The 72,089-nt window shown below is 38.6% G+C and overlaps 2 protein-coding genes across 5 annotated transcripts in view; both read left to right on the forward strand.

Moving 5' to 3' along the window:
- Positions 1–11,604: 11,604 nt before the first annotated feature.
- On the forward strand, positions 11,605–41,498 carry LOC111148017 (solute carrier family 33 member 1). 3 transcript variants are annotated; one of them, XM_022504369.1, is made up of 7 exons: positions 11,605–12,782; positions 26,171–26,361; positions 33,479–33,663; positions 33,936–34,053; positions 36,799–37,014; positions 39,074–39,271; positions 40,625–41,498. In XM_022504369.1, the coding sequence occupies exons 1-6, from the start codon at positions 12,008–12,010 to the stop codon at positions 39,239–39,241; spliced, it is 1,653 nt and encodes a 550-aa protein (XP_022360077.1). In that variant the 5' UTR covers positions 11,605–12,007; the 3' UTR covers positions 39,242–39,271; positions 40,625–41,498. The 3 variants fall into 3 exon arrangements, with proteins under 3 accessions (XP_022360077.1, XP_022360068.1, XP_022360087.1); XM_022504360.1 differs by lacking the exon at positions 40,625–41,498 and having other exon boundaries at positions 39,074–40,114; XM_022504379.1 differs by lacking the exons at positions 36,799–37,014; positions 40,625–41,498 and having other exon boundaries at positions 39,074–40,114.
- Positions 41,499–54,740: 13,242 nt separating this feature from the next.
- LOC111151514 (chromosome unknown C3orf33 homolog) overlaps positions 54,741–72,089 on the forward strand; it is a 22,434-nt gene continuing 5,085 nt past the window's right edge. Inside the window, exons 1-5 of one of the 2 annotated variants that reach the window (XM_022509555.1) lie at positions 54,741–54,854; positions 57,473–57,532; positions 62,067–62,214; positions 63,127–63,287; positions 68,706–69,104. In XM_022509555.1, coding sequence (XP_022365263.1) covers positions 54,741–54,854; positions 57,473–57,532; positions 62,067–62,214; positions 63,127–63,287; positions 68,706–69,104 — 882 coding nt within the window. Of the gene's footprint in view, positions 54,855–57,013; positions 57,533–62,066; positions 62,215–63,126; positions 63,288–68,705; positions 69,478–72,089 lie in introns of those variants that run through there. The other variant, XR_002640860.1, reaches the window with a different exon arrangement.

The raw sequence follows: 72,089 nt of genomic DNA on the forward strand, positions 1-72,089 counted from the left end.
AATGGCCCTCTTATCACTGTTTCTTCCATCTATTTGCAGTGCTATAATTTTGATGGATTTTTTTAACTGGTTATCCTTTATAAAATTCATGGGTATAAATTCATGGGTATAAATTCACTGGGGGAGATATATATATATATATAGTGGTAAAAATATGTAATGGAAAATTTACCATCTGAGCCATTTTTAAGTGAATAGTTCAGTAGTGCTAAGTATATTCACATTGTGTACAGCAGATTTCCATATTTTATCTTGAAAACTGAAACGCTACCCAATGAACAATTCCCCATTTCCCTCTTCTCTCAGCCCTGGCGGCCACCATTCCATTTTCGTTTCTATGACTGTGACAGCTTTAGATACCTCATATAAGTGAAATCATACAGTATTCGTCTTTTTTTGTTTTTTTAGTATTTGTCTTTTAATAACTGATTTATTTCACTTAACATAATGTCCTCAGGGTTCATCCATGCTATAACATGAGACAGGACTTCCTTCCTTTTTAAGGCTGAATAATATTCTACTGAGTGTATATGTGTGTGTATACCACATTTTATTTATCCATCTATCTGTCCGTGGACATTTGGATGGCTGCCACCTTTTGGCTGTTGTGAATAATATTGCTGTTGGAGGATTTGTATATTAAAAATAAAAAATATAGGAATGAAACACAGTGATTCATAAAACAGCTTGCAGTGAGGGTGAAGAAAATGAAGTCCTCCAGGTTTTGAAATGCAGTATGCTTTCTGTTTTTGCACAAATGATGATAATGCTTTCTGTGGAATTTTTATTTATTTTTTAAATTTTTTAAAAAATTTTATTTATTTATTTTTCAGAGAGAGAGCACATGAACGGGGAGAGGGGCAAAGGGAGAGGAAGAAGCAAGACTCCCTGCTGAGCAGAGAGTCTGACGTGGGACTCCATCCCAGGACTCTGAGATCATGACCTGAGCCCAAGGCAGACTCTTAACCGACTTAGCAACCCAGACACCACTATTTTTAAATTTTTAAAAAAATATTTAGTTAAGAGAGACTGTGAGTGAGAGAGAGAGAGCATGAGTGGAAGGCAGGAGCAGAGGGAGAGGGAGAAGCAGACTCCCTGCTGAGCAGGGAACCAAATGCAGGATGTGATGCTGGAACCCAGGACCCTGGGATCATGACCTGAACTGGAAGCAGATGCTTAACTGACTGAGCCATTCAGGTGCCCCTGCATGGAATTTTTAAACTTAGGACTTTAAGCTGTTTTCATATGTTAAAATCACTTATCTTCACATAACATCCATGAATTTAGTCCACTGGCAGTCGGCATCATAATATTCATACAAATACCAGGCTCGATTTGCAAACAATGGTTTGATGTTTTGGTTTTGTTTTTGTTTTTTAAGATTTTATTTATTTGACAGAAATCACAAGTAGGCAGAGAGGCAGGCAGGCAGAGAGAGGGGGGGAAGCAGGCTCCCTGCTGAGCAGAGAACCCGATGTGGGGCTCAATCCCAGGACCCTGAGATCATGACCTGAGCCAAAGGCAGAGGCTTTAACCCACTGAGCCACCCAGGTGCCCCTGGTTTGAAGTTTTTATTTTTACCTTTTCCTAGGAATCAGCTGCACATTCAGAGCCTCATTTCAACCAAGATACCACAAATCTTAGGTGACTAGAAAAAAGCAGCATGACCCCACTTTAGGACATGTTACAAGAATAGCTGCTTTTCCTAAAAGGAGAAACTTCACAAAGTTTGCATTTCCATACCTACTCCCGTTTTATCTAAGATGTTTTTCCTTATTGGTAGTGTTAGTTGCCCAAAGTAAAATTCTTTCTCTGGGACTCGCTTGTTGGAAAAGGTAGGTAACCAGTTAATTAGTATTTCAAAAGTCTATAAAAAGTGTGAAGGTACTTCCTAAGGATACCCAAGGGAATTTCAGGGTGGGACAAACATGGTAACACAATCTGGTAGTCATTGAATGTCCTCCTTTTTTCCACTTCCCAACCTCCCCCTCACACATTTGTTACCTCTTTCCCCAACTTTCTTCATCTCTTAGCCAATTAAACTCATCTTTTGTCTGTCCTATCATTCATTCTCATATTTCTCTCTGCCCTTTAACTGCCTGCTATTTTACACACACACACACACACAAAGAATGTTTGGCTTGGGGTGGTTGTATTTTAACTTTCAGAGAATTAAATAGTATATATGAAAACACTTTTTCTAAATGATAAAGCACCATAAAAATATTAGTTATTTTCAGAATATGGTGTCATGACTAGCACATTGTAAATATACAACATATGATGGTGAAATGATTCACTAAAGGATTATGTACTCTGTCCTTATTTTGAAAACCATGTACATTAAAACATGGCAAGATATGGGGAAATCTTATTTAAAGATTTTATTTATTTACTTGACAGAGAGAGATCACAAGTAGACAGAGAGGCAGGCAGAGAGAGAGTGGGGGGAAGCAGGCTCCCTGCTGAGCAGAGAGTCTGATGCAGGGCTCAATCCCAGGACCCTGAGATCATGACCTGAGCTGAAGGCACCCAGGCGTGATATGGGGAAATTTTTACAGAAAAATAAAAGATATGTGAATCTCTAAAACAATATTAAAATGAAAACAAACAACATCAAGGCCCCAGTCATGAAAGGGGGAGATAAAATTCAAAAATTAGTCCTTACAAATAGTTAATAAACATAATGTGCTACTTAAAATATTTTGGTATCATCTTCCCAATCTAAAAATCGCAAAATATAACAGAAAAAAAAATTTAGGAGTCAAACATGGCAATATTGGAAAATCATGTAGGAGGTCTCAAGCAGAAAAAAAAATGTTGGTAGTTGGAGTGTGAAATGGCATAACCACTTTAGAAAGCATTCTGGCAGTTTCTTAGAAAGTTAAATATACATATATCACACAACTCAGCAATCCCCTATTCAAGGTAATTGCCCAAGAGAACTGAAAACACTGGGGTACCTGGGTCGCTCAGTTGCTAAGCGTCTCCCTTCTGCTCAGATCATGATCCCGGGGTCCTGGGATCGAGCCCCACATCAGGCTCCCTTCTCAGCAGGAAGCCTGCTTCTCCCTCTTCCACTCCCCCTGCTTGTGTTCCCTCTCTCACTGTGTCTCTCTCTGTCAAATAAATAAATAAATAAATATTAAAAATCTTTTTAAAAAGAAAAGAAATGAAAACATGTTTACATAAACACCTGTACACAGTATTTATAGTGACTTTATTCATAACTGCCAAAACTGGAAAAAATTCAAATGTCCTTGGACTAGTGAATGAATAATAAACACATGCTGGCACGTCCATACAGCAAAGTACTACTCAGCCAAAACAAAGAAAGGGGGTGAGGAGTGGGGGAGGACTATCAGTACAAGTGACAACATAGATGAATCTCAATGTGCTTTGCTGACTGAAAGAGGCCAGACTCAAAAGGCTACGTATTGTATGATTCCATTTATATGACATTTTAGAAAAGCAAAACTATAGGGAGAGAAAACAGATCAGTGGGGCTTTGGGGGCTGGAAGATAGATGGAGAGATGGTCTTCAAAATAGGGCAAGAGACTTTTTGGAGTGATAAATCTCCCATATTTTGATTGTGGTGGTGGTTACATAACTATTTGTCAAAATAGGTTGTATTTATCTAAGCGTATAGAACTGTAAAGTAAAATTTTACTTTTCTAAATTATACCACAATAAACCTGATTTCTCCACAAACAACATTGCCAAAAAAGCAATGAAAAAATTCTGAAGGATGTATAGAAGATAACATTCAGATGACAGTGAGCTGGAAAACCAGTCAAGAAATCTGCAACCACACATAGATGCAAAAAGGGGCCACTAGATGGTGGTGTTCATTTTTGTAACAGAGCCCAGGAAAAACTTGGAAGCTCAAGAGATCACAGGCCTGCCAGAGGAGCAGTTTTTTGGCAGATTGCCTATAATCCACAGCTCCTTCTGTCTAGCCTTGAGCTATAGTTTCTGTGTTTTCGCTAAACCAGTTCTCCCAGCCTTCTACTGATTCTGGGACACCGTCAATATTCTTCCAGTAAAACTCTGTCTCTCTGCTTCTGTTTTTGTTTTCTAAAACTGACTGAATAGAAGAACTAATAACAGTCATTAACCAATTTATTTTTTGTTTGTTTTTCTTCATTATGGAGAGTTTTGAGTATGTACAGAATAAACAGACTGGTAAAATAATCCCCCAATAAACCCATCAATTCTGAGTCATTGATAATCTGCTGTTCTTAATTCAGCAAGCTTCCACCATCTCCAATTTTCATACAAATAATTTTCTACAGTCCTTCTTTTTAATGGGATAAAATTTACACATGTTAAAATAGCCTTATTTTTAAAGCAGTTTTAGGTTCATAGCAAAATTGAGCAGAAAGTACAGAGATTTCCCATATACTCCTGTCCCCACTCATGCACATCCCCCACAACCTGCACTGACACATCATTATCACCCAAAGCCCATAGGTTATATCGGGGCTGACTCTTGCTGGTGTACCTTCTATGGGTTGGACAAATACATTATGACATGTAATTACCATTTTAGTATACAGACCAGTTTCAGTCCCCTAAACCTCCTCTGTTCTCCATCTATTCACCCCTACCTTCCCCTAAGTCCTGCCAAAGTGCAGAAATTTTAACTGTACAATTACAATTTATCAGGGCGCCTGGCTAGCTCAGTTGGTAGAACACGTGATGCTGGATTTTGGGGTTGTGAGTCTGAGTCCCAGGTTGGGTGTAGAGATGACTTAAAAATTTAAAAAAAAAGACGGGGCACCTAGGTTAAAGCCTCTGTCTTCGGCTCAGGTCATGGTCTCAGGGTTCTGGGATCGAGCCCTGCATCGGGCTTTCTGCTCCACAAGCAGGGAGCCTGCTTCTCCATCTCTCTCTGCCTACTGATCTCTCTCTATCAAATGAATAAATAAAAAATCTTAAAAAAAATGTTAAAAAAAGAATTCTGATTTGTCTTTGAAGGACTTAGTCTGGAAGTTCCCTATAATGTAGACCAAAAAGAAAAAAGAAAGTTATGAGAGAAAACTTAAGAGAGAAATCCAGTTGTGATAAAAATTTTGAACTCTAAGAAAAGGAAAATTTCATAAGCCTCGAGGTGGAAAAACAAGATACCAGCAAAGGGTCAAAAACTGGGTTGATATTAACTAACCATAATATAATAGTATGTGATAAGAACTTTTCTTTTATTAAAATTCAATTAGCCAACATACAGTACATCATAAGTTTTTAATGAAATGTTCATTGATCCATTAGTTATGTATAACATTGTGTTCATCACATCACATGCCCTCCTTAATGCCCATCACCCAGTTACCCCATCCCTCATCCACCTCCCCTTCTGCAACCCTCAGTTTGTTTCCCAGAGTCAAGAGTCTTTTATGGTTTGTCTCCCTCTCTGATTTCTTCTCATTCAGTTTTCCCTCCCTTCCCCTATGGTCCTCTGCGCTATCTCTTATAATCCATATATGAGTGAAACCATATGATAATTGTGTTTCTTTGATTGACTTAGTTCACTTAGCCTAATATCTTCTAGTTCCATCCACATCGATGTAAATGGTAGGTATTCATCCTTTCTGATGGTTGAGTAATATTCTACTGTATATATAAACCACATCTTCTTTCTCCATTCAGAACTTTTCTGATGTAGTTCATTTCTTACTTTTGAGAGCTTCAGGCTCAGATTGCAAGAAAAATATATGAAGTTTTTTTTTTAAATATGTATACATATAAATGTAAACATATGTTTTTATCATTAAAAGAATACAAACTAAAATAACATCACATTCGTACTTATCAACTGGTATAGACTGACAGATTTGATATATAAAGGGTTAACGCGGCCAAGCAGATGTGATTAATCACAGTTAAAGTGTAAATTGGCACAAAAATTTTTGCAGGTCTATTGACACTATTATCACATTTTAAATATACATTTTCACCCAGAAATTTTACTTCTAAAATACTTCTAAAATATATGTATGTGTGAGGGATAGTGAAAACAAACCATCAAACATGAAAGAATCTAAATGGACCGTATCATCAATATGATACGTCATATCATCAATATGAGACTTGTCGGTGAATTTTAGCAAATTCATACAATGGACTCTGATAGGCCTAGGATGGACCCTGTGTTCATCATTCTGGTCACTGGAGCATGTGCAAGGGAGAATGGGAAAGTACAGAGTGGAGCAATTGAAAGCAAGAAGGGATTGTGGCTACCACCAGGAGGGGTGCTTTGGCAGTTGCACCAGCTTCACCAGAACACCTCAATCAGGGAAGACCAGGAAAAAGAACGGTATTACCAGAAGTGAGTGAGGGGCATTAAGTATGCAAAAGGAACAGCTGTTTGTAATAGTAGTGGCTAAAGGTCCCATGCAGCGTCAGTCTGGTTTTCATAGTGAGAGTTGCTCCATGTTTGCGGAGGTACCCTGAGAGCCTAGTGGGAGAGCATGCCTCAGTTTGTAGGGATGTGTTTCAGTCTGTCCCACAAGAGTACTATGAGGTCTTCTGAGAAAGAAATCGCTATTTGGGCATCACTTAGCAGTGAAGACTTATTTCTGCTCCATGTGGCATCAGCAAGCAGAGCTTAACTTGGGGCTGGAGGATTCATTTTCAGTGTAGCTCTTGTACACAGCAACCGAGTTGATGCTGCTGACTGGCAGCTCAGCCAATAACTGAGAGCCATGGGCCTTACTTAGCTCCTTTCCAAACAGTTTTACCCTTAATGGAGGATACTTAGTTCCAAAAGAGATTGGAAGGGACAGAAACTCCACCTCTCAAAGGGAAAAGTGATAAAGACCTTGGAAGCTATGTTTTAAAACTGCCACATCAAATTCAAGGAAATCAATTTCAGTTATCATGGATCCTCCAGGAAGCCTTGAGAGTTTAAATGTGGAGAATATAGTATGTATGACCAGCTGACTTACCATGTGTAACACCTGGCATCACATTACTTTGTCACCTACACATTAGTTAAACCAAGATTACACCGTATCAAAATTTCCTGACCCATCCCTCATCTCCAAACTGCTTTTGGTCAAAATAGGAATAAGATAGGAGAGCACCTGACTGAAAAGGATTTGCTTTCTTTTAATGAGTTATTATCAACTGAGTATCAGCTCTGGATAGATATGTAGTAATATTTACACACCTGGCATGAGGCACCTAACTGGTTCAGTCGGTAGAACATGAAAGTCTTGATCTCGGGTTCCTAAGTTCAAGCTCCATACTGGGTGTAAAGCTTACTTAAAAAACGAAACAAAAAAAAATCAAAACAAAACTCTGGCTGATGATGGGGAAAGACATAAAGAATGAAGACAATCATAAATAGCATTAGACATTTGGAAACCATTTTGTATTTAATTTTTTAGACATTCTACATCTAACTTGAGAATAAATATCAAGAATCAGTTTGATCGGGGAGCCTGGGTGGCTCAGTGGGTTAAGCCTCTGCCTTCGGCTCAGGTCATGATCCCAGAGTCCTGGGATAGAGCCCTGCTTCGGGCTCTCTGCTCAGCAGGAAGCCTGCCTCCCCTCCTCTCTCTCTCTCTCTGCCTGCCTCTCTGCCTACTTGTGATCTCTCTTTCTGTCGAATGAATAAATAAAATCTTAAAAAAAAAAAGAATCAGTTTGATCAACTTTAGTTAACCAAGTGGTCTTTAAAAAATTGACTAATTGTTTCACCTTTTTTTTTGATCGGTACAAGATATATTAGCTAGTGTATGGACTTTTTTGGCTGGCCTGTAAAAAGTCGAGGGCAATTGTATTATGTTGAGTGATTTCAGGTAACAATTTCTTAAAAGATTTTATTTATTTGACAGAGAGAGACACAGCAAGACAGGGAACACAAACAGGGGGAAAGGGGGATGGAGAGGAAGGCTCCTCGCTGAGCAGGGAGCCCGATGCAGGGCTGGATCCCAGGACCCTGGGATCATGACCTTAGCTGAAGGCAGGCGCTTAACGACTGAGCCACCCAGGCACCTCTAGATAACAAATCTCTATCTGTTGATTTTCTTATTTGTGTCATAGGCAATATGATCACAAGCTTTAGTTTAGAAACTTCTAGCAAGTGTTGACTCCCATGTCCTGGACTCCTGAGAAGTTAACTTGGCTTTTAAAAATGATGAGTTACTGAGAGGTTTATTTTGAATATTGGAAAGGCAGAATGACCAAAGTACAGTCATGTTTGGTGTGGTAAATACCTGAGATTTATAATATACCAATATCCTTCCATTGGCACCTCTACCTGAGTTTAGCCAGAGCTGCACCATTTCCTTCGTGAAAACTTCTCAATTTAAAAACCCTTTAAAATCTGCATATAGAAATAAAAATTACACACAATTCTTAAAATAATAGAAGAAAACTTCCTTGAACTTGAGAAACTTTTATATTTAGATTGAAATGATTCACTGATACCCAGTATGACAAATTTAAAGTATATCTACAAGTTCCTTGATACTCCTCCCTTCAAGAAGTAAAACTTTATTCTCCTTCCCTTAAAGGTAGGATGGGCTTAGTGACTTGCTTGTAGTTAATAGAATATGATGAAGTATGTAACTCTTGACACTGTGTCTTAAAAGCATTGTAACTTCTTCCTTGTTCCTTCCCATAAATCACTTGCTCTGAGGGAAGCCAGCTGCCATTTCAGAAAGACACTAAGCATCTCTACAGAGACTCACATGACAAGGAACTGAGGCCTCCTGCCAACATCCATGTGATTGAGCCATGTTAGAAGTCGATCCTCTAGCTCCAGCCAAGCATTCAGATGACTAAAGCCCCAGCTCACATCTTCACAGAAACCTCATGAGAAATACTTAGCCAGAACCATCCAGCTAAGTCATATCTGAATTCCTAGCCAATAGCAATTATGGGATAAAATGATCATTGTTTTAAGGTGCTAAATTTTGGAATAATATGTAACCCAGCAGTAGATCATAAATATACCCAAGAAGGATTAAGATTTTAAAAAATAAGGGCACATCTAGAAATTAGGAAAAAAAAAAAAAAAAAAAGCAAACAAACACCAGAGAGAACAAGTTACTTAGAAATAAAATCTGATGAAAACATCTTAATGGTAATAATGAAAGCTGTAAGTCAACAACGACATTTGGATAAGCAAAGATTCAGTTTGCCACTATATCCTCTTTTCAAAAATAATGAAGAAATTTTCAAATTATATAAAAATGTAATAGAATTTAATCATGACCACCTTGAAGATCCTAGGGAAAGATAAAGAATACAGAAAAAGCTATTTTACAATATTTAAGTGGTTGGAGACAGTATGAATAATTTGTAATATGAGTTTTGAAATAAAAATAATTTCCACCTACATAGTATAGTAGTAAACTTTCTAATACATAATACATCATTCAACAAGTATTTGCTAAAACTTATCATGCCTATGTACTTTATTTATTTTTTTTAAGATTTTATTTATTTATTTGTCAGAGAGAGAGAGAGGGAGAGAGAGCAAGCACAGGCAGACAGAATGGCAGGCAGAGGGAGAAGCAGGCTCCCCGATGAGCAAGGAGCCCAACATGGGACTCGATCCCAGGACGCTGGGATCATGACCCGAGCCGAAGGCAGCTGCTTAACCAACTGAGCCACCCAGGTGTCCCGCCTATGTACTTTAAAAAGACATTTCAGCAAGTCTGTGTACTTTGAAGACATTTTTTTAAGAATGAAGGTTTAAGGCCTTGCTCAACTTTGCTCAAGGGTTGCTCAACCAGTTAAGCACCAAATTCTTGATTTCAGCTCAGGTCCTGATCTCTCAGGCTCATGCGATCAAGCCCTACTGGGCCTGGAGCCAGCTTAAAATTCTCTCTCTTCCTCTGCCCCTCCTCACCACTTGGTCTCTCTCCCTCTCTCTTTCTTGCTCAAAATGAAGAAAGAATGAACACAGGTTCAAGACCAGTCCTTAAAGAGTTGCAAAGCATTTCCTGAAGCATTGCATAAAATTAGTTTTCAGAAATGTAGTATTTGTATTAATTTGGTTTCCTGTCCAAAATCTACACTACATTTAACTAAGGTGTAACTTTAAAAAATTTTTTTTATTTATTTGAGAGACAGTGTGTGCACCAGTAGGGGAGTAGCCAGAGATGGAGAGAGAGAATCTTGAGCACTAAGTGTGCTCCAAAGGCGGCTTGACCTCCTCACCCTGATATGGTGACCACAGGGGAGATCAAGAGTTGGATGCTTAACCACTGACCTACCCAGGTGCCCCATAAATGCGTAACTTCTTGCATTCAAATTTTAATGTCCATCTTCAGGAAACCAACCTTTTCCTTCTTATTAATTTTGAGATGGGTAAGTTATTACAACTTGTGACTATTTGGGAAAGCCAGCAATAACATGTTTTATCTTCTAAATGATGTGAGGTTTGGTATGTTTAACTTTTTTTTTTTAAAGATTTTGTTTATTTGACAGGCAGATATCACAAGTAGGCAGAGAGGCAGGCAGAGAGCAAGGAGGAAGCAGGCTCCCCGCTGAGCAAGGAGCCCCATGCGGGGCTCCATCCCATGACCCGAGCGGAAGGCAGAGGCTTAACCCACTGAGCCACCCGGGCGCCCCTGGTATGTTTAACTTTTAAGCATAGGTTGTTTTTAGTATTCGTTATCCAATGGAAAACAGTATGCAATATAAATAAAATTATATATAAAAATTTATAGGTATTTCCTACACATTACAATTAATGCTATTGGTTCCCTAACGTTATTTTCTCTTATCATTTCAATGCTGCATATATATCCAGTTAACATGAAACAAAATTTTAATATTTGGCTCTTACAAGACCTTTTAGGTGGCTCAACAGTAAGAGGGATGGAAGGAATCTTAGGATTCCAACCTACCCATTCTAACATATTAGTTATCCAGACCCCAGTTCCACCTTTCTTCAACCACGCTGGAGAAAAAACAACAAAAAACGGACTACAGAGAAACCTAGCCCCTCTAAACAGTTTCAATCATTCCATAAATAGACAGGCACTCTGAGGCTCGCAATTCTCCATTTAGCCAGGTCTCTCCCTACCCTTTTGGGACACCCTTGCCTGCTGATAAAGCCACTGCGTAAACTTCAACCCTCCTCCTCCCCGCTTCTGTCTGGCCCACGACAGCAGTGGCATCACACAATTCCTGGCCCCGACAGCAGTGGCATCACACAATTCCTGGCCCCGAGGTTGGGCACTGCCCTTCCCCAAAGTAGCGACAAGCGCCGGCAGAAGCTGCACCGTGTGATCACTCCGCAACCCGCGCAGGCCTGCCTCAACCAGCCCTCACGTGGCCTCAGGGGCCCAATCACCGAGGCCCACGCTCATAGAGCCAAAACTCGCGCGGCGCATGCGCTCATAGAGCCAAAACTCGCGCGGCGCCCCGCCCAGGCCGCACGGTGCTTCCGCGTTAATCCTCCCATGAGGTCCCGGTCACCGGAGTTGCGGGTTCCTAGTAAGCGTTGTTTCCAAAGGCGGCTTCGGGAGCATGCCCTGATTGGCTCGCTCTGGAGGCGGGGACAGGACTCATTTGAGTCTAGGACCACTTCCTGAGGCGCGAGGCAGGAAGTTATTTGGTCTCTCTCGAGTCCTGGGGAGAAAGTGCTGTCTGCTGCAGTGGTGGCGGCGAGAACCGGAGGTGGGTCGGGAGACTGGCCGTTCGGTCTCGCCGCAGTCAAGGGCCCGTTTCCATCGTAGCACCACGGCCCTCTTCTCCAGCCCCGAGCCCGGCGCGGCTGCCCGGGGGGCTCTTTCAGGCTCCTTGACGCCGTTCCAAGGGGCATCTACCTGGGCATCGCCTGGGCCTCCAGCCGGGGGACTGACTCCCGGCTTCAGCTCCCCGGGCCACTGTAAGAAGTGCCCTTATCACCCCTCGCCCTGTCCTCCTCCTCCCTGAACCATCGAGACCCTGGTCCAGAGCGATAGCCTTGGACCTGGGACTAGGCGCTCCAAGACGCTCAGCCCCGGCACCCCACAGACGGGGCTCTGCATCGTCTCTGATATGTCACCCACCATCTCCCATAAGGACAACAGTCGGCAACGACGACCAGGGAATTTCAGCCACTCTCTGGATATGAAGAGCGGTCCTCTGCCGCCAGGCGGCTGGGATGACGGTCATCAGGAATTGGTGGGCGGGGAAGGGGACAGAGAAGCTTTTCTGCGGGATACCGGCACGGGTGACGTCTCAAAACCCCCACGGAGCTGCCGGGCCGAATTAAGCAGCATTTTGCTGTTGCTTTTTCTTTACGTGCTTCAGGGCATTCCACTGGGCCTGGCGGGAAGCATCCCACTCATTTTGCAGAGCAAAAACGTTAGCTATACAGATCAAGCTTTCTTCAGTTTCGTCTTTTGGCCCTTCAGCCTCAAATTACTCTGGGCCCCGCTGGTTGATGCAGTTTACTTTAGGAACTTCGGTCGTCGCAAATCTTGGCTTGTCCCTACACAGTATATACTGGGACTGTTTATGATCTATTTATCCACTCAAGTGGACCGTTTGCTCGGGAACACTGATGGCAGAACGCCCGATGTGATTGCTCTCACTGTGACATTCTTTTTGTTTGAATTTCTGGCCGCCACTCAGGACATCGCTGTGGATGGCTGGGCGTTAACTATGTTATCCCGGGAAAACGTGGGTTATGCTTCTACTTGCAATTCAGTGGGCCAGACAGCGGGCTATTTTTTGGGCAATGTTTTGTTTTTGGCCCTTGAATCTGCCGATTTTTGTAACAAATATTTGCGATTTCAGCCTCAACCCAGGGGAATCGTTACTCTCTCAGGTAGTGTATTTAAGCTATTATGCGGTTAGGTTTATTTTACGTTTATGAATCCTATTGACAGAGTGTGGGACGTTGAAGGCAATCTCGTAATTTAATTTGCTGGGAATTATTTTGTGGGAGATTATCCGAGGTTAAGTTTTCTGCTAAAATGAACTTCAGCCAGAATGAGTACAGGAAAGCAGTCATAATTGATGAGTACCCTGCAGTGAGCAGGGAGAGACAGCTCATCCAATAACATTGTTGTGTGATGACAAACAAAACTGCCAGTCTAGGAAGCTGTTGACACTTGCTTTATACATAGATGCACATTTTTTAGAAGTCTGGCGAGTGTGAAGACATGAATCCAGCCCAACTCCTGTGGTTTACATTTTGCTTTTATTGGATTGATATTTCTAATTCTGGTTCATTTCTTCCTCTATTGGTATACCAAGAGTCCTCTTCTAGCCTTCTGGTGAATAGAATAGGGTTAATTTATTCAGCATTAATGAGTTGACAGAGTGACAGAGTTCTAAGGGCCTCCTATGAATAAAGCAGAGTCCAACCCTCAAGAAATAAGAGAAATGAACATTTTTGGGGAGCTCAGGGTTGCTAGCTTGTGAGAGCCAGGCCTCACACTGCAGATAACATTTGACCTTGTTGAATTATAAAATTCTGTGAACTGAATAAGTGGAATTCTAGAATGCACAATGCCAGGTGAAAGTGCGCTGAAGCTGAAAAGTACAAAAAGGTACAGGACAGTACCTATGGTGTTCAGAGTGCCCGAAGCAGTAATTGTGTGGACCAGGTTTGGGAAACAGTGATGAAAGAAAAGTTGTGACCCAGTTAGTAAGATTTTCTTGAATTGCTATGAGAAGAAGTTTGAAGTTTATCCAGTAAGCAATTTTGTGTAAGTTCTGCAAAATTTCTCCTTTTTCTGAATAAGTAAAATATATGTCCTTGGAAGGTTTTCTGAGTTGTTTTTTTTTTTAAAGCTTTCCTAACAATTAGGAAACAAAAGTAAAAATTAGCAATATCAGGAATAATCAACATCAGGAATGTGGTAGAATTCTTTATTCTGATAATGATGTATTTAAGTGATTCTCTTGAAATTTAAGCAGTTCAGCTTTCTCTCATCTTCCCAGTACTAGCTTGGGGATTCCAGACAGGGTAAATGTCAGGGGTAGCTGTGTGGTGAGGGAAGTATAAGGGTTATATAATAATATTTCAGTGGTGTGGAGGATGGAGGGTTCACACCTGCACTACTCATCTCTTGAAATGCCCTGTAAGGGACCCCCTTATCTACCTCCTCAAACAGCTGTTGAGCTACTGCTACTGAAGAAATGATGATTATAATTTCCTTAATTGGTTTGGGGCCGAAAATGGTTGAGAGATACTGCTTTGCACTTAAACAGATTGGTCTCAAAGTGTTCTGGAGCCCCACTCCTGCTCTATGGATAATTCTCTGCCTAGAAATATTTTGTGAATGCATTGTATTAGCATCTTACTGCTTTTTATGCAACTTTTCATTTTGTACCGTGACTATTGATGTCACCAGGAAGGACTAATGAAATGATGTATTATTTAACATGGGAAAGCCTCACAGCAGATGTCAAGATTTAAGAGGTTGTGGAAACTAAATTAATGACTAGGTAAATTAGAGCTTTCTCTACAAGAATGATTGATAAAACATCATTCCACAGAATGCCATTATGCATTCAGTAGCCATGTTAATTATATCCTTTCTTAGTCACAACTGTTCCCCAATGGGAAGATCAAAATTGTGCCATGTTGGATTTTTATTTACACTGATTTGTCCTTTTGAATAGCTGTTTGTTCTGTGAAATTTGAACTGTTTCCAGGAAATTGTAAAAATAGCTTACTATTTAGTTTTTTCTGTGTGTAGTAGACTGCTGTTTTTAGTTCAGACATTTTAGTAAGTTAAGAGTTGAAGAGTTTTCATTCTCTTCTTTATGATAGTATATATTATATTTATAGCTTTGATCTTTCTGGAACTTAGTAGCAGTATAACAAAAAAGAAAGAAAGAAAGGAATAAGAGGAAAGGAAAGGAAGGAAGGAAAGAACAGCAGTTTTTAGGAATTTTAAGAGCACAGAAAGAATCATGAAGGAAGTAAAATTGCTTAGGTAGTAAAAGAAGAGCTCAAACATTGAGGCAGATGTTTAGAAAAATCAGAAAATTATAAGCCTAATTATGAATTATAAAAATGAATTATGGCATATTTTAGAACTGTAAAATATATTGTCTGATTAACAGTTTGTTTTGAGTTACAGATAAATAGAAATGGAATGTATTGAGAAAAGACAGTTTTGCCATTTAGAAAGCAGTAATCTAAATAATAAATTTAGAACATGAAGGATAAGATGAGAAAAATCCCTTAGAAACAAAACTTTGATTATGCTGAGATTGGCTTTTTGGTACGTCAGGGATCCAAGGCAGTCCTGAACTCAGAAGGGAGCTTTTTCTATCCTGCCCCCTTTGGTTTTCAGGGATCTTATGAGCAAAAAGAGATGACCTTTTGGGGCACCTGGGTGGCTCAGTGGGTTAAGCCTCTGCCTTCCGCTAAGGTCATGATCTCAGGATCCTGGGATCAAGCCCTGCATTGGGCTCTCTGCTCAGCAGGGAGCCTGTTTCCTCCTCTCTCTCTGCCTGCCTCTATGCCTACTTGTGATCTCTGTGTGTCAAATAAATAAAACCTTAAAAAAAAAAAAAAAAGAGAGACAACCTTTTGAGCTGCAAGAGGTGATGAAAGTAACCCAGAAGAACACAGATATTAGAACATAGTTTTATGACTTGGAAAGATAATATATTCCTTCTTTTTTTTTAAATAATTTAGATTCTGATTTGTATTTTTGGAAGTTGATTTTTTTTTTAATTGAGGTAACATTGGTATTAATAGTATTAGTTTCAGTTGTACAACATAATTCAGGTTTTGTATACAATACAAAGTGGTCACCACAGTAAGTCTAGTTAGCGTCTCAATTCATTCTTTTCTTTTTCAAAGATTTTATTTATTTAGAGAGAGATCTTGAGTGTACACACACAAGCTGAGGGGAGGGGGAGAGGGGGAGAGAATCTCAAGCAGACTCCCCACTGAGGCTGAAGCTTGTCATGGGGCTTGATCCCATGACCCCAAGATCATGACACAAGCTAAATCAAGAGTTGGATGCCAAACCAGCTGAGCCACCCAAGCGCCCCAGCCATCTCAATTCATTCTTATAGGTGAAGAAACTGAGGTCCAGTGCCTAGTTGGAGGTAGAGATATAGGATTCCCCCCACTATCTGAATGTAGAGCATTCTTAGAAAACTTGTAAGCTAAAATGGCATAAAGCAAAGAGTATCCACACTTTATTTTACAAAAGACCTACTAGTATCTTTCTAATGGTTGGTAGGAAACTAGGGAAAGCCTTGAAACCTAAATATAATTTGTGCTGATTGGGCTTTTCTACCAGAGAAAAGTAGCACTCTTAACTGCTGATGTCTAAAAACATCAGCCCACTTCTGGAATACCTGATGGCCTAAAAATGACAAGAATTTTTTTGTTCTGTTTTTTAAGTGACCAGTGGCATTTATTCACTTAGTGCCTGTTTGGTTCTAGCCATGTGATAGGTGTTAAAATTTGAGAATTTTCTGCTCCCAAGGAATTTATAATGGGACTTGGCAAACCAAAATGCTGGAGTAGGTAGATGAACAATGTAAAGGAATCACGTGATTTGGTAGAGGACTGTAGGGTTTGGAGGGGACAGTGATGATTGAAAAGCTCATGCCCATCTAAGGGTGGGGAGCTTCGGTTTTCAATAAATTGGTGTCTTGTGGCAGTAGGATCCTAGGATTGCCAAATCTTATCAGTATTCAAGAGAAGCCGGAGCTTTCTTTTTTTGTTGCTTTTGTAATTTTTAAAACATTATTAGACTCAGATGAAATATGTCTTTAGTCTAGATCTAATCTGTGAACTGGTAATTGAGGCCTACTCTTCTAGAAGCAGTGATAACAGTAATGAATAGGGTAAGGAGTGGGGTATTTGGGTTGGGGGCAGGTTAGTCTGATACTGGAGAAGAGAGCTAAACGTATTAGACCTTAAGAATTTGTTTGTCACATAGGTAGGCATGAACATATAAGAGTCAATCAGGAAAAAAGGAACTATTTTGAAAAAAACTGATGTTGAAAGAAAAGCTAATTAAACTGGCAATGAATATACTTAATACAGTATTTGTAAGGTATTCTTAGAACTCAGAAGAGAGCAGGACCAATTAATTCTTACTTAGTGACAACTTTCTTTGTCCTGCTTCCTGAAGCAGGACTCAATATATTTTTTGCATGACCAGAAATGCTCTTTAGAATGTGGCGAGGACTAACCCATTTCTAGATAGACCAGGTATTTTTAAATAGGCTGTAATATATTCTTTAGCATGTACATTTAGACTTAAAATATTCTCCTGCATTCTCAGAAGGTAAAATTATAGAGGTAGATAACAGATGGGCAGTTGCTAGAGATTGGATGAGGAGAAGGTGAGTTTGGATGATAGCATGAGGGAGTTTTGGGAAGTGATGGAACTGTTCTGTATCTTGCTTATGGGGTGGTGATTTGAAATTTATATATGTGTTAAAATTCATAGAACTGCAAACCAAAAAAAAAATTAGTTTTACTGTATAATAATTTTAGGAGTCTTTATAAAAATAAAAAAAAAAAAAACAACTAATCCATTGCCTTAAAAGCCAATCTCTGGGTAAATATCATACAAAGTATGTGATATGAAATCCTTGAATTTAGCTATCATTTTGCTTTGAATAGGACAAGTTCATAAATCTGGTGGATCTTACATCTCTAGACACACATTTGTCTAGAACTTATTTTCAAATATTGGGACCGTAGTAGTAAAGTGAGAAAAGTAGAGGAATACTAGGCCTAGAAGATTCAGGAAGGATTAGATATTAAAAACTGGAGCTCACATCCCTAAAGAAGGTCTTAAAGCCTTTTTTGTTTTTAAAACAAGGCAAAGGAGAAATGATACTATGTGCTTTCTTTGTCTAGTAAAGAACTGTGGGATTGCTTTTGTTTGGAAAAATCAATTTATAAGATATACTCTAAACCAAAAAATTATTTGATTTTATTTGGCATATATTTTACTCTGAATTTCACTTCTGCTTTTATTGAAATTTATGTAGAGGCCAATTAAATTGGCCTTTATTATACAGTTATGAATGATAGAATCATAGAACCTCTCTAATTACAGGCAGTCTCCTACTTTTCATTTATAGTCTTCCTGAAAACTAATTTGAGAAAGCAAAATAGACTTACCTTATAAAAGGAGATGTTCTGTTCCTAGAAAACTAGAAATAAAGAATATAAAACTCTGATAGCACCTATTTTTTAAAGATACAATCTTAGATATATCTGGCATTTTATACATGTTCTTTATATGTTTTTTTATAGAATCTATTTTTAAGTAATTTCTACACCCAGTGTAGGATCCAAACTCACAACCCTGAGATGAAGAGTCATAGGCTCTACTGACTGAGCGAGCCATGTGCCCCATATGTGTTCCTCAATTTCATTCTTCTAAAAAATTACATCATATTTTTAAATTTGGGTTTATATTTTACATTGTATATACTGTATTAGTGTAGGTGGTCACAAGTATATAATTTATATATGACTGTGCATGCTATAACTTTTTTATGGATGGGGTACACATACAAAAAGCAAGATGTTACTCTCGCCCACCATTTCTATTCCTTGGTTTGGTGTTATCTAAGAATTTTTTTTTTTTAAATCATTCTTTCTCCTTTCTTTTGATCACAGTCCTTGCTGGCCGAAGTCCAGTGGTGATCAATTAAAGCTACAGAATAGGTGATTTCAAAAATAACTAAAGACTTTTATCCTTTTTGGTTGCTTTATATTATCTTACATTTGAGACCTACATTTCTTACTCCTCACACAGTTTTAGAATTTTTGTGTTCTTTTTTTTTTTCTTTAAGGTTTTTATTTATTTATTTGACAGACCGAGATCACAAGTAGGCAGAGCGGCAGGCAGAGAGAGAGAGGCAGAAGCAGGCTCCCTGCCAAGCAGAGAGCCAGATGCAGGGCTCCATCCCAGGACCCTGGGATCATGACCTGAGCCAAAGGCAGAGGCTTTAACCCACTGAGCCACCCAGGCGTCCCTAGAATTTTTGTGTTCTTAAAAAAGAAAAAAAAAAAAAAAAGAACCTTTGCATTCTTAAATTTCCCATTAATTTTTTTTAACTTTTATTTTAAAATAATTATGGATTCACAGTAGGGCATTGAAATGTTGAGTGAAATCCCATGCACCCTTCCCTAGGCTCCTCCACTGTTAACCTCTTACATAAGTATAGTACAATCTCAAAACCAAGAAATTGATGTTGGTACCATTCATACAGTTATTTAGATTTCACCAAATTATTACATGTACTCATTTATACTTGTATGTGTGAGTGCATGTGAGTAGCTCTATGTAATTTCATCCTATGTGTAGCCTTGTATAAACCATTATCACAACGATGATACTCAACTGTATTATCACCACAAGACTACTTTTTTTGTTGCCTGTTTATAGCTATACCCACTTCTTCCATCCCTAACCACTGGGAGCTTCTGATCTGTTTGCCATCTTTATAATTATGTTTTTTCAGAAATGTTACAGGAATGAAATCATGCAGTATGTATCCTTTGGAGATTAGCTCTTTTCAGTTAGCATAATTTCTTTGAGGTTCATCCAGGTTGTTGCATCTATCAATGATCTGTTGCTTTTTATTGCTGAGAAGTATTCCACTTCTTAGACATACCATGGTTTATTTCACCACCCTTCCATTGGAGGGAATCTGAGTAGTTTCCAGTTTTTGGCTATTTAATGTGAAAATAAGTCTTCATTTCTCTGAGATGAATGCCTGAGTGTGTAAAGGCTGGTTTCTGGTAAGTCCATTTTTATTTTTTTTTTATTTTTTTTTAAAGATTTTATTTATTTATTTGACAGAGAGAGATCACAAGTAGACAGAGAGGCAGGCAGAGAGAGAGAAGGGAAGCAGGCTCCCTGCTGAGCAGAGAGCCCGACGCGGGACTCGATCCCAGGACCCTGAGATCATGACCTGAGCCGAAGGCAGTGGCTTAACCCACTGAGCCACCCAGGTGCCCCAAGTCCATTTTTAGTTTTAAAAGGAACTGCCAACCTTTTCTCCAGAATGGAATGGATATACCATTTTATCTTCCTATCAGAAATATATAAATGATCAATTTTCTCTGCATCCTTGTCAGCATTTGATGCTACCATCATTTTTCATGTTAACTCTTCTGATGTACTCTTCATCTTCATGGGCTGGTTTGGAATGTTTGTCTGCTGTTTTATAAAAGTCTAAATTCAGCTCACAAAAAATGATATAGGGGTGTCAGGATATAGGTTATACAAAAGCTGAATGCAAGAACCTATCATAGCATCAGAGTAGAGATATATGATATATGTTTAATATTTTAATTAAAATCCATTTTAGGATTTTGTGCCTGGCCAGAACATATTTTAAAAAATTAAAGAGTGATTTTTATCCGGTGATGGAGGCACAGTGTTAGCATAAGATGGGAACCCTAAATCTATTGATTTCTCAGCCTTGCATCTTGGGCAGAATTTGAGCCCAAATTTTCAGACAAGATGGTCCTTAATAGTAAGATAGCTGCTTAATCCAATCCTTGATTGAGGAAACAATCACTTCTACCCCAGAGGAAAACCTAACATTGTTGCAGTTAATGAAAAGGTATATGATCTCAGGATGCCTGGGTGACTCAATCGTTAAGTGTCTGCCTTCAGCTCAGGTCATGATCCCAGGGTCCAGGGATCGAGCCTGCAATGGGCTCCCAGCTCAATGGGAAGCCTGCTTCTCCCTCTCCCATTCCCCCTGCTTGTATTCCCTCTCTTGCTGTCTTTCTCTCTGTCAGATAAATACATAAAATCTTAAAAAAAAAAAGAAAGAAAGAAAAAAGAAAAGGTATGTGATCTCAAACATAGCTTTATCTTCCTAAGGGGTTAGGAAAAATAAAAGATTAGGAAGGTTTCAAAATTCACTTTATATTTACTTGATTTTTGCATTATATGCTATCTTTTAACATCCTAATCCCCAAATCAGATATGACTGTATATATTATATAGTCAAATAGCTTTTTCTGTGAGGGCTTTACAACAGCATCGATATTTTGAGTAAATGCTTCAGAGAGAGATTTGTGGCACAGAAAAGTCTATTTCTTTTAAGACTCAGCCAGTGACCCAGGGCCAATCACACTGTTTCTCTTTCAGTTTCCTCCACTGTGAAAGTGAGAGTGTAGGACTGGATGATGGGTGTCTAAAGTCCCTTCATGCTCTAACTTGTGAAATAGATTGCTGTGCCAAAAGCAAGAAGGTGAAAGGAAGACCTAACATTTAGAACAAACTGAAAGTTTGCTTTCCTGTCACTGACTTCTGAAGGACTAAAGTTAATTTCCGTAGTGTGAGAGGCCCAGGGAGAGAGAATTTGATCTGAGTCAAGGATATCAGATAATGCTTCCTAATCTGTCTCTTATGGTGGTGGCAGAGAGTGAACCTATACCTAATTAAAGGGTCTGGGGACCTAGTCCAAAGCCTTAAAAGTCATGAAAGCTTTTTGTAGTCTGATGTTTTATCTTTAAAAATTCTTGGAAATTTTGCCTTCCCTCTATGTATATTTTTTTTCATTAACAAGGCTTCCCTCTAAACTATTGAGTAAAGTGAACTCTTTAAGAAGATGCACCATGTTTATTTATCCTATGGGTTTGCGTACCCTTTGTCATACTACTGTATGGGGAGATGGAAGTGGGGAAGGGGAGTACAAGTATGCTGAAGTATCTGTGTTCCAGACTTTGTGGTTGGAAATAAAATGGGTATCTTCTCAGGCATATCTGGTTGATAAGAAAGAGAGCCTGCTTGCTATAGATAGGTGTTGTCTGAGCATCTGGGTAGTACATTGGAAAACATTATTGCTTTAGGATCAGATCTGAGTTTAGACCCACCTCTGGCACTTTGTGAACTGTAATACTGTTGCATTGTGTATAAAGTGAAATAATAATAATTGGAGAGTGAGATTTAGTGCACTGTCCTATGTTTCTGTTTCGCTTTGACATAATAGGCGCTCAGGTGCTAGCTATTATATTCTTCTTGGTTATTGGTGAATTGGCACATGCTTTTTTTTTTTTTTTTTTTTTTTTAAAGATTTTATTTATTTATTTGTCGGAGAGAGAGAGAGAGAGAGCAAGAGTGAGCACAAGCAGATAGAGTGGCAGGCAGAGGCAGAGGGAGAAGCAGGCTCCCTGCTGAGCAAGGAGCCCGATGTGGGACTCGATCCCAGGACGCTGGGATCATGACCTGAGCCGAAGGCAGCGGCTCAACCCACTGAGCCACCCAGGCGTCCCTTGGCACATGCTTTTAAATTTTGCATTCATGGAAGTACTCGATAAGATCTAGTAGCCACTTATTTTTTTTTTTTAAAGATTTTATTTATTTATTTGACAGACAGAGATCACAAGCAGGCAGAGAGGCAGGTAGAGAGAGAGGAGGAAGCAGGCTCCCTGCTGAGCAGAGAGCCCAATGCGGGGCTCGATCCCAGGACCCTGAGATCATGACCCGAGCCGAAGGCAGCGGCCCAACCCGCTGAGCCACCCAGGCGCCCCTCTAGTAGCCACTTATGAATATTTAGTTTGACCTATGGTCTTTGCCTAAAAATCATGTATATGAAACTTGCACATCAGCTTTGACATCTTAATACACACACACACACACACACACACACACACACACACACACATATCATACTGCTTTTACAGATGAAACACGTAAATCAAAATTAACTAAAATGTTAGTAGTGAAATACTTAGATCATTTTTGGTAACAATATCTTTACAATGGTTGGTATATCAGCCTATGGATATTCTCTAGCATCAAAGCAGTGTTAATAATAGCCAGCAGTCTAGTGATTATTACTGTTTTTGGTAATTGTGTTCAGAAAACCTATTAATATATTTTCTGGCAGTAGTCAAGTCTCTTTTTCTGAGCTATTAGCTTCATTTTTCTCTCTGTGTGGGCTGTTGGGAAAGCCTTTGAATGAGAGCTCTGAAGTGATGCATTGTCAACGCCTTCTTTTTATGTGTACTGTTACTTTATCCAAAGAGCACAAAGAAATTAGAAATAATTTTACCTGCAAACAGCATTGAAACCTGTTTAACTTGTTCTTATGTTTTTCTCCTGGTATTGAAGTTTAGATTCTAGGTGAAGATTTTGTTCATGAAAATTGGGAGAATATACTAAGCAAACTTAAAAATGTTTTGCTTAGTGAACTGGAACTCTTGAAGTAGCATATAACTTAAAATTAAAATAAAAATTTTTAATTAATTTCACATTTAATTAGAGACCATTAATTGAAATTTCTAGTGACAGTGGAAGTAGCATAGTTCTTTTTTTTTTCCAGCATTTCTTTCTTTCTTTTTTTTTTTTATAGTAGACTCTATGCCCAGTGTGGAACCCAACAGAGGGCTTAAACTCAAGACCCTGAAATTAAGACCTGAGCTGAGATCAGGAGTCAGACTCTTAACTGACTGAGCCACCCAGGTCTCCCTCAGGATTTCTTAAATTGCTAATTTAAACCAAATGATGAATAAAAAATTTCTGAATGAGAATAGTATTGTAGATGAAAAACTGTAAACAAGCCATTATTTGTCACATTCACAGAATTAAGAATGCAAAAATAACGAAAAGTAACCTCACTTAAAAGAATAACTTTAAATTGTTGTTCATTCCTTTTGAACCACAATGTAAAACGCTACATTAACATAAACTAGAAATTATGTTATTTTGAATGAACCTTAAGCATAAGACTTGTATATATGGCTGCATTTTTTTTTAAATGGATATCTTTGTGTTTAAGAATGTTTCATATTTTTCTTTTCGTAACTAAAATTAATTTAAAAAATAAAAATAGGGATGCCTGGGTGGCTCAGTGGGTTAAGCCTCTACCTTCGGCTCAGGTCATGATCCCAGGGTCTTGGGATCGAGCCCTGCATCTGGCTCTCTGCTCAGCAGGGAGCCTGCTTCCCCTGCTCTCTCTTCCTGCCTCTCTGCCTACTTGTGATCTCTGCCTGTCAAATAAATAAATAAAATCTTTTAAAAAAATAAAAAATAAAATTAATTACAGATTTCTTATGGTGGAGAATTCACTCCAGAACACAAGTTTCTATATTTTTTTTAAAAAGTTATTTATTTGTCTGAGAGAGAGAGAATGAGAGAGAGTGAGCATGAGATGGGGAAGGTCAGAGGGAGAAGCAGACCACCGTCCCTGCTGAGTGAGGAGCCCATATATATTTGAAGACTTTGAGCTTCTTTAATTTGCATAATTTGAATAGCAGAGACTTCCGTTTTGGTTAGGCTCATGGAGACTAAATAATTAGCCAATTCTAGTAGAGTCTTCAACATTAACTTAAAATAATCATTATATAGGCAGTATAAAATAATGGAAAAAATATGAAACCCAAATTTAGAAGATTTAGGTTCAAATTCTGCCTCTAATTATTTGATCTTTGGCAAAGATTTAAATATTCTGAGCTTCTTTTCCTTCTAACTGCATAGTAATAATACCTGTCTCACGTTTGCTATGAAAATCCAATGAGATAACACAAAAAAGGAAGCATTTAAACAGTAAGTTGAGAGGCATCTGGCTGGCTTATTTGGTAGAGCAAGGAACTCTTGATCTTGGGGTTGTAAATTCAAGCCCCATGTTGGGTATAGAGATTGCTTAAAAAAATAAAACCTAAAAAAAAAAAATAGTAAGGTGGTCTAAAGTAATTGGTCTAAACAATTCATTTGCCTCCATCATAAGTGAGGTTCAAGTTGTAGTGAACACAGGGGTTAGCTTGCAGTTAGCACAGCAACAGAGCAAGACCATTAAATAGGAAAAACCCTGAGTGTAGAGTGCTCGCTCTCCTTGTTTTTGAAAAAAGGTGAATAGTCTCCGTGAACAGTTAGTCATGCTATATGAGCATGAGAATGAAAAGTAAACAAATATAAAATTGACTACAGTTCTAGAATGTTAGAACTAACCAGCATCTGGGATTTTCTAGCCAAGTCCTCTTATTTTACAGAGGAAGAAACTAAGACAGGGTTATCCAATAAGCTTTGTAGTGGCAAACAAAGATACAATTCTTAGGGTGGTTAAGGAGATACAGGTTTTGAAAGTAGTTGTATAAAAGTTTGAAATCAGAGTTTTACCACCGACTTAGAATGTAGCTTCAGGCAATGTAACCTAAGCCTATTTCTTTATCTGTAAATTGGGGCTTAGTTAACTAAATCTATTGGATTGTTGTAGTAAAGGAGATATACACTCAATAAATAGTGCCTCTAATATTACTATCACTTTTAATTATTGCACAGAACCTTTCTAACATTATTCACTCCCTCTGCTTGATTTGTTCAAAAAAATGGCTAATGGCCAAGCTCTCTTTCACTGAAACAACCCAAACAGTACTCTTCATGTGTCCCCGTTGTGCATGTACAAGTGTGAGGAAATTCCTTCTGTGTCACACTATTGAACCCTATTCTTTTTCTTTTTTTTTAAGGTTTTATTTATTTAGTTGACAGAGACATAGCGAGAGAGGGAACACAAGCAGGGTGAGAGGGAGAGGGAGAAGCAGGCTCCCCGCTGAGCAGGGAACCCAATGAGGGGCTCAATCCCAGGATCCCGGGATCATGACCCAAGCAGAAGGCAGACACCTAACGACTGAGCCATCCAGGTGCCCCTACTGAGGCCTATTCTAAACAGATTAGAAACATTAAAACGTTTTAAAAATAAAAGTTGGAAGATCTAATATAAATGAGCATCTGTTTAAGTTATAATTTAATAAAGAACTGAAATGGCTTATATGCTTAAGTATCACTGATGGAGAAGAGCGGAGGGTTGTGAGTTTGAGTCCTACACTGGGTGTAGAGATTACACATGTAAGTAAATAAGTAAATAGATGGATAGAGTGTAGACATTACATAAACAAACTTTTTAAAAAAAAGAAGTATGACTGATAGATCTGATGGGATATGAAAATCATGGGTCATCCCTAGCACTTTCCTTGAAGAAAATGACACAACAGACTTGTTTCATTCACCCCACAAATGTCTGTATTCCTTTTCTTTTTCCTTGTTAAGTATCCCTGTCTATGTAGTATATGTTTAACAGAGGCAGGACTGTCTTGTTCATCTAGTATGCTCAGTATGTTCCCTTGAACATGATTTGATCTTCTAACAGATTTAGTGGAAGAAAAGTTGTTTATACAAAATTTGGTATCAATGCAGATATGTCATTTCAAAAGTTAGTTATAGATGTTAACATTTTTAATTTCAGATTTCCTTTTTTTCTGGGGAACTGTATTTTTGATAACAACAACTCTAGTTGCCCTTTTGAAAAAAGAAAACAAAGAAGTATCAGTAGGAAAAGAAGAAACCCAAGGAATCACTGATACTTACAAGTTGCTTTTTGCAATTATAAAAATGCCAGCAGTTCTGACATTTTGCCTTCTGATTCTAACTGCAAAGGTAAGAGATTTATTATAAAGCAAATGTACCACCCTGTTATAATTACCAATATCATGAAATACTTCAATTACCTTTTCATATCATAAGTTCCTTTCCACTACTATTAGTATGTAACAATAAAAAACAGTACTTTCTGTTTATTAAATTTGTTTTAAAAGGTGTGATGATATCAAATCTGATTTCAAAGTAATCTAAACATCTTGGAATCTTGAAAAGAATTAAGTAAATTAGAGAAATTCTAATAAATGTGAAATTTAATGAATGATATTAATGCTTGGTATGGAAATGAATGCCTTGAAAAAAACAGCTCCCTACTGTTATAATGAATGTACATTTAATGTCACAGGTATTATAATTGGAAATATAGAAGTCTATTTAAAAATGAGTTGACTTATTTTTTTTAATGTTGAAAGGAAATATACAGTAAATAAATGGGGATTTTGGTAGCTCTTATTTTACTCTTTATGTTTTCTATTTTAAGATGTCCTAATTAAAGGGGCGCCTGGGTGGCTCAGTGGGTTAAGCCTCTGCCTTCCGCTCAGGTCATGATCCCAGGTCCTGGGTTCAAGCCCCACATCGGGCTTTCTGCTCAGCAGGGAGCCTGCTTCCTCCTCTCTCTCTGCCTGCCTCTCTGCCTACTTGTGATTTCTCTCTGTCAAATAAATAAATAAAATCTTTAAAAAAAAAAAAAAAAGAGGTCCTAATTAAAAAAAAAAGTCCTGGGACGCCTGGGTGGCTCAGTTGGTTAAGCAGCTGCCTTCGGCTCAGGTCATGATCCCAGCGTCCTGGGATCGAGTCCCACATCGGGCTCCTTGTTCTGTGGGGAGCCTGCTTCTCCCTCTGCCTCTGCCTGCCACTCTGCCTGTGCTCGCTCTCTCTCTCTCTGACAAATAAATAAAAAATCTTTAAAAAAAAAAAAAAAGTCCTAATTCTATAGTCCAAAAACATTTTAAAGATATTATGCTAGAGGAAATATATATTTAATTATAGTAAGATATTGCTGGTATTGGAATTAATATTCCTAAAACCTTAGTCCATTATAGGAGTTTCATATTATGTATCTATCTTTATAAACACTTTACAGTTACCTTTTGACAACCCTGAAGTAAAAATTGGAGCCTCATTGTTTTTGAAATAGTGAATTTTTTCCCCTAATGATAAGGAGGGTTACATTTTAAGGAAACACTGGGAAGGTTAAACTTAAGGAACTCAAGATTCAACTTCAGAACATAATGAAAGGTTCAAGGAAGATAGTAATATTCTCTAATTATATCATTTAGAGGTAATCATTACTAACACTTTGGTGTATTTCCTTCCAGCCCTCTTTTTCTCCTGTGTGTGTGTGTGTATACACACTTTATATATATAAATATAATTAATAAGTTATAATCGACATTAATATTAATAGGAGATATCTGTAGTACACATATCTAACAAAACACCCAAGATATACAAAAATTCTACAAATTGGAAAAAAAAAAAAGAGGCAGCTCTGGATATTTAAATGTCCAATAACCATATGAAAAGATGCTCAACCGCTTTAGTCATCAGGGAAATGCAAATTATAACCATAACGAGATGCCACTACACACCCACCAGAAAGGTTAAATCTGAAAGGACAATATATGTCTTTGCAAGGCCGTGAAGCAACTGGAACTCTTTATATACTTATATACATACAGATATGCATGTAAATAAAAGTGGAATTGGATCATATCATATATAATTTTTATCTCATTTTTTGGTCTTATTACCCTGTATTCCTTATCATTAAATAATTTTTGGAAACATACTTTTTAGGGGCACCTGGGTGGTTCAGTCAGCTAGGTGCCCAACTCTTGATTTCACTTCAGGTCTCCATCTTAGGATCGTGAGTTCAGGTCCCACGTTGGGCCCCACACTGGCCATGGAGCCTACTTAAAAAAGAAAAGGTACTTTAATAGCGATTTAATTGTTACAGTGTATAGATTTGCTGTAATTTACTCATTTTTCTGTTGTATATTTGCTTATGTTTTTTAATTATAAAAATGCACTAGTGAATATTTTTGTGTATTTCCTTTTGGTAGATTCTTTTTTTTTTTTTAAAGATTTTATTTATTTATTTGACAGAGAGAGATCACAAGTAGGCAGAGAGGCAGGCAGAGAGAGGGAGGGAAGCAGGCTCCCTGCCAAGCAGAGAGCCCGATGCGGGACTCAATCCCAGGACCCTGAGATCATGACCTGAGCTGAAGGCAGCGGCTTAACCCACTGAGCCACACAGGTGCCCCTGGTAGATTCTTAAGTAGGCAATTAGTGAGTCAGTGAATATGATTGCCAAACTGCTTTGTAAAAGATTACAATTACTGTTGATAGTGTATAAGGAGGTGCTTTAGTTACAGAATATAGAATCTTATATTCCCTTTTATTTATTTATTTATTTTAAAGATTTTATTTATTTATTTGAGAGAGAATGAGTGAGAGAGAGCATGAGAGAGGAGAAGGTCAGAGGGAGAAGCAGACTCCCCAAGGACCTAGGAGCCCGATGCGGGACTTGATCCTGGAAGTCCGGGATCATGACCTGAGCCGAAGGCAGTCGCTCAACCAACTGAGCCACCCAGGCACCCTTATGTTCCCTTTTAAAGTAAACTTTGCCAAAAGTAACATCTCTCCTGACTTTTAATGTCATAAATTAGCTTTCTCTGCTTTTGAGTTGTTTTGTTTTTTTTTTAAGATTTTATTTATTTATTTGACAGACAGAGATCACAACTAGGCAGAGAGGCAGGCAGAGAGGGAGAGAGGAGGAAGCAGGCTCACCGCCCAGCAGAGAGCCCAATGCAGGGCTCGATCCCAGGACCCTGAGATCATGACCTGAGCTGAAGACAGAGGCTTTAACCCACTGAGCCACCCAGGCGCCCCTGCTTTGGAGTTTTATAATAAATGGAGATTTATAATGGAGACATCTTTATGTCTGGCTCTTGTATTTCACTAAACATTATATTTGTATAATTCATCCATATTATTATTTATAGCAACAGTTTGTTCATCTCATTGCTTATAATATTCCACTGTATTAATATGCTGTAATTTATTCATTCTATCAACAAGTGTTTAGTAATTTTCTACTTTTGGACTATTATGAATAGTACTTCTATGAATATTCATGTACATTACTTTTGATGAACATTGATACACATTTCTGATGGGTAAATACCTCAGAATGGAATTGCTGGGTCATAAGGAATGCTTTAGATACTGCCACACAATTTTCCAGAGTGGTTGTTTCCATTTTCCCTACTTCCAACAATGTAAGAGAGTTCCAGTTGCTTCACGGCCTTGCAAAGACATATATTGCCCTTTCAAATTTAACCTTTCTGGTGGGTGTGTAGTGGCATCTCGTTATGGTTATAATTTGCATTTCCCTGATGACTAAAGCGGTTGAGCATCTTTTCATATGGTTATTGGACATTTAAATATCCAGAGCTGCCTCTTTTTTTTTTTTTTCCAATTTGTAGAATTTTTGTATATCCTGGGTGTTTTGTTAGATATGTGTACTATAGATATCTCCTACTATAGCACTTTTAAGATAAAGTAAATGTTGAAGTCAGTTTGTATACCTAATTTTTACAGAGAGAATGGGTGAAATGTAGTGAATTCTTTTGTGGATTTAAGTAAAATATCTTTGGCCTTTAATTTTTCTGTGGTGAAATTTGCCCTTTGGCTCCATTCCAAGAAGTTAAAGTACATACTATTACCATTTGTTTAAAGAATGTTTTTTAATAAAGCTTCACACTCACTGAAAATTTGCTTAGATAGTTGAAAGAATTCCATATTTCATTATTCAAATTCTCTAATTGTTAACAGTTAGTTCCACTTTCTGTATTCTGCAGATTTGTGCTCTATTACATATTTCTTCTGAAATATTAGAGTATTCTGTACATACTATGCTCCTTTATCCATAAATACCTTGAGTATTTATTTCCTAAGAACAAGGGTTTTCTTTTCCAAGCTACAACCTACTCAAAAATTAAGGAATTTAAATTGATACAATACTGTTATCTCATCACAGTCTATACCCAGATTTCACCAGTTGTCCCAGTAACAACTTTTATAATTTTACTCTTCCATGGTCAGGGATCCAGTCCAGAATCACACATTGGATTTAGTGGGTATCAGCCTTTTTTTGTCCTTCATGACCTGGATGTTCTAAATTTTTCTGTGGAGTGGCCTTCCATTTATGTGTGTCTGATGTTTCTTCATGTTTAGGTTCAGGTAATGCAAATATGTCAGGAATATCACCCAAGTAATATAGTGGTGACTTTGGGGAATTCTATGAGAAGCCTTATCATGTCCCTTTATCCCATTAACTGTTGTTAACTTTGATTACTTTGTTAACCCATTATAATGTTATTTTTTTTCTTTCTGTAATTAAAAATTAATTTATGGAGAGATACTTTGAGACTCTCTAAATAACCTTGTTTCACCCCAAACTTTTACTCACTACTTTGAGCATCCTCTTTTTTGTTTGTTTTTAAAAATTGAACTATAGCTTTTCTTCCCCTTCATTTTATTGAACCCTTTAGATAGAATGTTGTCTCAAAATTACTTTTGAAATGTTAGATGACTTTTAGAAATTTTATTATGATCAGTCAGAAATCATTAAAAATGTGTATATGTGGCCGTGATGCTTCATTTTACAAGACCAGTGCTCTAACCCCTGAGCTATGGAGCCACCTCACAACCCTTGATGCTTCATTTTTTTTTTTTTATATATATATATTTTTTTTTAAGTTTTATTTTTTTTTTAAACATATAATATCTTTTTATCCCCAGGGGTACAAGTCTGTGAATTGCCAGGTTTACACACTTCACAGCACTCACCATAGCACATACCCTCCCCAATGTCCATAATCCCACCCCCCCAACCCCCTCCCCCCATTAACCCTCAGTTTGTTTTGTGAGATTAAGAGTCACTTATGGTTTGTCTCCCTCCCAATCCCATCTTGTTTCATTTATTCTTCTCCTACACCCTTAACCCCGCATGTTGCATCTCCTCTCCCTCATATCAGGGAGATCATATGATAGTTGTCTTTCTCCGATTGACTTATTTCGCTAAGCATGATACCCTCTAGTTCCATCCACGTCGTCGCAAATGGCAAGATTTCATTTCTTTTGATGGCTGCATAGTATTCCATTGTGTATATATACCACATCTTCTTTATCCATTCGTCTGTTGATGGACATCTAGGTTCTTTCCATACTTTGGCTATTGTAGACATTGCTGCTATAAACATTCGGGTGCATGTGCCCCTTCGGATGACTACGTTTGTATCTTTAGGGTAAATACCCAGCAGTGCAATTGCTGGGTCATAGGGTAGTTCTATTTTCAACATTTTGAGGAACCTCCATGCTGTTTTCCAGAGTGGTTGCACCAGCTTGCATTCCCACCAACAGTGTAGGAGGGTTCCCCTTTCTCCGCATCCTCGCCAGCATCTGTCATTTCCTGACTTGTTAATTTTAGCCATTCTGACTGGTGTGAGGTGGTATCTCATTGTGGTTTTGATTTGTATTTCCCTGATGCCGAGTGATATGGAGCACTTTTTCATGTGTCTGTTGGCCATCTGGATGTCTTCTTTGCAGAAATGTCTGTTCATGTCCTCTGCCCATTTCTTGATTGGATTATTTGTTCTTTGGGTGTTGAGTTTGCTAAGTTCTTTATAGATTTTGGACACTAGCCCTTTATCCGATATGTCATTTGCAAATATCTTCTCCCATTCTGTCAGTTGTCTTTTGGTTTTGTTAACTGTTTCCTTTGCTGTGCAAAAGCTTTTGATCTTGATAAAATCCCAATAGTTCATTTTTTCCCTTGCTTCCCTTGCCTTTGGCGATGTTCCTAGGAAGATGTTGCTGCGGCTGAGGTCGAAGAGGTTGCTGCCTGTGTTCTCCTCAAGGATTTTGATGGATTCCTTTCTCACATTGAGATCCTTCATCCATTTTGAGTCTATTTTCGTGTGTGGTGTAAGGAAATGATCCAATTTCATTTTTCTGCATGTGGCTGTCCAATTTTCCCAACACCATTTGTTGAAGAGGCTGTCTTTTTTCCATTGGATATTCTTTCCTGCTTTGTCAAAGATTAGTTGACCATAGAGTTGAGGGTCTATTTCTGGGCTCTCTATTCTGTTCCATTGATCTATGTGTCTGTTTTTGTGCCAGTACCATGCTGTCTTGATGATGACAGCTTTGTAATAGAGCTTGAAGTCTGGAATTGTGATGCCACCAACTTTGGCTTTCTTTTTCAATATGGCTTTGGCTATTCGAGGTCTTTTCTGGTTCCATATAAATTTTAGGATTATTTGTTCCATTTCTTTGAAAAAAATGGATGGTACTTTGATAGGAATTGCATTAAATGTGTAGATTGCTTTAGGTAGCATAGACATTTTCACAATATTTATTCTTCCAATCCAGGAGCATGGAACATTTTTCCATTTCTTTGTGTCTTCCTCAATTTCTTTCATGAGTACTTTATAGTTTTCTGTGTATAGATTCTTAGTCTCTTTGGTTAGATTTATTCCTAGGTATCTTATAGTTTTGGGTGCAATTGTAAATGGGATGGACTCCTTAATTTCTCTTTCTTCTGTCTTGTTGTTGGTGTAGAGAAATGCAACTGATTTCTGGGCATTGATTTTATATCCTGACACTTGACTGAATTCCTGTACAAGTTCTAGCAGTTTTGGAGTGGAGTCTTTTGGGTTTTCCACTTGATGCTTCATTTTAACCAGATTTTATTTGGAGTCAATTAAAGGCTCTTTAAAACTTAAAACATATTAATCAGTAAGTTGGGATTTGCGTACTGTTTATTGTAAGAGATTAAACTTTTTAAAATGGAAATTAGTTGTACTTGTTACCATCTGCAGTTCCTAAAAGTGCTGAATTTTCAGTTGTTTTCACTGAATATTGTCAGTAGACCATAGGATAAAGTATGTCTTCTGTAACTTGATTGTTGTACCAGATAGAATAATATATTTACTTGTAACTGCTGTAAATCAATAATGAGATTGAGGTTCTCGAAGAACTTACATATGCTTGGGGAAAATATTTTGTAAATCACAAATGAAGGTATTTTTTTGTTTTTATATTGCAGATTGGTTTTTCAGCAGCAGATGCAGTAACAGGACTGAAATTGGTAGAAGAAGGAGTACCCAAAGAGCATTTAGCCTTATTGGCAGTTCCAATGGTTCCTTTGCAGATAATATTGCCTCTGATTATCAGCAAATACACTGCGGGTCCCCAGCCACTAAACATATTTTACAAAGCCATGCCCTACAGGTAAAAATGAAATAAAACCTTACTAAATAAGAAAAGTTAAATGAGGAGCATTCATCAGTATCACTAATAACTGTGTTAAGTATATATGGAAAAAGACTTGGGAAGCATCTTTAACTTCAATATCATTTATATGCACTTTTATCTCTTTCTAACCTCCTAACAGTTTTTAAATAATAGGCTACTTTCACATAGTAGGCATACAGATTTCTGTTTTTGTTGTTATTTTTTAACCTAAAATGGAAGTCAACTCCATGTTTCTTCTTTTTCTATAGATTGTTGCTTGGATTAGAATATGCTCTGCTGGTTTGGTGGACTCCCAAAGTAGAACATCAAGGAGGATTCCCTATATATTACTATATTATAGTGCTGCTGAGTTATGCATTACATCAGGTAAGCTTGCTGTGGTTTTCTCAGAAGTAAACTGTTTTTGGAAAATAAAGAAGTCATTTTTCTGCAGTGGCCTTCAAATAATGATAATAAATTTTAAGACTTAAGCATGAGTCTAACATTGAAGAGATTATTTGACAGTGAACCTTAAACTGTGGCTTTTGATTTTTTGAACTCTATTTGTGGAGAGTTTCTTCATTTATTTTGTTCATTCAACCAGTATTTGTTATAGTACAGAATTAATTCCAAAGCTAGTAATTATACGCTTCCTAAGTATTCCTCAGTTCATCCCTAGACTTGGGTTCTTTATTTCTTCTATTCCAGATGCCTTTTCTTTCTGAAAGTCTTGAGAAATAATGATGGCTACTGTGTGACAGAACCCAGGTTTTTGGTTTAGATTCTGTACTGAGAGTTAAGGCTTACTTTTTGTGATTTTGAAAGTTGTGTCTTAATCTGCTTTCTTTTTCTTTATTAGCTATGTTTGTAATCCCTAGCCTCACCTAAGCTGTTGCAGAATGGGGTTGTGTTCTGGGGGCAGGTGGTTCAAGAAGGCTGTAGACGCCCAGCAGTAAACTTTGGGACTTGAGTGCCGTTATTATAAATGTGTATTTAAGAGTCACTTTTCTATGGAAACTAGTTTAAACTCTTTGAAAATTATAATTACAGGGACGCCTGGGTGGCTCAGTTGGTTAAGCCGCTGCCTTCAGCTCAGGTCATGATCCCAGCGTCCTGGGATCGAGTCCCACATCGGGCTCCTTGCTCAGCAGAGAGCCTGCCACTCTGTCTGCCTGTGCTTGCTCTCGCACTCTCTCTCTCTCTCTCTGTGACAAATAAATAAATAAAATCTTAAAAAAAAGAAAAAAAAAAGAAAAAAAAAGAAAATTATAATTACAAATTCCTCACTTGTTTTTTTTTTTTTTTAAAGATTTTATTTATTTATTTGACAGACAGAGATCACAAGTAGGCAGAGAGGCAGGCAGAGAGAGAGGAGGAAGCAGGCTCTCTGCTGAGCAAAGAGCCTGACGCGGGGCTCGATCCCAAGACCCTGGGATCATGACCTGAGCCAAAAGCAGAGGCTTTAACCCACTGAGCCACCCAGGCGCCCCTCCTCACTTGTTTTTAATGGAAACCTAAAAGTGTGGCTACCAAGTAATTTCAATAATTTTTTACATATAGTTGTATCATTTGGGAGAACCCATAATGGATCTGTCCAACTAAATGTATGTTTAAAGGAGTGCTTTAACTTAATAAATGTTTCACTATCTGTGTAAGTAAAGGAAAACTACAGTGTAGTAGTCCAAAAATCATTTGTTTGGCTTTGGATTTGATTAGAAAATTTTCTATGGGACGCCTGGGTGGCTCAGTTGGTTAAGCAGCTGCCTTCGGCTCAGGTCATGATCCTGAGGTCCTAGGATCAAGTCCCGCATCGGGCTCCTTGCTCAGCAGGGAGCCTGCTTCCTCCTCTCTCTCTGCCTGCCTCTCTGCCTGCTTGTGTGTACTCTCTCTCTCTAACAAATAAATTAAAAAAAAAAAAAATCTTAAAAAAAAAAAAAGAAAAGAAAAGAAAATTATCTAAAATGTAGCCAGTGATGCTCAGACAGCCAGATGTTTTCTGGGAAAAACTGTACAAGGTCAAGTAAAGTTGAGAAATGATACCTGACATAACCCCTCTTTATGTAGCATCTTAATCATCAATAAATATTAATTGGAAACCTATTCTATGCCAGAAACCATTCTAAGTGGTAAAATATAATAATAAATCATATCAAAATCCCTGTCCTTAGGGAGTTTATATCCTAAAGCCTTTCAGAGGCCTACAGTGAAAGGGACCTGTTGATTTTTTTGTGTAATTTAGTGTTTCTCATTCTTTTTTGACTGTGGAATACCTTTTTCTGTGAACGCCCTATGAAACAGTATTCAAAGGAAAGCTATTTTGGAGACAGAGTTTGTTTCTCTGTTTTTAAATGGAGGGTTAATTCTTGCCTCTTAAGTACTTTTTGCCTCTTAAGGAGATTTTTCTGTTCAGTTTGTCTCTTAAATTTTGAAATGTTATCATTCTTCTATATATGTAAAGGAAAAAATACATATATATTCATTCACACACAGGATATATTTAGGAACAGTACAAATATGGGGTTTTACTAATTGCTGATGCGTCCTTTGATGCCACCCTGTTTGTCATTTTCTCTATTGAGCTTTCCTTGACTACTTAATGTAGAATTAATCTCTCATAGTTTAGGTCCCAGTAATATAATGTATGTACTTCTACTTACAGTACTTACTACACTTCATCATAATTATTTATTCCTTAATTTCCCAGCCTAGAATAAATTCTTCAAGGGCACAGAGAGACTGTCTTATTCATTTTTTTATTGCCATGATCTCATCTGGCCTATAGTAGGTGCTCAATATGTCTTTGTTGACTCAAGTTTAATAAGGGTCATAAAAATTAATTTTCAGATTTATGAATTTGATGGGTTTTTTTTTAAGATTTTATTTATTTATTTGACAGACAGAGATCACAAGTAGGCAGAGAGGCAGGCAGAGAGAGAAGGGGAAGCAGGCTCCCCGCTGAGCAGAGAGCCCGATGTGGGACTCAATCTCAGGACCCTGGGATCATGACCCAAGCCGAAGGCAGAGGCTTTAACCCATGGAGCCACCCAGGCGCCCCTGAATTTGATGTTCTTAACTCAGATTCTTTTTTATAAAGTCTAATTATGCTAAAGATGTTTGACATTTTCCTTGTAGGTTACATTGTACAGCATGTATGTTTCCATAATGGCTTTCAATGCGAAGGTTAGTGATCCACTTATTGGAGGAACATATATGACCCTTTTAAATACTGTGTCCAATCTGGGAGGAAACTGGCCTTCTACAGTAGCTCTTTGGCTAGTAGATCCCCTCACAGTGAAAGAGTGTGTAGGAGCATCAAACCAGAATTGTCGAACACCTGATGCTGTTGAGGTAAGTATGTTGTGATATTATTTTTATTTATTTATTTTTATTTTTTTAAAGTTTCCATCTATTTATTTGGGAGACAGCAGGAGTCAGGTGAGAGGCAAAGGAAGAAGCAGAGGAGGAAGCCCGATGAGGGGCTTGATCCCTGGATTCTGGGATCTTGACCCGAGTCGAAGGCAGTGCCCAACCAACTGAGCCACCCAGGCACCCCAGTATGTTGTAATTTTAGATAACATTAAGCAATAATTTTGTAATTTTAGATAACATAAATTTAGATAACATTAAGATATCAATTTTCAGGGATGCCTGGTTGGCTCAGTTGGTTGAGCTTCTGCCTTTGGATCTGGTCATGATCCCAGGGTCCTGGGATTGAGTCTCGCCTCGGGCTCCTTTCTTAGTGGGGAGCCTGTTTCTCCCTCTGCCTCCTCTGCCTGCTCTGCCTGCCCTATATGCTGCTGCCCATGCTTTGTGCACTTTCTAAAAATAAATAAATAAAATCTTAAAAAAAAAAAGGATCATGTGCCTGGGTGGCTCAGTTAATTAAGCAACTGCCTTTGGCTCCGGTCATGATTCCAGGGTCCTGAGATCGAGTCCCACATCAGGTTCCCTCTGCTCTGCAGGGATCCTGCTTCTCCCTCTCCCTCTGCTGCTCCCCCTGCTATGCTCGCTCTCTCTGTCAAATAAATAAATGAAATCTTTAAATAAAAGATGCTAATTTTCAGGGGAACCTGGTTGGCTCAGTCTGTGGAGCATGCCACTCTTGATCTTGGGGTTGTAAGTTTAAGACCCACATTGGGGGGTCGCCTGGGTGGCTCAGTGGGTTAAAGCCTCTGCCTTCAGCTCAGGTCATGATCTCAGGGTCCTGGGATCGAGTTCCACATCAGGCTCTCTGCTTGGCGGGGAGCCTTCTTCTTCCTCTCTCTCTCTCTCTGCCTGCCTCTCTGCCTACTTGTGATCTCTCTCTGATGAATAAATAAATAAAATTAAAAAAAAAAAAAGACCCACATTGGGTATGGAAATTACTTTTTAAAAAAAGATATTAATATTCTTATTTACCTCTAGAAGTACTGTATTTTTTTTGAAAAATCATACCTGCCTATAGTTTCTTTCATTCTTTTTTTTGTGTTTTTTTTTTTGTTAGATTTTATTTATTTATTTGACAGAGAGAGAGCACAAGCAGGAGGAACAGGAGAGGGAGAAGCAGGCTGCCTGCTGAGCAGGGAGCCCAATGTGGAGCTCAATCCCAGGACCCTGGGATCATGACCTGAGCCAAAGGCAGATGCTTAACCAACTGAGCCACCCAGGTGTCCTTAGTTTCTGGTGTAGAGATCTCTGCATTTTTTTTTTTTCCTGTCAGAACTGAGCTTATAACGCTCAGTAAGAGTAGCTCATTTGAAGAGGCTTCTCAGCAAGGGAGGAATAGTCTCTCTCCCCTTTACCTTGAGGATTCTATACAATAGGCACTTAATAAGTGCATAATTAACAGCTGAGTATTATAATGATGGAAAAAGGGAAACTCCATTGACTATTTATATAACAATTGTAGCCAGACCTGAATGGTTAGCACACTATTGTTAAATTATTTCAAATTAACATTAGCCCACTTCTAGGGTAGATTCATTGGAAATTTTCTTCACATTTCCCAAATATGAAAAGCTGTATCTTCAAAATGGAATATGAGTATTGTTTATAAAAGCTGAAAATGTTTTTAATCCTCTTAGTAGCATTAGAGAAATTAAGGTATATTAGCATATTTCACCATTTGAAGTGAATGAAATGTTGAAATTATTTAACAAAAATACATTTTGAAGGGATCCTGGTTGGCTCAGTGGGTAGACCCCTATGGCACTTGATCTCTTGGTCCCTGCGTTATGAGTTCAAGATCCATCCTGGATTACTTAAAATGATAATAATAAAAAATAAAAATAAAAATAAAATAAAAAATAAAAATAACTTCCAAAAGTATTTTTTTATTAATCCCTTAACTACAAAGTAGAAACATCTAAATTGCTGAATACTTCCATTTTGAAATTGTGAAGTATTTATTATAATTTTACTTTTACAGCTTTGCAAAAAGCTTGGTGGCTCATGTGTTACGGCGTTGGATGGTTATTATGTAGAATCCATCATTTGTGTATTTATTGGATTTGGTTGGTGGTTCTTTCTTGGTCCAAAATTGAAAAAATTACAGGATGAAGGACCATCTTCATGGAAGTGCAAAAGAAGTAATTAATTTGCGTTCACTACTGGACATTCTAGGAAGGTAACTGTAGTTTTATTTTAATTCAGACAGCTATGATAATCAGTGCACGGGAGTATAAAATAAAATTTTAAACAAGAAAATTAATATAAAATGCCAAATGATTAAAAAGTAGAGACTCTCTGTATAGTTGATTATATTTTCCTTGCCTTGTCAATGTATTTGAAGTTTACTTAAGGTCAGGAAATTGGTTCTAAAACAAGTTTTCTGGCCTTGTTATTTGATTTATATCTTTTTAATTTACTGACCAAAGTATGTTTTAACCTGCAGTGCAGTAGTCATGGGTGGTAACCATCCAGTCAAGTATTGTTATCAGTACCTATCATTGAGCTGTATTTAAAATTCTGGTACAATATATGAAATGGAACAGAGTTTGATATTCAGGTACTAATTACAGCCAGTCTGACCCTGTTGACAACTAAATTTTATTTTGAATTGCAAATTGGTTAAATTCTATGTGGAATTTGCTGAGAAGAGAATGCAGACTACTGAAATGCCATTTTAGTTGTTATTTTTCTGACCATAACCACATTGTACTAATGAATCTGTGTTAAAAAAACTATTTTAAATGTATTTCCTGCTTTTGTAAGCATTACAGATTTATAAGAAGATTATTCAAACTATTTTTTATAAAATGAAAGCTAACAATTTTTAATTTAATGATTCCCTGTCCCCCTTTTTGGGGGAGATATTCTGATTCCTTGTTAACTTTTACCCTAAAGCTTGCATATGTTTTTGTCATAAGTGCTTCGTGGCATACAGACAGCTCATGAAGGGATCTAATTTAGTGTTGTATGTACGTTCATGGCAAAGTTTTGAAAATAAAAAATGTTTTGCTCAAAGCAGTTTTTTTTTATTACTGAGAGAAAAAAACAGTAAAGATTTTCAATTAAATAAAATCAAAATGAGTAATACTATAATTTTAAAGACTAATGCTTAGAGAGAGAGACAAAGACATTTTGTGCCTTTGACAAGGTAAATTATGTTGTGGAAGAATGTTTCTTAATTAAGCACTTTACTAGTGAGAAAAGATCTCACAGTTACTTTACATAAAATCAGGTACTGTATTTCCACTTATTATAACACAATCTTCTGTTTGTAAACTATAATATCTGCTGGAGGATTGATATCCCAGGAAGGTTAAGCTTTGGAATACATGAGCAATTCCCAACATATTATGTATACCAATAATAAGGTTCTTTGCCTTTTTTGTGTTGTATATTACTCTGACTCTTTAGAGATTATGTAAATCCTTCCAAAGATAAAGAAAAAGAAAGATTAAGTTGAGTCTGACTTAATTTTATCCTTGTGGGAAAACATATACTAATTTTTTATTTTGTTAATTTTATAACATAGGTTGAATTTTAGAGTGGGGTTTTATATAAGTATTGGAGGATAAAATGGGTGGGAGAATATGGCACTCAGCATCTGAAGAAAGATAGAGGCGGTTCTCTAGAACTCATGCATTGCCATTGGAAAGCCTTTGTTGGGCATCAATGTCAGATCCTGAAGAATCACCTGGAAAATCATCCTCGAAACAAGGAAGCTACACCAAACTGTAGTCTACCATACTTTGTCACATGGGTTGTCCATTATCATGTATTATAATCAGAATGTTTACTTGAATAAAGAAAAAAACCCATTTACTCTCATATATGAAATGTATTTTGCTTTTTAATTTTTGGATTAAAAAATTGACATTGCCATAATTACCTTTTGTTTCTTACCCATTCATATTACATATTTACATACTTTCAAACATACTTTGAAGTCAACCAATCTTTAATGATTTAAAGTATTAAAATCTGTTGTAAGCCTTTAACTATAAGGTGAAAGCCATTAATTGCATTTGCTCTAGAAATTTTGAATTGTAGTCCTTTGGTTATTTGGGTACATGCTTATAATGCATACCAAAAATGACTTCTTAATAGCTATGTGCAACTGTGTTGTATACATTGATCACTGATGGTATCTTACAAATGATCTACCTGAATCTGAGGATCTGTTCATGGTATTTCAGTAGTACTAGAAAATACTACCCTTTTTTGCATATGTTTTTCTTTACTGATAGATCCTGATAAACTCTGCCCTCAAGTATGAACATTAACTCCTCCAGTTAATGTATTATATATTTACTAGCTAATACTCTTATAAATCTCACAAGGTTATGATTAGCTAAGACTAATAACAAAAATTCCTTCCTTTGTAAATATTTTAATTTTGCCTATTCAATCACACACACAAAAAATTTGTTCAATACCTAAAATAGATTTCTCTGTTTTTTTAATTAAACCTTTGTGATATAAAATAAATCTGTTGTTTGATTTCTTCTCTTTATTACAAGGATTTTTATCCTAAGCAGATGTCATTGGGGCCTTGAAACCCCTGAATTGCTAGCAAAACTGAATATGTAATTATTTGTCTTTCTGGAGAGGGCTCTTGTTAAAATCTTAAGTGGTCTGTGATCCAAAAAGTGTAAGAGCCATGGCCTTATTGAAGATGGGCTATGAATTGTAAACATAAATTTGAAATAATAGTTGTGAAACTAATTGTTTAAAGCATCCTAAAAACAATGTTAAAAGAAAAATCTATGACAAAAACTGGAAAATGTCTGCATTTGTAGTAGTGAACTTGAACCTTGAATGGTTTAGAGCAGGTAAGCCATTACTGGTAGCAGAGGGATATAAGGGTGAATTCTGTCCCAAAAAAGACAGATTTTAGTCATTTAGTACTTTTTCCTATGAATAATTTCTATTTTGCCCTGTTAACAGAAACCCAAAATGGTATGTTGTTTTATATTAAATGGTTGAGCTCATTATTTAATATAACAGAAGATCAGACTTGTTTTTATATTTTGAGGGATTATGTTTGTTTCATGTGGTTGAAAGAATGAATAAAACTGTATGACACAGGGACTGCTAAAGCTAAGGAACCAATTTGTTGGGGACATTCCATGCAGATTTCCAAAATGTATTTTACCTTAGTATTAAAGAAAGAAAAAAAGTTTTAAGAAATTATTCCATTATAACTAGGATTAATATATTTAATAGCCATTTTCATTACAAAAGGAAAGGTGATATAATGTGTTGTATTACTGAGACTTCTTTTAACCAATGTCTTTGGTAGATAGCAAGGCATAATTGATTTTTCTCTTAGCAGATTTAAAATACTTGTTAAAGACCTTGTTTCTTTTTTCACTACAGCTTAATCTCTGTCTAATTTGACAGTGCCAAATTTTTAATGTAATCTTTAATTTGGGACTGGGAGCCTTTTCATTTCTTACCTGTCAAAACTGCAACTAGAATCTTCATTTTACTCCTTTAAATTGTTGGCAAGGTAAATGGGCATGGAGAACTTGTATTTTTTCCTGGAATTCTGTTTCACCAGAGGAAAATCCTGTATCAGGACAGAATAGTTAATGTACAGGGTTCATGCCCCCTATTTAAGTGAATAGAAACTTTTTTTTATTTATCAGATTATAAAGATTGCTTTTAAGGAGGGTTTTTTTTTTAATGGATTGACAGATATTTTATAGGAGGAAATAGTTTTATGTAGGAAAATGAAAATTTTATGATTAATTATAATTTCTCTTTTAAAGAATTTGTCAAGTATATAATTTAAAAGATTATGTTAAAAGATCAGCAATATTGATTTGCATGCTTTATATGAAGTCTTGAAGTATTGAGAAAAAGGTTGTTACATTTTTTTTTTTTTTAAGATTTTATTTATTTATTTGACAGAGAGAAATCACAAGTAGGCAGAGAGGCAGGCAGAGAGAGAGGAGGAAGCAGGCTCCCTGCTGAGCAGAAAGCCCGATGTGGGGCTTGAACCCAGGACCTGGGATCATGACCTGAGCTGAAGGCAGCGGCCTAACCCACTGAGCCACCCAGGCGCCCCAAGGTTGCTACATTTTAATGGTTTTTTATTGTCAATATATAGACATAACTTTTTATAACAGTTTTATGTAAAGAGCAACAACGTGACTGAAATGAACAAGGTACTGGCATAATTCTTAGAGAATTATAAATGTCTCAGATCTAGTATTCTAGTCGATTACAATTAATCAGTCACTATTATAAATATTAAAGTCTATCCTTATTTTCCTCAAAATGACCTTATATGTTGGAAAAAGTTTACTTTTTCTAGCCTTATAGTTAATGAAATTGAAATTTTTATCACATGTATCTATAAAATTAGGAAAATAGAAAATTGGAGCAAAAATCTGTTACTTTAAAAAGTTAGTTTGGCATGTTTGGTAAATTGATAGATTACCACTGTCAAGCTGTATCAGTAAATCTAGATCTGTTGTCAGATATTGCTTTATGCAAGAATTAGTGTAAAATTGAAAAAATACAGTGTTGAAAGTTGTCATTGTTGGGGTCTTTATGATATTGCATCCATGTACAGTTTTGAATTAAAAATGCACAACACAAAATCATTTCTATTATTTTTGAAAGATCTAACATTAACTTTGATAGTTTAGCATTATTTAAGTGTTTTAGTGTATGTGAAATGTTTATTTGGTTAATTTATTTTCAGATGCTAATAATATTTATTAAATATTTATGCATTGTTTAAATATTTGGAGTATATTTGAAATAAATTCTCCAGATTTTTACATGAAGGTTTATTTAAGTGCTCAAAATGATTGCTTCACAACTGACCTCTAAAAAATAAAATACTAATAAAATATTATTGTTTTCATGTTTGTTAAGTACTAGCCAAATTTACCTGCAAATCATTCATGTTAAAATTATACGAGATTGACATACAATTAAGAGTAAGGTAATTTCAGGAGGTGTACATCTACCACCAAACCAGAGAAAGGAAGAGAAATCTTTTTTTTTTTAATGCTATTTATTTGAGAGAGAGCACAAGCTCTCTTGTGCATTTTTTATTTTTATTTTATTTTTAAGATTTTATTTATTTATTTGACAGAGGAAGAGATCACAAGCAGGCAGAGAGGCAGGCAGAGAGAGAGAGAGGAGGAAGCAGGCTCCCTGCGGAGCAGAGAGCCCAATGCGGGGCTCGATTCCAGGACCCTGGGACCCTGACCTGAGCCAAAGGCAGAGGCTTTAACCCACTGAGCCACCCAGGCGTCCCTTATTTTTATTTTAATTCCAGTATAGTTAACATAACAATGTTATATTAGCTTCAGGTGTATAATCAGGTGATTCAGCAATTCTGTATATCAACCAGTGCTCATCAACATAAGTGTACTCTTAATCCCCTTCAACTCTTTGACCCATCCCTCCATCCACCTCCCCTCTAACCATCTATTTGTTCTCTAGAGTTAAGAGTTGTTTTTTGGTTTGTATCTTTTTTTTCCTTTGTTCGTTTGTTTTGTTTATTAAATTTCACACAGGAGTGAAATTATATGGTATTTGTCTTTCTCTGAGTGATTTATTTCGCTTAGCATTTTACTCTAGATTTATCCATGTTGTTGCAAGTGGCAAGATTTCCTTTTTTGTGAATGAATAAAATTCCATTGTATATATGTACCACCTCTTCTTTATCCATTCTTCTAGGGGTTACTTCAGTAATTTGGGCTACTTCAGTAATTTAGCTATTGTAAGTAATCCCGCAATAAACAAGGGTGCATTTTTCCTTTCAGACTAATGTTTTTGTATACTTTGGGTAAATATGCAAGAGTGCAATTAACTGCATTATATGGTAATTCTATTTTTAATTTTTTGAGGAACCTCCATACTGTTTTACACAGTGGCTGCATCAGTTTGCATTTTCACCAAGAGTACAGAAGCGTTCCTTTTTCTCCAAATCCTCGCCAACACTTGTGTTTTTGAAAGTCTTGGTTTTAGAACCAAGATTTCTGTCTCAAGTGACTAGATGTTTCCTTTTATATTTTCTTCTAGTTCAAAGGAGGAAATTATCCAAGTAGTTCAATTTAAAGTGGTAATAAAAAAGTATACTCCTGTGGGTAGAAGAAATTTTAAATCTAGTATTTCAGTAGTGAGGTGTGAGTTGAAGCAAAAATTGGAGGGTTTATCTGAAGAAATCTGACCCTGTAAGTCAGGAAATGGAAATTATTACAAAAGCAGAAAGAAACAATTCTGGCTTTTAAAAATGATAAAACCATTTCAAAATAACACTTTCACAGATTTTTGAACATTTTTATTTATTAGGTTAATAATTTCTGACAAAAGGAAAAATAGAGGTTTTTTTTTTTTTGTCCTTTATTTCTTTCTAGTCCTCTAAAGAAAAAAAATTTTCTTTTAAGTTTTTAATTTTAAGTAATCTCTAAACCCAGTGTGGGGCTCAAACCTACAAACCTGAGAGAGTTACATGCTCTACTGACTAAACCAGCCAGGGACCACCAAACATTTTTTTTTTAAATGCTGATCAGGGGCATCTGGGTTGCTGAGCTGGTTGAGCCTCTGGTTCTTGATTTTGGCTCAGCTCAAGTCATGATCTCATGGTCATGGGATCGAGCCCCATGTTGGGCTCTGAGTCTGCTTGTCGCTCTCTCTCCTCTCTGCCTTCCCCCCCACCCCCTGCTCGTGCTCTCAAATAAATAAACTCTTTTTTTAAAAAAAAAGTGGATCATGGGGCGCCTGGGTGGCTCAGTGGGTTGAGCCACTGCCTTCGGCTCAGGTCATGATCCCAGGTCCTGGGTTCAAGCCCCACATCAGGCTTTCTGCTCAGCAGGGAGCCTGCTTCCTCCTCTCTCTCTGCCTGCCTCTCTGCCTACTTGTGATTTCTCTCTGTCAAATAAATAAATAAAATCTTTAAAAAAAAAAAAAGTGGATCAGATATTGCCTGAACTAAGATACTGGCATAGATGGGTCATGATGTATATATAGTCAGAGGTACGCTAAGGCTAACATTTTGCAGATTATAAGCATTGCTTTATTAGTGATTACCTTTTAAACCGCCAATTTCTAATAAAATGAAATTGGAGGAGAGGTAAGTTAAAAACCTTCAAAGGAAACAGGGTCTACAATAGAATGTCAGCATTGGAAAAGGAAAAGAAGAAATCGATTCTAGAGATTATGAAGTTGAATTACAAGGACAATTGGTTGCTACAGGAAGCAAGGACATGAGCTTTTGAGTGTAAACGATTGTAGAAAATGGGGGCGGGAAGAGTAGCTTTGAAAGAGGCAATTTTAATCAGAAGATGGTAGTATGAGTGTGAAAAGGAACTTGTTTCCAAATTTATTTTCTTAAGTAATTGAGACTTGTCCACAGGAGGAGGTGAATTCTGGATCTTCCTATGTCGCCATCTTGAACTAGAACTTCTTGTGGCTTTAATTTGCATTTTCCTAATGGTCACTGATGTTGAACACCTATTCTTCCTCTGATACCATGTTCCCATTGCTTTTGAGAAGGTAGTATCCTGTGGGCTCTCTTGGAAAACATGTTCAGATAGCACATTCTCGGTTTTATGTAGTAAGCCCATTCTAATAGTGTGATCTATCTTTTTGACGCATGCCTCATATTCTGCCAAGGTAGTTCTAGCATCTCCACCCTCATTTTCTGTAGGCAACCATTGTGTCATTGCTTTAAGGAACCATCCGACTTGTGTAGAAACTTGGCTTTAGGTGACCTTCCCAGAATGCCCACTAGCTATATATTCTGCTTCCTGGGTCCAGCATCTATAAGATTCATTCCTGAAGGTGTTTTCACAGTCTCTGCTGGTACATTAAACCTAGTTTTCTAATGTTCTCCATGAGCAAGATTTTCCCTCCCCACACAGGTTTGGTATATCTCCACTTGGGGTGTGCTGAGACTGACCATGTTATTGGCCTGAAAGCAATGAGTGGAGGCTATACGGACCCCTGAGGCATTAGTCACCCCTAGTAAGCTGAAGTTACGTCGAAGCAGAAACAGCTGATAGGCATAAACTAGGAAGCAGATAACAGAGTTACTGAATTTCCGGTGTTCTAGAATGATACAAGTTTACGTTTCTTAGGCCCAGCAAAATTATTACCAAAAAATTTTTTTTTCTTTTTTTTTTACAATGAAAGAATGTCCTGATTCTGATCTTAAATTGTATGGTCCACCCTAGTGATAGAGAAGAGGGTAAGGAAGCCAGTTTTGTAGTGGGAAGAATAAGAAGGGAAGCGTAAATGGAAGAAGAAAAAGCAAGGTCATGTTGGTAATGATGCACGAGCATGAAGAGTCACAAATAATGATGATGTGAACCTAACCCTTTAGTAGAGGTATTTTACTGTGTCTGGACCTCTGCTCTGTTGAGAGTCCTAACATAATTTTGTGAGGCTCCTTTCTCTCCTACTTCTATCCTACTTAACTCTGATAGTGCAGCTTCTCTTATTCAAAGTAGACAAAGCAAATCTCTGTTTGTGACCAAGAGAAAAGTTCAGCAAGCATTGTCATACCACAAATGCTGACCTAAAGGATGTAAGTTAATATATTTCAGACTTTTGTCTATGATCTGCCAGATATTCCTTATGTAGACTTAATTGCCAGATTAATGCCCTGAAGGGAAAGTAAACAGTGCATGTAAATTTAATAAGCACTAAGTATTGTGGGGATAACTCCAGTAAAAAAAACATTTCAGGGTTTTACCCTCCAGTTTTCTCATTCAGGCTTATAGATAGATAAAGTGGAATGACAGAGAAGTGGGCTACAGATAGGACAATACTGTAAGTATTTAATTCCGTACTGAATGATTTAGAGATCATAAGAATTATAAGATTACATTACAAAAATATATATATCCTCCTTATTGTAATCTTTGATTCTTACATTGATTCAACAAATTTTTTGATCATCTTTTCTACAAAATGTGCACTGGAAAGAATAAAAGTGTTTTGACATGTCTTTCTCCTTTAGAGTTTCATAATTTTCCAGGCAAAGAAAGTGCAATGAAAGAACTAAGGAGACAAAGATTAATTGTGTTTAGGAGAAGGCTCTGGAGGGGAGGGTGTATCTTTTACATGCCTGCTTCATCCCTTTCCGAAGGCACGTGTCGTGTTCAGTGCCCCAGACTTAGCAAGGTAACTCTAGCTTTTTTTTTAAGCTTAAGTAGTCATGTTTCTGGCCACTTCATCTTGTCATACTAAAGCTGGTGGTGCTAGAGGAGTGAGCCCCTGACTGAATGACAGCCAATAAATAGATAAGCTATCAGTCCAATAGGAGGGTTGGCATGAAAACTTTGATAATGATAGGGAATGAGAATTTCTGGACTAAGAATCAAATTGACATGAGACAGATTAACAGGAGAAAATCAAATTTAATAGGCATATGTAAGGGCAATCTGGATAGGCATGGAAATTCCAAAGACAGGCAAAATGAAGTATATATGTCATTCTGAACTGAGAAAGGGGTAGCGGTCTGGGATTTTAGAGGAAAGGAATGCATTTCATAGCGCAAAAAGAAGACCAGAAGTTTGGTAATTAGATGTTTGCCCTACCATACAGATGGGGCACTCAGATAAAATTTACCTCTGTTAATAACCCTTATTCTGGGAAAGACTCCCAATTTAGATTTTTCTGTGTGGTTAAGGGAGGGACAAATATTTGTCTTGTGCCCACAGAGTCTCAAGGTCCTTAAGCTCAAAATAATCTGCATACCAAAGTGGCACATCCAGGGGGTAGCAGGGGCACTCTCCCAAACCCTTTCAATAAGAATGATGATGCCTGGACCACTCAGAGTTTTTTAGGAGGTTATGGGGAGACAGACAAAGCATGTGTTGGTAGTGGAAGGAGGGTCAGACATACACAGTGAGACAGACTGAGTTGCTGGCAATAGATTAATAACAGTAGGGATCAATGAACTGCTCCTGAGAAATGGGGATAATGTTGGTGGCTAACTCAAATAGAGCCATATTAGTTCCTGAACAACTTTTGGGCTCCCAGACTACATTCCAGACATAAGACCTAGCTATATTACAATTCCTGATCATTGCCTGGTAATTGGCTTGAGATTCCACAGTTCCTAATTTCTACAAGTTTCATTATGCTTTCCAAACTTCTCCCTCTAGCCCGTTTCAGAAAAAGCAAGGCATAATTTACATAGAGTAAAGTATACAAATCAATTTCAGTGGTATTCAATAACTGTTCCAATATAGTTCTGTTCCCTCTTCTTTTGTGCTATTATTGTTATACAAACTATATCTTTATATGTTATAAGCCCATCAACATGGTTTCATAATTATTACTTTGTCTAATTGTCTTAATCACACAGGAGAAGGAAGGATTATAAACAAAAATACATTTATACAATATTTCATATTTACCTATGTAGTTACCTTTACTGGTACTCTAATTCTTCACATGAATTCATTTGTTTGTTTGTTTTTCTTGAGATTTTATTTTTAAGTAATTTCTACACCCAACATGGGGCTCGAACTCACAATCCTGAGATCGAGTCGCATGCCGACTGAGCCAGTCACCCCCTTGATATGATATTTAAATTGAGACTTGAAAGGTAAGGAGGCAGCTTAATGGGAGGTGAATGTGAGAGAGATGAGGATTTAGGGCTCTCTTGGCAGGGCGGGCAGTAAGTTAAAAGGCTCAGAGGCAAAGGGATGAACTTGCCATGTGTGAAGAACAGTGAGATCAATGTACTTTGTGCTTGAGGCAAAATGAATGAAGGTGGAGGGTAGGAAAGAAGAGCTTGAGAGATCAGCAGGTCCTCAATTGTGTAGCATCCTGTGTATGAGCCTCAGGAGTTTTGACGTTACTTGAAGCATAAAGGAAAGCCATTCAAGGAGAAGTAATAAACTGAAAGTCTGTAGTCTCAGCCTGAGGACATATTCTATACCCAGTACAGTGTTTTCCTAACAATTTAAATTTCAAGACAGGGCAATTGCATATAAAAGTTGGAATTTGGGGGCGCCTGGGTGGTTCAGTGGGTTGGGCCTCCGCTTTTGGCTCAGGTCATGGTCTGAGGGTCATGGGATGGGCCCTGTATCGGTCTCTCTGCTCAGTGGGGAGCCTACTTCCCCCTCTTTCTCTGCCTGCTTGTGATCTCTCTGTCAAATAAATAAATAAAATCTTTTTTAAAAATTTGGAATTTGCAGCTTTTCTTGAAAAAAGCTTAAGATGGGACACCTGAGTGACTCAGTCAGTTAAGCGTCTGCCTTTGGCTCAAGTCATGATTCCAGGGTCCTGGGATCAAGTCCCACTTCCGGCTCCTTGCTAAGCAAGGAGCCTGCTTCTCCCTTTGCCTGCCTCTCCCCATGCTTGTGCTCTCTCTCTCTCTCTCTCTGACAAATAAAGTCTTTAAAAAAAAATAAAAGCTGAAGATCTCTCCATATTGGGCTCCAACTGTTTGGTGAAGTTTGGGTGTAATGCAATGGTGAGGTTTTACCGGGCAAATGCAAAGGAGGCAGAGGGGGGTTGGAGTAGCAGCTATTTTTAAGGGAGTGATTATAATGCTAAACCAGAGAGTCCTAGCTGGATAGGGTGGAAATTGAAGACTAGATGGGGCTGATGGTGGATGGACATGGTTCAGTGGAGTGATCATCCTGGGTTCAAAGACTTATTGCCATAAGGGGTATTTTCACAAGTGAACCAGAAGAACAAGAGGTTGGGGTGGAATAGGGCAGTGTTAGGGCTGTGATCTCAGATGTGGCAATTTCTGGCAAGGGAAAGACCCAGAGTATAACCATGGGAGGGAATGGCTGACTTGGGGTAGAGGAAAAAGTCACTGGGCATGAGATAGTCAACCACTTGAGAAATCAGAATAATAGGAACTGAACTGAAGAGAAAGACTTTAAGTCAGATGTTAGTCTTCAGGAACACCTGGGTGGCTCAGTCGGTTAAGCGTCTACCTCCAGCTCTGGTCATGATCACAGAGTCCTGGGATCGAGTCCTGCATCAGGCTCTGCTTCATGGGGAGCCTGCTTCTGCCTCTCCCTCTCCCTGCTGCTCCTCCTGCTTGTTCCCTCTCTCTCTGAATAAAAAAAAAAAAAAAAAAAAAAAAAAAAAAAGATGCTAGTCTTCAGTGAACAAGAGAGTGTGACCAGGAGATCACAAGATGACAGTCTTTTTTCTTTCTTTCTTTTTTTTTTTTTTAAGAGAGAGAGTGAGAGAACAAGCATGAGCAGGGGAAAGGGGAGAAAAGCAGACATTCCCCAACCCCCGCCAAGCAGGGAGCTAATGTGGGGCTCCATCCCAGGACCCTGGAATCATGACCTGACCTGAAGGCAGTCGCCCAACCGAGCCACCCAGGTGCCCCCCAAGATGACAGTCTTGATCACTCCTGACAGTCCTGAAGAGAGTAGGGGGGCAGTAGGTAATAGTTTGGACAGCAAGGAAATGAATGAGCTTTACTTCCTGGTCCTGAAGGATAGGTGGTTTAGTCATCTCAGGCTGCTATAGCAAATTACCATAGCTTGGGCAGCTTAAACAACAGACATTTATTTCTTATAGTTTTTTATGCTGATGAAGTTCAAGATTAAGGTGCTGGTGGGTTGGGTCCCTGCTGAGATACTCCTCTTCCTGGCAGACTGCCATCTTCTCTCTCAGAGAGAGAGAGATCTGGTCTTTATTCCTCTCTCATAAGGACATTAATATCAGAGGGGCTCCACTTTCATGACCTTATCTAAACCTCAATAACCCCCAAAGACCTCACCTTCTAATACCATCACATCAGGGGTTAGAATGTCATATAGGAATTTTGAAGTAACACAGGCATTTAGTCTGTAACACAATAGAATGGTTGACTTTGACTGGAAACCAATGCTAGAAACTGAGGTGTTTCTGTGAGGGAGATGTCCACTAAATATTCTTTTTTTTTTTTTTTCCTTTGGATTCTGGGGACATTCACAATAATATTCAGCTCATTTGTTTTTGTTTTTAAAGATTTATTTATCCATTATTTTTAAAAAATATTTTATTTATATATTTTGGAGACGTGGGGAGGGTTAGAGGGAAAGAATCTCAAGCAGATTCCCTGCTGAGTACAAAGCCTGACAGGGGCATGGGTGGTTCAGTGGTAGAATTCTCGCCTGCCACAAAGCCTGACAGGGGGCTCAATCTTATGACCCTGGAGATCATGAACTGAGCCGAAATCAAGAGTCAGATGTTTAACTGACTGAGCCACCCAAGCACTCCTATCTATCTATTATCTATCTGTCTTATCTCTCTATTATCTATCTATTTTAAGTAGGTGCCATACCTGGCATGGAGCCCAGCATGGGGCTTGAACTCACAACCCTGAAATCAAGACCTGAGCTAAGACTGGTATGGGAAATCTGTGTTCTAAGGTGGCCGACCAATCCAACAGGTGATCCCAGTCCTGGCCCCAGAGCCATTTCGGGTTTTCCTCCCCTGTCCCTGCCAGCAGTGGGCACAAGAGTGGCACAGATACATAAGTAAAAGTGTATAAACTACCTCCTTTGTGCTTAGCGCTCAGACCTTGGGAGATTACTCCCCTCTGAGCTCACTTGCGTTGAATAAACCTCCGATCTCCAAGGTCTCTTGAGTGCCACTTGGTTCTTCTGCCAGGATCCAGTTCAGGTTCTGTAACAAGATCAAGAGTCAGATGTTTAACTGACTAAGCCACCGAGGCGCCCCAAGTTAATTTTTTTTTAATTACCATTCCATATAGTTAATATCAAATCTTTAATGAAAGTCTAATACAGTCTCAGTCTTTGTGTTCATGGTATTGTGGGAAATTGAGGGGTGGGCAATGAACCTAAGTGTGGCTTTCGTGCATACCTCTCTAGTCATATAAGCAACATATCCATTGAGTTCTCAATGGTCACCAGCATCAAAAGGGGCAGGGGTCCTTGGTGAAGCTACCCCAAGAAAATGTTAAATTTCTCAATCTGCAGAAATCCTGGGGCAGGAGCTACCTTTCCCACATCAATGGTTAGTGGGATGATGCTGAAATATCGAGAAGGACACTTTGGGATATCTGGAGGATTCAGAAACACCAGGTGGCTGATAATCTAGGGTATAGAAAAGAAGACCTTGGGGTAGAAAGTAGGGAAAACGAACAGAGCACTGTCTTCGACTTGAAGAATGAGAGAGAACAGAAAGAACATTGAAACAGCAAAGGAAGACTTGGGAACAGAATTGCCCCTGAAGAAATCTTATTTTTTTCTACTTATTAACTAAAGCTATTCAAAATCTCTTAATATACAGAACCTTTGTTTTTATCTGAAATAGTAATTAGGGACTTAGTATATCTTTTTAGCTGGATTTCCCCCAATATTATTTGTGTGCCCCCTCACTGGAGATTTATAGGGATTTATGTGTGCTAGCTGATTGCCTTTGTGGGAGGCAGTGTTGTGGTTAAGTGCATAGACTGAGCCAACTGGCTGAGTAGAATCCCCGCACAATGGCCCAGCTCACCACTTCTTGGCTGGGTGACCTTAGCTACTGGCTTACTCACTCCACATACTTACTCTTTAAAATTGGGCTTAATAATAGTGTCTGTCTAATAAAGTTGCTGTGAGGATCAAAGGAGTTAATACATGAAAACTATTTAGAATGGTGCCTGGCACATAGTTAGATCTAAGTCTTAGCTGTTACTTATTTTCTATTAGATGTAGTACTGAGGCACTACATTCCTTGAAGGTACTACTCAGTGTGTGTTAGGAATCCAGCGTATTTCATTTTGACTTCTAAGGTAATAAATGTGCATAAGGTAAAAAAAATTTCCAACTGTATACTTGCACAGTCCAATATCATAGCCATTAGCCACACGTGAATATTAAAATATTTCCATCATTGCAAAATGTTCTATTAGAGCTGGTAGATAGTTAAACCTCCCAACCATTCCTACCCGAATCCCTCTCCCCAGGGGCAATCACTGTTATAGGTTCCTTGCATAGCTTTTCATGGTACACACACACACACACACACACAATTTTTTACACAAATGTTACCATATCATTACATTGTCCTGCATCTAAATGTTGTTTAAAAATATACTAATTTATACTACTAGTAATATTCTAAATATACTAACATAGCTTTCTACATTTAATCAGTTAACAGTTCGACAATTTAGAGCACGTGATATTAGGGTTACAAAGCAATCATGCAAACTTGAATGCACGATTCAAATATATTAAGCATCTTGTTGTATTTGGGCACAAGGGTAAGTACTACTTCAATTTCCTTTCTGCATTGCAGATGCGGAACCCACACTAAAGTTGGGTTAACTGAAGTCACGAACTAATCATCTCGCCTCCCCACCAGCATCGCTGGGAAGCCTTTAGCCCCCCGCCCCTGCCCCACACAGACGTCCAGCGCGGCGGAAACCCCCTGCATATATGCTGGGGTGGGGGTCACTGTCGCCAGTCTCCGACTCAGTGGGGGGCCCGTCCACAGGCGACGAGAGAGCCCATAGCCGCCGTCAGTCCACTCCTGGGGGGGGGGGGCTTGTGGGGGAGACAAGGACCCGGTTGTCCGTAGGCGCGCTGGGCCCCCACAGGCCGGGGAGCCTGGATCCGCGCGCTGCGCCCTAGGAGCGCGGCGCCCCCTGCAGTCCGCCCGAGGAGCGCGCCGCTGGCTCGCGGGAAGCCGGGAACATGGCGGGGCGGACTGTGGCCCCGGCCTCGCAGCCGACAGACCAGGACGGAGCAGCGCCCAACGTGGTGGCGCGGGTCTCGCAGTGGGCCGACGACCACCTGCGTCTCGTCCGGGTACCGGAAACCAGCCGGCCGGGCAGGCGGTGGGCACGGGGCCTCGCGGAGCGAGCCCGAGGGAGGCGGGCTGCGGGAGGCCGCGCGCAGTGGAACCATGAGGGCCCGGGCGGGGCGGAGGGCCGCTTCGCCAGGATAGCGAGGGACGGGCGGTCGTGGCGGGGAGTGCGATCTGGTTGGGCTGGCTGCGTGGGATGGGCGCGGAGGGCCAAGGAGGCCACCTCTGCCAAATTACTGCTAGGACCGTGGTGGGCCCCGGGGACACCTCAGAGACATACGCAGCACAGAGTGGGGCGCCAGCACCGCCCCCCCCCAAAGCATTTGGGGACGGCGAGGCACAGGAAACCAAGGGTGGGGGGTGGGCACGTGGTCCCGTAGTCCTTATGTTTCTAATGAAGTGAGAGGGCACTGGAGTTCGACCAAGCGTGGGACATCTTAGGTGACCAGGCGACACAAGATTGTGGCTAGTTCCCCGGGAATGGTGTGATTGATTTGGGGTGGGAGGTAAAGAAAGAGGAAGCAAGGGGTGGACGGTGGTCAAAGTTGCTTCTGGGAAGGAGTTGGGAGTCAGTGATTTGTTGGGGAAATCTGGAGGACTCTTTGGACATGTGAACTTGAAGGTGGACGTGTGTGAACCTGAAGATGGTTATTAGAATTCTAAACCAAGTTCTAGATGTTATCTAGGCAACCAGGTATAGGAATCTGGCATTGAAGGGAGATCATAACTGGACATACAACTTTAGGAATGAACCACATAAACCTTAAGCTAGTGTTTTAAGCTTGAATGGCATCTTGGAACGAGTCAGAAGAGTTTCTGAAATCCTAGAATTGAGACCTGGGACCTGAAGGATTCTCTTAACATTTAGAATTTGTGAAAAGGAGGAGGTCAGCAAAGATTGGAAAGAAACAGTGAAGGAGTAGGAGGAAAATCAGGAAAACCAGGTGTCCTAGAAGTCAAGGGAAGAGAATATTTTCAGAGAGAATGAGTAACTATGTTAAATTCTTCTGAGAAGTTGAGTAGGACCATCAGTTTTGCAAAGGCTCTGCAATCATGCCCCACAAGGCCCTGGACCATGGCTGTTTCCTTCCCAAGTACAGCTCTTACCCCTAGAATATTGCCTACCACTTAGTAAGTGCTAGACAGGTATGGGTGGCATTAATGAATGATAGATACACACGTGTTAATTGACAAAGCCTGGCTTCTTCCAGTGAAGCAGAATTTGGTGCATGGGTTGTTTCAAATTAAAAAAACGACTTCAGTAGATTGAGAGAGGGAACAGTGTTTAAACTGGCATATGGAAGGATGCCTGGGTGGCTCAGTCAATTAAATGTCCACCTTCAGCTCAGGTCATGATCTCAGGGTTCTGGGATCGAGCCCTGCATTGGGCTCCCTGCTCAGCTGGGATCCTGCTTCCCCCTGTCTCTCTGCCTGCCTCTCTGCCTACTTGTGATCTCTCTCTATCAAATAAATAAATAAAATCTCTTAAAAAAATCTTTAAAAAATTGGCATATGGATACATTATTCCAAATATCCCAATCACAGGGTGTATCTTTGTGTATATTTCCTTTTTCCCCCCACAAATGGGAAATCCACAGAATAAATAAAAGGCATTATGTGATGGTAATTACAAAGTTTTCACCGTTTTGTTTTATGTTTGCCTGATGTTTAGAGGAAGATCAGAGTTGGATCTAAGTAGCTTTACTTCAACACTAAGAGCAATCTTAGCATCTTCATTTCTTTGGGTATATTTTCAGCTTCATTTCTTACTTACCTAGTTCTATTTCTTGAAGGAAAACATGTTAGATTATCACGCTTGTTGTGGGAGCCTCAGGTTCTTATTTTTAAGTTTTTTTTTTAAGTTTTTTTTTTTTTAATTTTAAGTTTTTTAAGTTAAAAATTTTTAGGTCTATTTCAGTGTGTGTGTGTGTGTGTGTGTGTGTGTGTGTGTGTGTGTTTTAAAGGATTTTATTTGCTAATCTGCTTGACAGAGAGAGAGAACGAGCAAAAGCAGGAGGAGCCGCAGGCAGAGGGACAGGGAGAGGAAGGGTCCCTGCTGAGCAGAGATGCCTGTGGGGCTTCGTCCCAGATCGGGACCTGAGCTGCAGGCAGATGCTTAACTGACAGAGCTACCTAGGTGTCCCAGTCTATTTCTAATGAAGCACTTTAAAAACATTGATAAGTTCTTCCCAACTCTTCTCCCACATATACATCTAAAGCATTATATTTTAAGCTTTGGATAGTAAAGTTTTCTACCAAATATTTACATTCCCACTGTAGACTCAGGGTTATGCAAGTTACTGTGGACATTGTTCAAGAAGTATTAGACTGATTCATGCATTTAAGGAATTATGGTTAAAAGGAACAGTCAATAGAGAACAATACAATATTACATATGTAATTACTGTGCGTGCCAGATTGTTTGGGGAAAAAGCAGGAAGATTAATGAGTAGGTGGGCAGTTAAAGTTTGTTGGGAGAAATGGGCCGTTAGTTGAAGGATGCACTTTATTTGGACAGTTAATAGAGAGGTCAGTCTTCTTTTTGGTCCCCTTCCAATGAGTACTTTTACTATTATGAATAACAACTAGTGAGAATTAATCATTTAATCTCTTTCTGAAGAACATCAGCACCGTAATGGCCGTAGCTGGAACAGTGTTACTTCTAAGAAGTGTTCGGATGGTAAGTTAAAAAAATGAAGAAGGCACTATGATAAGCAAGAGACAGTTAATTTCTTCTCACTTGTGGACCATTTTTCTCTCAAGCAGTGTATCATTTTGTTATTCATATTAGAAGTCTTAAATATTGGGGCGCCTGGGTGGCTCAGTAGGTTAAAGCCTCTGCCTTCGGCTCAGGTCATGATCCCAGGGTGTTGGGATCGAGCCCCACGTCGGGCTCTCTGCTCTGCGGGGAGCCTGCTTCCTCCTCTCTCTCTCTGCCTGCCTCTCTGCCTACTTGTGATCTGTCTGTCAAATTAAAAAAAAAAAAAAAAAGAAGTCTTAAATATTATTTTAGAACAACAAACCCATTTTAAGATCTTGGTTTAAAAGCAACACATCCGCAGGATTGTATGGAAAGTGATTGCCCGGTCTGTATTTCCATAATCACCTTTCTTCATGCTTAAAAAGGAATCTGTAAAGGATTTAGTTGGCTAGAATGCTGTAATCACTAAATTTGCATTTCAGACGTTGTGGCATGTCTCAAAACCGTTTTGTATAGTGGTTTTAGATTATAGTCAAATTATGTCCTTTAGCACTGAATAATTTATACTTTCTCCAATTTGTAGCAATCTGTAAGATCTGTTTAATGAACAGAGCAAGAAGTGTGATGTAAAAACATAATTTATATTCTCAGTTAGCATATTTTTCGGCCTTTCAGTAATGTTTTAATAATAGATATTACGGAATCCTTTTGACAATTCAGGCTTTGAAAGTTCTTTTAAGTAACTGATTCTTGTCACTGAGTGTAATTGTAGTGTCATGTTACAGTCTGGAATGAGTTTATTGCTTCTGTGTATATTAATGTCTTGCGTTTATTATCTCTATATTGTTTTATATTATCATTGAATACGTAGCTTTACTGTACTATATAGTACATCTTTTCCAACTCCTGCCTTTTCCCTCTGACTCCAAAGTCAGACTTTTATCCCCCCATTTTTATTAAGTGTCTTGAACTCATTTTTAACCTTGTATCTAATAATCTAATAGGTTTTTTCTTTTAACACCTCCATGATTTTGTAAGTCATTCACATTTAGCTTATATTTTTAAAGTGGAACTTTTGAAGCTTTAGCTCTTTTCATTTCACTTTTTTCTTTATCTTACAATCTATGTTCCATGACATTTGTATTTTGAAGGTTTCAAAATTGTCAAAATACTAAATGATCTGATTAAGAATTTAGGTAAAAATAAGGGGTGCTTGGGTGGCTCAGTCGGATAAGCATCTATCTTCAGTTCAGGTCATGATCCCAGGATCCTGGGTTTGAGCCCTGCAGTGGGCTCCCTGCTCAGTGAGGAGTCTGCTTCTCCCTCTGCCCTTCAACCCACTCGTGTTCTCTCTCACTATCTCTCTCTCTCAAATAAATAAATAAAATCTTAAAAATAGAATTTTGGTAAAAATAAATCTGAGGGATTACTTCACTTGTTAGCCCTTAAAAATGACATAAATTAATTATAGATTGTTCTAATTTATACAATATTAGGTATGTTATTGATTTATGCAAATTACTTATTCATTAATAGTAATTTATATTAGTATGTTATGAAGTTATTCATCTTAGACCATAGTTCTGGTGTCTTTTTTTCTTAGGTTTATGAGTTTTGAAAATAATGAATAGTGGTGAGAAGAGCAAGCTAAAGAGGTAGAAAAAGAATATTGGAACATTAGGGGGCAAACAATTTTATTGTGTAACAGTTGGAGAACTTTGGCTACAAGCAGGAGAAACCCCATGCAGCAGTAGTTTAACCAATTTAAAAGGCTTTTTTTTTCCTCATGTTGAAAGACTTCTGGAGGTAGGATGCTGCTGGCATTGGTCTCTGGGTCAATGACAGAGAGTTTAGGTCTGTATGATTCTCTGTGCCTTTCCTCATGGCACAGAATGGCTGCTGTAACTCCAAATAGCATATTCACGTTCAAAGCAGAAGAAGAGGGAAAAAGAAGGTGCCAGCCACATGTTTTCCTTTTTATTGAGAAAACAGAAGTTTTACCAAAAGCCCTCAGTAGACTTTTGCTTACATCCTTTTATCATATGGCCACCTCTAGGTGGAAAGGAGGTTGGGAAGGCGGTCATTTAGGTTTTCCATCCCTTATAGTACATGATGACAAAAGAAAGAGGCTTGGGAATAGATAATGCATTAACCAACCAAAGTCCTGCCACAAAGGGGACCTAATAGCTCCCCTTCAGCTTTCTTTCTGTATTTCCTCCCCTTTTTCCTCCTCCTGAGTTTACCAACCTCTCATATTCTTTCAGCTACTGGTAGATAAGTCCAAATTTCATATTTAAAAAGTAAAAAATGATGATTGAGTTCAGTACTGTGCTAAGCACTTGAGATACATAATTTCATTTAATACTTAAAATAATCATATGAAACAGGTATTTTTAAAAATTTATTTATTTATTTATTTGTTTGTTTGTTTGTTTATTTAGAGAGTGTGGGAGAGGCAGGGGGGAGAGAGAATCTCAAGCAGACTCCCCACTGAGCACAGAGCCTGACGTGGGGCTTGATGCCATGACCCTGAGACCATGACCTGAGCCAAAATCAAGAGTCAGATGCTCAGCCAACTAAATCGTCCAGGTGCCCTGAAAGAGGCATTCTTACACCTAATTTTTATGGACAGAGGAGATGGATACTCGAAGAAGTTAAGTAATTCTCATCCATCTAGTATGTGGCAGAACTGGATTCCAAATTTCATATTCCTGAATTTGAAACACTTATTATTTTCTTTTCATAGTGTTTCCAGCTTTTGTCTCTTTGCCTTTAGGACACTTCCTTCTCCATCTGAGGCTTAGGGACAGTGTTCTTGTTAGTGGCATCATCTTTCTGCCTCTTCTAGAGAGCAGGATGTTTATCACAAGTTTAGAATTCACTTGCTTTAAGATGTCTCCCTCAGATCTTCTTATTCTTTCCATTTTTGACCCTTTAGCATTTATGACTTTATTTACTTATTTGAGAGAGAGTGAATGGGGGGGAGGGGTAAAGGGAGTGGGAGAAAGAGAATCTTTATCAGGCTCCATGGAGCCTGACTCGAGGCTCGATCTCATGACCCTGAGATCATGACTGGAGCCGAAGTCAGATGCTTAATGGATTGAACTCTCCAGGCAGCCGAACCCTTTAGCACTTATACTTTATCTTTTTTTTTTTTTTAAGACTTTATTTATTTATTTGACAGAGAGAGAGAGCACAAGCAGGGGTGGTGGCAGGCAGAGGGAAGGGAGAAGCAGGCTCCTCGCCAAGCAGAGAGCCTGATGTGGGGCTGGATCCCAGGCCCCTGGGATCATGACCTGAGCTGAAGGCAGATGCCCAACTGACTGAGCCACTCGGGGGCCCTCTTATATATTGCTTATCTTAAACCTACTTATATATTGCTCTGCAGTTGTATTCTGGTTTTACTTACATTGTTAGTTCATCTCCCAGATAGTGCCTGTTATGTCACAGAAATACAACACCGAACTTTCTGCTGTTGAGGGATTATTGGATGCAGAAAAGGTAGATGCAATGGGATCTGCCTTTAAAGGTTCCTCACATAGATGGTGAATTTGGTGAGAGCAAGGATCATGGGTTCTATTTCAGTTTCTTCCCCTAGCTCCTTAATAATTTCTAAAATTCCAAGCACCAAGGCACTCTTAGATCTTTTTATGTATATCCTCAATGAAAACACCTAAAATTAAAAAGGGATAGATATTTAGTAATTGGAGATGTCTTTAATGACCCTCTCTACTTCTAAGTCTTCCCTCCCCTGTGCGAGATATTCTTGGTTTTCTCATGTGATGTGGTTTCCAGGCACTTTATCATCTTCTTTCTCATCTTCTAGTTTTGTTCTAGTTTGTTGTTGAAGTCTTTTATGAGATATGGTACGCAGGAGAGCACAGTATATCCCATGAGGGCCTGATCTAGAACAATCTCTTCCTTATTTCTTGTTTGGGATCTGTTCCTTACAATGTTGCTTGGTGTTTGAATTTGGTGGGGAGCAGTGAAGAGTGGAGAGGAGAGGGAGTTTGTACTTTTTTTTTGTAGACTTGTCACACTTTCATTTCATTTTGAGTTCACAATGAACTAAAGTTCTTTATCTTTCTCATATATCCTACAATTAGTTTATTGTCTTCTATCCTACATTAGTTTTGGGGAGTACAGGGGAAGACTTTTATATTTTATCCCATCATCCTAGTTGTCAGGATCTTTTAAAATACTAACTCTCACTTTTAGTATTCATAGTTTTTTTTTTCCCAAAAGATTTTATTTTTAAATAATCTCTGTACCCAGTGTGGGGCTTGAACCCACAACCCCAAGGTCAAGAGTTGCATGCTCCACCAACAGAGCCAGACAGGTGCTCCCCCCCAACACTTCGATTAAATCATAAGTAAAATATTAATATAAAATTAAGGACAAAATTAAAAATTTTCAGTGGTTATATCTTCTTGTTAAATGTTTAGATGACAATTTGACATAATTTAAAATGAAAATAATAATAAAATATTGTGTTTTTTTTATAAATCAACAGACATCAAAATTTACAAGTTCTTCAGATATTCCAGTAGAATTTATACGAAAGAATGTTAAACTACGTGGACGATTACGCCGAATAACTGAGAATGGCTTAGAAATTGAGCATATTCCTATTACTTTACCTATCATATCTTCATGGAAAAGTAAGTAGAGTGAGAAAATAACACAACTATTTTAGTATTTGTTAATTAGAAGTCATTTGTAAAATAGCAAAAAAAGTCATTTTAAGTTTTAGTAGCTTTGTGAGGGAAAGTACAAACTCTTGGCTTTAAATACAAGGGACAGGGGCGCCTGGGTGGCTCAGTGAGTTAAATCCTCTGCCTTCAGCTTAGGTCATGATCCCAGAGTCCTGGGATCGAGCCCCGCATCGGGCTCTCTGCTCTGCAAGGAGCCTGCTTCCCCCTCTCTCTCTGCCTGCCTCTCTGCCTACTTGTGATCTCTGTCTGTCAAATAAATAAATAAAATCTTAAAAAATAAAAATAAAAAAATAAATACAAGGGACTATTTAATTTGGCTTCAGATCCCCCCCCTTTTTTTATTCCACCATTCAGGATTTCATTCAGGCGTTTATGCATTCTTTCCACAAATAATTGAGCAACCGTTATGTCATGTTGTTGTAATTATGTTGTCATAATTTAAATCTCTTCTCTCTGGAATAGTGATGACTTTTCAGGGCTCAGGCAGCAATGTCACCACCTGGGTTTGTCCAGGCTGTACACTGCACAATTCTGGGGATGCTATTAAGTAGAACCTGCTTCCAGAGGTCATGCTGAGACAGCACTGTAAATTGCCATATATGCATTTGCTTATAATGGCTTCTCCATCCTGTTCTGGAGCTTACTGAAATGGGTTTTTTACATTATTCCATATGTTACATGCTTCGGTTGCTTTAAAAGAAAAGTTGAATACAGATATAAATAGATCTACATTTAGAGAGTCTGGGTGTTTGTAAAGAAGCATAGTATATTTAGTCGTTTTGCGGGGGCATGTGACTTTGAAATTTGCTTTTGCAACATGATATTAAAGCTAGACAATTTTCTATCTAACCTTTTTAGAAGAGCCCTGTGGTGTTTTGTTGGTTAAACTGGCAGGAGTAGAACTCACTGAAACTGGGAAGGTGTGGTTACAAAAAGAGTTAAAACCTTCCCAATTGCTATGGTTTCAACTTCTTGGAAAGGAGAATTCGGTGCTCTTTTGCTATCTTCTAGTGAATAAGGTAAGTGTGAAGAAATCATGAGCAGTATTTTATTCTTTTTATTTGTTCAGAGCCATCATTAATTAGAATCTTGAATCTACAATGGGACTGAATTTTTGTCTTTCTTAACTGCTACTCATAGTGATCATGTGTAGTGAACCAGGTGTTTCATATATACATTTTGTTATTAAATATTATTTATATGTTTATTATAAAAAATGGAAAATTAAGAACATGAAAGAAACCTAAAATTATTAATGACTTTGGACATTGCTCATTTGAGGATTATCTTTACACATTTACTTATACATGAGTATAGTGTATCGCCCTTGTTATTAGAAACTGCTTGTTGAGTGAGCCCTGTCAGCTGGAAACTACAAAGAGCAGGGGTGTTTTCTGAAGTAAATAGTGCTCAGTCTCTGAACTGTAAAGTCGAGAATATTTAAGTACTGTTTATGATCTGTAATCAGTCAACTAAAGACTTGCCTCCGAGTTTTCCTACCATTATGACTGACCATGGCCACTGTGTAACTGGGGATGCTGTGGAGCTTCATCAGTGTCCCTGTGTCTCTGTCCTGAGTCCTTGCAGGAGCCTTACTTCAGGCTTTTGGTGGACGATTACTGAAAAAAGAATGTAGAAAATTAAGTAGGTAAAGTGTTATGACAGGTTGAAGTACAGTTTTCTTACTCTTAAAGTCCCTTATTGGAGCACCTGGGTGGCTCCGTCATTAAGCGTCTGCATTCGGCTCTTGTCATGGCCCCAGGGTCCTGGGATCAAGCCTGCATCAGGCTCCCTGCTCAGCGGGAAGCCTGCTTCTCCCTCTTCCACTCCCCCTGCTTGTGTTTCCTCTCCTGCTCTCTTTCTCTCTGTCAAATTAATAAATAAAGTCTTTAAAATAAATAAATAAAGTCCCTTATTATATAACAAACAAAAATAATCTGAGGAAAAAAATAACCTCATGTTAAAGGGATTAAAATTGTAACCATTTTGAATTCTTAGAGCTTTTTGAACTATTGATAGAAAGCCTGATGAAACCCGTTAATTTCTGTATGTCTGGGTCATATGCAGTTCTTTTTTTTTTTTTTTTTTTTAAAGATTTTATTTGTTTGACAGAGAGAGAGAGATCACAAGTAGGCAGAGAGGCAGGCAGAGAGAGAGAGAGAGGGAAGCAGGCTCCCCGCTGAGCAGAGAGCCCGATGCGGGGCTCGATCCCAGGACCCCGAGATCATGACCTGAGCTGAAGGCAGAGGCTTTAACCCACTGAGCCACCCAGGCGCCCCATATGCAGTTCTTTCAAAATAAGAATTATCCAACACTGATTGGTTGAAGTGTCTTAGAGTTAAAAGTAAGCTGGTAGGGGTCCGTGGCTGCTTCAGTCAATGGAGCATGCAACTCTTAATCTCAGAGTTGTGAGTTCAGGCCCCACCCATGTTGGATGTAGAGATTACTTACAAATAAAATCTTTTTTTAAAAAAATAAAAAGCAAGCTGGTAATGCAAAATATATAAAGATGCCAAAGGCCTTACAAAAATATTATGTTCTCCAGGCACCTGGTTGGCTCAGATGGTGGAGCATGTGACTCTTTTTTTTAAAAGATTCAATACTTTTTAAAAAGATTTTATTTATTTTTTTGACAGAGATCACAAGTAGGCAGAGAGGCAGGCAGAGAGAGAGAGGGAAGCAGACTCCCCACTGAGCAGAGAGCCTGATGCGGGGCTCAGTCCCAGGACCCTGAGATCATGACCTGAGCCGAAGGCAGAGGCTTTAACCCACTGAGCCACCCAGGTGCCCTGAGCATGTGTCTCTTGATCTTGAGGTCATGAATTAGATCCCCACGCTCGGTATACAGATACTTAAAAATAAAAAAAATGTTGGGAGCTTGGGTGGCTCAGTAGGTTAAGTGCCTGACTCCTGATTTCTGCTCGGGTCATGAGCTCAGGGTCATGAGATCAAGGCAGGCATTGGGTTATGCACTCAGTGGGGAGTCTACTTGATATTCTCTCTTCCCTCCGTCTCTCCCCCTGCTGGCCCTTGTGATATATGCTCTCTCTCAAATAAATAAATAAAATCTTTTGCAAAAATTTTTTTAAAGATTCTGTTTATTTGAGAGAGAGAGCACAGGCATATGGAGGGGGGAGGGGCAGAGGGAGACTCAGACTCCTTGCTGAGCTGGGAGCCTGACAGGAGGCTTGATCACAGGACCCTGAGATCATGACCTGAGCCTAAGGCAGATGCTTAACTGACCCAGGTGCCCCATAAATAAAATCTTTAAAAATAAATAAATAAATAAATAATAAAAAATAAAAATAAATTTTTTTAATTAAGAAAACATTATCTTTGGTTTTAAATTGAGAAGTATATTTTATTTATCCTCAAAACCACCCTATGGAGTCATTGTTTTTACTCCCATTTATAGATGGGACTCAGGGTAACCAAGTGGAAGAGCCTGTATTCAACCCAGCCCTTTCTGGCTCCTGAGCTCATACTTCACCTTAAATACTTTAGCTTATATTACTTCCTAGGTGACCCAACTATGCAGTATATGCATGCTGTGGTAATTTGCATTTGTTGAATTTACTAATGTGTGAGATTGAATTTTAGTTATTCTGATTTTGGTTTAAGGGAATGAGCTCTTATAATTTAAAAGATTGAGAAAAACACAATAAATCCTTTAAGACTGTATTTATTAACTCATTATGACCAAAAGTTACTGCATTTAAAGGAAAAAAGGTTACTTTGTTCCTTATGAAAGTCCTAAAAATGTCTCTTACTTGAAACCTGGAGTTTTCGCATTTTTAGAATTTAATTGTGAAGTACTTGACTAAGAAAGCTATTAAATTATTAGTGTTAAAATTAATCTCATTAGGTTAAAATCCCACAAGGACTATATAAATAGCTAAGCAGGATCTCCTTTTTTTTATTTTTTATTTTTTTTATTTTAAGATTTTAAAAAAATTAATCTCTACACCCAACATGGGGCTCAAACCCACAACTCCAAGATCAAGAGTCTTAGGTCTACTGACTGAGCCAACCAGCCTCCCCAGCAGGATCTCCTTTATACTGTAAATTAGTAGGAAAAAATCCCATTTATCCAGTTTCATTTAGAAGTGAGGTTTTCCTTGAAGAAAATTTCCTAAAGGATGAAGATGCATGGTCCAGTCCTATTTGTCATGTAAAAATTATTTTGTGGTGGGGCACCTGGGTGGCTCAGTGGTTTAAGCTTCTGCCTTCAGCTTGGGTCATGGTCTCAGGGTCCTGGGATCGAGCCCCGCATCGGGCTCTCCACTCGGTGGGGAGCCTGCTTCCCCCTCTCTCTCTGCCTGCCTCTCTGCCTACTGTGACCTCTCTCTCTCTCTGTCAAATAAATAGATAATCTTTTAAAAAAAATTATTTTGTGGGAAGTCTTTTAAAAATGTATTTGGGGTGCCTGGGTGGCTCAGTGGGTTAAAGCCTCTGCCTTAGGCTCAGGTCATGATCCCAGGGTTCTGGGATCGAGCCCCACATCATGCTCTCTGCTCAGCGATGAGCCTGTTTCCCTTCCTCTCGCTGCCTGCTCTCTGCCTAATTGTGATCTCTGTCTGTCAAATAAATAAATAAATAAAATATATATATTTTTTAAAGATTTTATTTATTTATTTGACAGACAGAGACCACAAGTAGGCAGGGAGGCAGGCAGAGAGAGAGAGGAGGAAGCAGGCTCCCGGCTGAGCAGAAAGCCCCATGCGGGGCTCGATCCCAGGACTCTGGGATCACGACCCGAGCCGAAGGCAGAGGCTTTAACCCACTGAGCCACCCAGGCGCCCCAATAAATAAAATATTTTAAAAAATAAAAAATGTATTTACATGCCAGCACCTTCTTACGCACTGGAATTCTGAAACCTAATCTAATAGTTCAGTGATGATTCAGTTCAATTTGCATTTGTGTGCTTTTAGTTTCTTTTGTTATAGCCTCTGTTGTTTTGCTTATTTTGTGTGCTTCTTTATCCCAAACATCAAACAAACAAAAACCGATTTTTATACTTTATTACTTTTACATCTCTTTGGGTTAGAAGACCAGTGAGTTTGTGGGGAACTGTATGCTACAAAAGAGGCAATTAAGATGTGCCCAGGTGACTCAGTCAGTTAAGCGGCTGCCTTCTGCTCAGGTCATGATCTCAGGGTCCTGGGATCCAGTCCAGGTTTAGGCTCCGGGCTCCCTGCTCCCTGCCCGGTGGGAAGTCTGCTTCTCCCTCTGCCCCTCCCCCTGCTCGTGTGCTCCCGCACTCTCTCTCTCAAATAAATAAATAAAATCTTTAAAAAAAATAAAAGAGGCAATTAACTTTGAACAAGGATCTCTCCTAGTAATGAAATTCTTGGATTTAGTATTAGCTGTTTTAAGTTCTTAGAGAGCCCTTTGCTTTATGTTTTTTGGCTTTGGAGGCTAAGTTGCTAAATGACTGATTTTTTTTTTAAGACTTTATTTATCTGTTTATTTTATTTTATTTTTTTTTAAAGATTTTATTTATTTATTTGACAGAGAGAGATCATAAGTAGACAGAGAGGCAGGCAGAGAGAGAGGAGGAAGCAGGCTCCCCGCCGAGCAGAGAGCCCGATATAGGGCTCGATCCCAGGACCTTGGGATCATGACCCGAGCCGAAGGCAGAGGCTTTAACCCACTGAGCCACCCAGGTGCCCCTTATCTGTTTATTTATTTATTTTTTTTTTTAAAGATTTTATTTATTTATTTGACAGACAGAGATCACAAGTAGGCAGAGAGGCAAGCAGAGAGAGAGGGGGGAAAGCAGGCTCCCTGCCAAGCAGAGAGCCTGATGTGGGGCTCAATCCCAGGACCCTGAGATCATGACCTGAGCTGAAGGCAGAGGCTTAACCCACTGAGCCACTCAGGCGCCCCCTTATCTGTTTATTTTAGAGAAAGAGAGAGAGAACATGTGAAGGGAAGGGAGAGGCAGAGGGTGTGGGAGAGAGAGAATCTCACAGACTGCACTGAGCACGGAGCCCGACGCAAGGCTAGATATTAAGACCCTGAGATCATGACATGAGCCAAAATCAAGAGCTGGGTGCTTAACCCACTGAGCCACCCAGGTGCCCCTCTGAATGATGATTAAATTAATTAATTGGTTTATTTATTTATTTTTTTAAAAGATTTTATATATGTGTTTGAGAGAGAGAGAGAACGCGAGAGAGATAGCACAAGGGGTGGGGGGGAGAGGTAGAGGGAGAAGCAGACTCCCCACTGAGCAGGGAGCCCAATGTGGGGCTCCATCCCAGAACTCTGGGATCACCACCCGAGCCAAAGACAGACACTTAATTGACTGAGCCACCCAGGAGCCCCTGGATGATTATTTAATTTAAATAAATAAATAAATTTCAAAGTGAAGATGTTATAGGTATAGTAGCAATTTTCTTTAGTAATTGGTCTGTGTTATTTTTTCTTCAAGGGTAGGTATTTTAGTGTGAGTCTGAATGAAGAAATTTTGAGAAGAGGCCTTGGCAAAACTGTTCTTGTTAAAGGGCTAGACTATGATTCTAAAATCTATTGGACAATTCACAGAAACTTACTTAAAGCTGAATTAACAGCCTTAAAAAAAAGAGAAGGAATATGGAAGGAAGAATCTGAAGAAAGTTATTTGGAAAAATTCAAAGGCTCCTGGAGAGAAATATGGAAAAAAGACAGTTATTTTAAAAAAATTGGATCAGATTTCAATTTGAAAAAAGAAAGTTATTATGAGAAATTTAGAAGGACTTATGACACATGGAAAGACAACATAAATAACTACTCCTTTATATTGAAGTTCAGAGAACTTATGAATCGCATACACTTTCGTAGAAAAGGGTGAACTATTCCAAGGGGTCTGGAGGTGACCCACTCAGAAAAGAGTAAAATATGTAAATATGTAGATGTTTTCATTGAGTTGAAATGGAAATTTCTCTGAATGATCTAAGTTGCACTCTGATGGTATTTAAATATTTAAGAGATGATTGTTTTAAATGTAATAGAACAATTTAAGCAAGTTGTAATTAATGTAATATGCTTTTAGGAAAAATGAAATACTCTATAAAGTCACCAGGATAAAGGATATATACCTGTAGTGCTAATATTTGAAAAGAGAGTTTAACTGTTGGACACTGTTATTTTCGGCATCCATATTTAATTTTTGTTGAAAGAATATTTGTTGACTTTTCCAGTTTTATCAATTTTGATTACTTGTAATAAATTAACTCTTTATACATCATGCCTGAGGCTAATTTTTTCCCCTAACTGCTTTCTAACTACCTATGAATGTGGGGCAAAGCTACACGAGAAGGTCACCTAACCCATTTTTAGTAATAAGGAATGGCTAATTTCTACTTGTTGTTAGATGAAGGGAATAACCCTCCGGACAGAATCATGAGGATAATTATAAGGACGAAAAGCAATGTGCTGAGGAGGCAGCCCCCAAGATAGAAAGAATAGGAATGCTTAGGACATTGTTGAGTCCCTAAAGTAGCCGATCTTTGAAGTATCTTGAATCCCAGTTCCTCATGTAACATGGTAAATTTCTTTGTTTTTAAAGCCAGTTTGAGTTGGTCTGAGGATCTGATATATACATATACTTGCTGCTAAAATCATCCTAACACTACAGGCTTCTTTTATAACACCAGTGATAATCCACGAACATCCGCCATGTCTATAGAAGGTTCTCTTAATGATCTGTGATGCTGACAATGTCAGAGGTACCACATGGTCCAAAGAGTTGACACTTGTTAGAATCAGTCATATAGCGTGAGAAGCTTATTGCCGCTCCCTGACTGCTGGTAAAACATAAAGTAGATTTCCCAACATTTCCTAATTAAACAACATTTACTTTTAGTAAGGCCTCAAATCTGCCACGGATTTTTGTTCTTGTGATTTTATTTCATCGCCTTTGGGTAGGATAGGATGTTATATCCTAGCTTTTATTCCCTGGGTCTCATGCCTCAATAGCTTTTCTTGTTTTTGTTTTTGTTTTTGTTTTTTTATTTGACAGACAGATCACAAGTAGGCAGAGAGGCAGGCAGAGAGAGAGAGGAGGAGGAGGCAGGCTCCCTGCTGAGCAGAGAGCCCGATGCGGGACTCGATCCTAGGACCCTGAGATCATGACCTGAGCCAAAGGCAGAGGATTTAACCACTGAGCCACCCAGGAGCCCCAATAGCTTTTCTTGTTTTAAGGGGATGTTCTATTTCTCTCAACAGAGAAGTTAACAGAGTACATTTAAAACTAGTTCTGTGGCAAGCTCATGGACCTGCTGCGTTCCTGGTTTACCTCCCAATGATGTCAGATCTCATCACAGTTATCACTGTAATCAGTTCTGATGACCTCTGCCAACGCAGTCCCTGCAGCATTGTCTTTCCAGATAAGCTATGTGAAAGTGAAGCTGGTACAGGTCTTTTTGTGGACTAGATGAAATGACTTGTTCTAACCTTTGCCTTGATTATAGTCAGTAGGGAAACCATGATTTTAGGACAAGATAGACAAGAAGAAAAATAGACCAGCGGGACTCCTGTTGTGTGCAGTCACCATTTTCTGAACGTTCTTGTTCTCCACTTAGGTAGTAGCAGTGTTAACACATACTTGAAGGCTAGGAGGAATCCCATTGGCCAGCAGCTTTCTTCGGGGTCAACAAGGTCTGCTTTTCTGGCTTTTGTCTCTGGTCTTTCTTGTAGATAGCTTGTTTGATCGTCCAAGGACAAGGTGAACTATATAGTTATAGAGGCAAGATCATTTTTATATGAGACAGTTATAATAGGGTCATCTGAAAAAAATAGAAAAGTCCTAAATTTAGGCAGAATTTCTGACCAAAGCCCGGGTTTTTTTGCCTTTCTCAAATAAAGGATTTACATCTTGATTTCCTATCTTCAAAACAACAGGATCTATGGCTGCCTTTTTCCCTTGGCCTTCTTTTCTTTCAGTATCCTGGGTATCTAGACCTGTTTTTTTTTTTTTTTTTTAATATATTTCTATCAAATAAATTTAGTTCTTACTGTTTTTTCTAAATGATTGGATTTTTTTTTAAGATTTTTATTTATTTATTTTGACAGAGAGAGAGAGAGATCACAGGTAGGCAGAGAGGCAGGCAGAGAAAGAGAGAAGCAGGCTCCCCGCTGAGCGGAGAACCCGATGTGGGGCTCCATCCCAGGACCCTGGGATCATGACCTGAGCCGAAGGCAGAGGCTTTAACCCACTGAGCCACCCAGGTGCCCCTAAATGATTGGATTTCTTATGGCCCCTTTCAGTCTATATTCTTTTAGACTCACATTTCCTTTTTTGGGTTTTATTTATTTGTCATTTTCTAGTCATACGTCTTATTATGAAATGTTGAAAGCAACATTAGCTTTATCATAATTAATGGTGCACAAAACTTGGGAGAAGAGTGAAAACTATTCCCATACATATATGACCCAGCACTGTCATTATTTGGCAGCTAAAAGCATATTCCCACAACACCTAGAGAGAGAAAACACACAACTGAAGTCTCCTTACATTTTGCTTACATTTCCCTTTTTTGTGTTGACATTTGTTAGTTCCATTCATGAGACAGGTGTCCAAATGCTGGTTCTTCTCCAGCACATTTGGTCATGGTTATTCCTTGAGGGTTCTGTAGGGGCTCCCTATCATAGTCCCCTGGCTTGAGAGATTCTTACCTCTTTCTCTCCCTACCTGCTAACTCCCAAGGCTGTTTAGTCCACAGCCTTTTACTCTTGGATCCCCACCACCTGGGATGGGAAGGACACATAAGTTTAATTGTGGAATGTGACGGGGCTTAATCACTCCACTCATGGGTATGTGTTGTGGGGAGTATTA

Source organism: Enhydra lutris, unplaced genomic scaffold, assembly GCF_002288905.1.
Source record: "Enhydra lutris kenyoni isolate GAN:26980312 unplaced genomic scaffold, ASM228890v2 scaffoldscaffold2, whole genome shotgun sequence".
NCBI lineage: Eukaryota > Metazoa > Chordata > Mammalia > Carnivora > Mustelidae > Enhydra > Enhydra lutris.

Excerpts from the sequence above, each read along its gene's own strand:
- LOC111148017 (XM_022504369.1), top strand. The coding sequence starts at position 12,008 with ATGTCACCCACCATCTCCCATAAGGACAACAGTCGGCAACGACGACCA. Across the intron at positions 26,362-33,478 it reads TTCTGATTCTAACTGCAAAG|ATTGGTTTTTCAGCAGCAGA; the intron begins GTAAGAGATTTA and ends TTTATATTGCAG. Across the intron at positions 37,015-39,073 it reads GAACACCTGATGCTGTTGAG|CTTTGCAAAAAGCTTGGTGG; the intron begins GTAAGTATGTTG and ends TTACTTTTACAG.